This window comes from Trachurus japonicus, chromosome 5, assembly GCF_045865225.1.
Source record: "Trachurus japonicus isolate A0001 chromosome 5, Traja_1.0".
Taxonomy (NCBI): Eukaryota; Metazoa; Chordata; class Actinopteri; order Carangiformes; family Carangidae; genus Trachurus; species Trachurus japonicus.
Genome location: NC_140911.1, coordinates 25774450 through 25846538, shown reverse-complemented (window position 1 = coordinate 25846538; position 72089 = coordinate 25774450). Strand labels below are relative to the sequence as shown.

Below are 72089 nucleotides of genomic sequence, written 5' to 3'. Positions count from 1 at the left end.
TCTTTTTTTAATCATTTATGATTTTGCCTCGTCCTGCAGAACCACTGGAATCACAGTCCCTGTCAATTTTCTCTCCAAAGTATCTAAATACTGCAAGTACCTTCTGCTCTCCGGTGTGAGAGAAACTGCTCTCAGGCTTATCTTACAAGCCCTCTCTGGGGAATTGATTAATTCATCACTGCGAGCTGTTTTTAATTACAGTGTCAAATGATCTGTTAATGGACAAAGTGAAATCTATTATATCATCCTATATGTAAGTGAGCTTTCTGTGTCTAAGCCAACAATCTCTGGTCTCCAGTGGCCGAGGTCATACAGGATTACTGATATATGACACTGTATTCGGAGGCTTAAGCAACGCTTAATTAGCTCCTGCCTGCTCACTTATCACCGTCTCAGTCTAATGCTAGTGTTCGGACACCGTTTGACACCACTTTACAAAGGACATTTACTTAACTGCCTCAAGTGCCAATCAAAGGGAGACATAAAGGGGCATAATATGATAATATCACCATCAAAGTAATGAAATAAAGTAATGAAAATGTCTGACATTAAATATACTGTTGTTGAATTCTAGTAGCTTCGTAAGCAGACATTGGCGTGACGAGGTGCTCAAAATGTGAAAAGCATGCAACCTTGACACTGTGGTGAAATAATTGGTGGTGCAGTTGCCAGCCTGCAAGGCGAGCTCAAGGCCCCAAGGTTGAAAACTGCTTTCATTGCGTTTGGCCCGAAACGATAGCACAGCACATATTATAATGGCATTCTACCTAACGTCAGGTGAATGTTGATATGTGCTGTGTTATCAGTTTCATTGAGACTCTTTGAATGCTTTTTCTCTGCTTTATACTTTATTCCGCAAATGAAAATTTAATCTCAAGATCAAGGACTGTGCGCCTCAATTATCTGTCTCTCCACAACATATGTCTAGACAATCTTTTCTTTTTGCCCCACTCTTATTTTTTGTTTATTTCTTATTTTTGTCTTTTTGAAATGGGAAGGAGGCGGGATGGGGCAGAAAATACATTTTCCATAAGCATAAGATTTATGGACACTCTCTGACACAGAAATGTGAGGAATCCTAACTTTGCTCTGAATAATTTCACAGAACTGAGAAGTGCGGTTTCATAAAACATGTTTTAATGTCTTTGTGATCACCAGTTCAAGCAGCCTTTTTAAACATATCTTTATATATTCAGGAAAGGAAATCTGCCTGAGTTGTTGTCGTGAATTAATGCTCTCTAGCTATCACTAGAACATATGTAATGCAGACATTCTTTGTGGTCCCCAAACACCTCTAAAAAATCATTTCCTCACAGTGTGGAGTCTCACAGGTCCCATTACCATTGAGAATCAGCTCAGAAAATGCTTCTTCCAAACAATACGACACACTAACTTCCAACAATAAACACTGCATTGTGATGTTATTTCTGCACCAAGCCCTGGAGCCCGAGGCTGCACCATTTACGAGAGTCAACACACCACTGGAAATACAGTATATATGGTATAAGGACTGAAGAGTGTTTTTGTCAAACAACAACATGCTCTTCATGCAATAAATGCCTCCCTGAGTGACAGCTCAGCAGCAGCATCTCCCTTTTGACCTGAGAGCTGAAATGGCTCAGTAGAGGCCCCGGTGACAATCTACTAGCCATCGCTCATTAAAATATTACCTTACACCACACCACCACTGTTAACAACACTGTCCGTGCCGCTGAAGCCGATTTCCACTTTATTCCTTTTCCCTATCTCCTCTATCCCTTTTAACCACACTTAACACTCTTTTCCACTTAGTGTTGCCCATATTCAGCACGCCCCCAGGGACCAGCCACGCACATGTGGGGGAGGAGGGGAGGGGTTGGGAGGAAGGGAGGGAGAGTGCAGGCTATTAAACACAAAATCAGGAGTCCACTCTGCCGCACATCTTTACACAACTCCCACTAATTCCTCTAACCACCGCTCTTGAAACACACTTGGTATTAGTGCCTGTCCGACCGAGTGGTGGCGGCTGCAGCGAGGTTCCACTCTATGTGTGCTCTTTTAATGTAAGATGCCAGATTAAACACAGCTCTGGGACACAGACTGTCATGCATTAGCAAAGGCCTGATTGGCCCAACAGATTGGTTTTTAGTGAAGAAGGAAGTTCTAATCAATCCAGTTTGCACAAAGTTCACAAAGAATATTTTATAGCTGAGAGACGGAAAGAGCAGAGGGGAAGGTTGGGTGATATTAAATAAATGCTCACACCCTGTAATTGATTTCTTGGCTGTTGTGTTTGGCTTTGTATTGACCAGGGTAAACACAATTAGCCTTTTTTTATTCATTCTACAGTGAAAACAGCTACTGTAGAGTTACTTTAAATAAATATATACAGTATCCTGTGCGAGTTCAAAATAGCATCTGAGCCAGCATGGTGGCCTGAAGCCAGTAGCATGCAGCGCACATGTAGGAACAGCTGTGTGATCATTAGTTCAACAGTAACAGGGAGCCCTTATGCCACTGCACACACTTGTTTACATGCAGGGGGAATAAACTTGTTCATTACGAGCCTAATGCCAATTTTCTTTCTGGGAGTGCTTGAAAATATGACATGGCCTCCACACTGAAGTGCTACTACATGCACAATCATGAGAACCACAGTCTGTATTTAGAGCCTGGAGTTGGTGTGACTGGCCTATTTAACAAAAAGCAGGTGGATTAAACAGTCTTCTAAGCTGCAATCTTTAGGCCAGCATGTCCAGCTAACTAGCGTGCTACCATGTTGACAGAAACCCTGTAGCTAGGACGGAGCCACAGACTGAAGCTTTGGTTTTTTGCACTCTGCTTTAATACTTTTAATTCTTCTAAAAGATGAGCTGCCTGACAAATGAATTTCCCTTTTGGGATGAAAAAAGTTATTCCTTTACCTATTTTTAACACCAGTTTCAGTACAGTACTAAGCATGTTTTTATTGTAAAATAAAACAATGACAATTTAAATCCACTGAAGGGGATTAATATGCTAAAGACAGTGGAATTCCAGTGGCAATATCAATACTTGATTGCTTTTGTCTTATTCTGAAATCAATGATCCATCATTCAAAAAAATCACAAATAATCTGAAGCAGCGATATCTGAAACCATTTTCCCTGACTGCTGCTTGAGAGGAGGAAGCCTGGCAGGTGGAGCAGAGCTCAGCAAATAATCATTTTGGACTTCAAGTCTGAGTTAGAGAGAAACACAGCACATTTCATTGTCTGTTCATCTGCTTTTCATGCAGTGATGTGCTGCAAACATGTTGACACCACATTAGATATGTCAGTGAACTGTCACCAGTTAACATGATCAATAATGTAATAAATGACACTTCACGATTCATAAATTAGTGACTCTGAGGAGCTCTGAGAAAAGAAAAGCGTGCAGCAGGAACAACAGAAGTTGTGTGTGAAGTGACAGAACATGCTGTCAGTCTCACAGCAGAGTGATGACAGCTGATCTGAGCTGATGGGAAGTCAACGGAGGCTTATTTCTACATGTGTTCTTCTAATTGCCTTAATGATTGACATATTTCTGAGAGTGTAATTTTGTAACGCAGACGATACACACCCTGGTCTTTGTCCATGTGTTTTAATGGGAGGTTTTTAAAGCATGAAAATAGATTCGTCTGTTTATACAGACACATTGTTGTGACAATTCTCAGACTCAGATTTCTTCATTTTTTCTCAGAGACACAGCAGCATCTCAGATCAAAACTGAGCGAAGCCACGCTTGGCAAGCTGGTTACCTCGCTCACGAAATTCAAAACCAGCTGATGTTTGTGCTGTCATTAATTAAAGGAGAAAAAAACACAGAGGCTCGGCTTTGTTTTGGCTCTGCTTTGATTAGTGTTTCATCATGTGACGAAAATAGTTGTCGCAGTTTCACCACTTTTTTTTTTTAGCCAGGATTTATTTGGCCTGTGACTGTGCATGTTAATACTTTATTACAGCCTGTATGCTAAGTGGATTGTATAAGCTTGCTTAGCATAATCTCAGAGGTGTAAGCATATGCACCACACCACACTAAAAACCACACACACACACACACACACACACAGCTAACAAAATGCTAAACCTTCACTTGATCCAGGAGCTTACTTACCAATTAGTGGCGTAAAAACACAGTGTGTCCATAGAAGTAATACAATGATGGTGTGTTATTGTTGCCCACTGCTTTCTTGGCCTCTTGTGTGTGCAGGGTAATCTAGAGAGCAGTTTGACATGTTGCTGACTGCACACTCCAATGTTTCTTTTTTTACTTCCTTTCCTCATTTCATCGCATCTCCTTTCTTCCCCTGTTGTTCGCCCACCACCCTACCCCCATCTGTTCTTTCCTTCCTTTCCTTCTCCTTTCCTTCTCTGCCTCCTTCCTCTCTGGCAGCCGTCTGTTCGAGCTATACCTGCGAGTACAGTATCACCTTCCAGACAACGACATGTACCATGCAGCTCACAGAAATAAGCCTCTTTTCTGCACTATACTGTTTTGCAGCAGAGGTGCAGATAAAGAAGAGAGGTCTGCAGCGAGTATGACCTTTTTTTTTTCTCCCTCTCTCATTTCCAGAAAAGCAAGAGCACGCCAAGGCATTAGCATGGATCAAGCGAATAATCTGCCAGCATGAATGTAAAATATGCACACAAGATTTCTTCCCTTTTCTCTCATGTAAAAACAAAAACCAGTGTGTGCAAATGTGCTCTCTTTGAAGAACAAAATATTCCAGGAATACCTGAAAATCACAGCTTATCCTAAATGTGCATGTTTTTGTTTGTGTTTATTTTTTTTCTATCTCGTGTTCTTTCATCAGATTTCACATTCAGTTCCTCTTGAATCTGATCAAAGGATTCCCACCTCCAATATTTCTCCCTTGCTCTTGGCGGACAGATAAACAATATGCACTTCTGCTAGAATACAATCTGAATAATAAAAAGACCCACACATGACCCACAGCACATTTGTATGTATAAGAAAACTGGCTACTGAGGTACAACAGAGGGAGAGTAATTTAAAACAGGAAGGGAAATAACGAAAAAGGGAAATGAGAGATAATGACAAAACCTGCTCTTTAACTATTCCACATTAAAATGTCTAAAAAAGGTTAGACCTATTTTGCATTATCTCAAATGTCTAAATGAATTCTTAAACCTGGAGAAATACAGTGCATGACATCAAACCCTGGGTCAGCATTTGTGGTTGCATACCAGAAGCTCAAATTTTACTTTTATCTAGTTTAAAGCCACATGCACTTTTTTGGGGTCATCTTCAACTTTATATTTTAACTAGATGAGGGGTTTTAGTCATCAGACGTCTGGACCTAAAGTTGTCAGAGAGAAAAAGGCCGAACAAATGGTAGGCAGCTCAGCTCTGAGCCATGGGAGACGTCCTGTCCTCTGTCTGCTGAACTGTGCTGGCAAAACTCTTTATTCAGTGTTTCTATTGGTTTTAACTCCCAGTCCATTTTACTGAGAGGAAGACACCTCTGTGGATAATTCGGCTGCTGGGTTATTAAAGAAACAGTGGTGGGCAGTTTCTTTCCAGCTACTGTACTCCCATCCACTGCTGAGCACCAACAAATCACTGTATTTTTGTGTGTGTGAAAGTGAAACTGCTTTATTTGTTTACCAGTTTTAATGACATTGACCGTTTGTAATGGAGAGGAGGACACCTCTGTCGATAATTCAGCTGCTAGTGAAAAGCTACTGAATGTCTGGTTCATAAGTTATAAAAGTAACAAAGGTAGCCAGTCTCAGTTTCCAGTAACTACTATTATGGTCTCACAATGATAGAAATTTTAAAAAGCCGAGGTTTTAATAAACTGCGAACTATCCATTTCTCTTTTATCCATGGCCTCTTGATTTCGGCTGTATAGTGCATTTCAATAAAAAGAAAAAAGTCTTCCAGCCAGTGCATGTGGTATTATCAAAGATTAATACTTCTGCCAAGGCCAAATCGTACAACCGCCAAGTGTTTACTGGTCATCTCTCAGAAGTGCATTTGAGTAGCGATCTGCTGCTGAAATCATCCGCCCGAAGCCTGAGAGGCTGGTCATGTTTAGTCATGCTCTGCTCTGTTATGCTGCATGACAAAGGACAACTTAAATGTGTCACCTAACAGACAAGCGCAACACAATCCTAACAGGACAGCAGCTCTGACTGTGTTGAGACTCAGACCCAGAAGGAGAAACTGAGATTATAAGAACTAAAATAGTCTGCATGCTTAATTTGGTAGTAGTGCTTTTTTTCCCATTGCATGACTTATGATCCATTAAATCCTCATGTGGATATTTTTCTCTTAGCTTGTTTTGTAATTATTACATGTTTGCACAGCTCTTTTAGACAGAGTAGAAGTTTGAGCATGTTTATATTTATTTTTATCTTGCTATATAAATGTTGGCATGTCATAAGATTAATTTATAAAACATATTTCTAGTCAGGCTGCATGCTGAGCTGTGAAGGTTGCATTCCACAATTACACACTTAGTTACCGTGTTTTATTAAATTTAGTTATTTTCATTTGTATTTAGGCCAGAAAAAGGACAAAACTGAGGAGATTTCAGTATTATGGTATAGGTTTTGACACAAGATTTAGACCATCTTGTTCCAACGGTACAATACAAATATTGGATGTTAAAGCCATTTTTTGATGGTCAGTTTGAATAATTAGAATTGTGACACCCTAAGAGGATCATGGAGCATTTACGTCCATCAAGGCTCCTGTGTCAGGGAAATTTACATTTGCTCCTGTGCATTAAGTCGTCTTTTCCATCCCAGTGAACACTGGGAATCTGCTTATTGATTGCCATACCACCAAAGAAGAATAGAAGTCATGGATGGCTGGAACAGCAAGAAAAATACATCCAAAATTCTTAAGCTGTGCATTCAACTAAAAACTCAGCTCAGAGTAACCACAATACATATAAAGTTTTGAAAAGGAAAATGGGTACAGTCGCCATATGTGTATGTGTATGTGTACAGAGAGGCATCTGCCGTGTGAGGATGACATGTTTCTACCACATCTACATCTGCTACTTTGAGTCTGACCTCACAAACATACAGTAAACATGCACACACATAAAGAGGAAAAACACATATCAACATGAAAACTACACACGCCAGGCCTGCAAGGATTTATCTGACACAGAAGCACAGACTCAAACCTCTCCACAGGTCTGACTGACTGCCCACCGAGGCTGTTATCAGATAAGTCGGCCATCTTTTGACCAGGCAATCTGATTTGACATTCAAAATGGTGAATATTGATTTCTCTATTAGTGTCCTCATCTTTCTTTTTCCATCCATGTCACGATTGGCAGTGACTAACTCTCCTCACCTGTCAGTGTGACTGTAGCTTATGGTGCATTTAAGTGAGATGGGATCAATCTGTCGAACTGAGTGACAGCTCAGAGCAGAGGTTTGGAAGTGATGACGGATCCAAACCCGTTACTACTTCTCGACATAAATAAACAGAAGCATATTATAGCTGTAAAATTCAAAGCAAAATTATATTGATTTATTATTTATTTAAAAAATGTATAAAGATAAATCATTAAGAGGTCTTTGTATTGTGCAGATATTGAGCAACATTAGCATGGAAACAAGCTAGCCCCAGCCTGTCTGTTCTCATAATACCACTTTTCTATTTGTATCTCAAGAGGCCACACGGAGTTCCTTTCTGCAGCGTCTGGCCTTTCCTCAATGCCACATGAGACGATGAGGCTGCTGGTGCTGCAGCCCAGAAGACAGGAACAAAAAAACTTTGATGTTCTACTGATTTGGCAGCCACACAGGGATTTGTCTCAGCGTGCCACATCGGCCACTGCATTGTAAATCACCGTCTGCGTTTCCTTGCATTTTACCATAGGAGTGGACACCTGAGCCATCTGCGAATATGCTAACCCCTTATCTGCTTGGAGCATGAATCTAACAGTTGGATAATTTTTATAATTTTTCTTTTTTATCAGGATTTAGCAAATATAGTTAATACTTCTTCTCTGCCACCATTATGACCCAGTCTGTTGAAGAGCGGCCCCCGGCGTGAGTACATGTCACCTCCTGTTCATCCATCCCTGTTTTAATCACCAATAGACACACCATCAAACTGACTTCTAGAGTGAATTTTAATCATCTCAAGCCTGTACACACTGCCAACAATTAATTCACCCCTCTACAGTACACTGCACATGGCACTTTTAAACGTCATGCCTCTTTTAAAGCAACACGTTGCAGTTTTTTTACCTTAAAATAATGTTTCTAAACCCATTTAAGTGGTAGAAAAACGCTAAACAGGATGAATCATGACGCTGCAGCAACCTGAGCAGGGTTGCACCAGCTGCAACTGCACTATGTAACTTAGGAACACAGCGCCACCGTGGTCCTGCTACACTGCAGCAGCCGAGCTCCAGAGCCTGAGCTCAAGCCCAGTCTCCTCCTCTCAGCCAGACACAAATCATGGATGGCAGATAACTTATTACAGCTCAACCAGGACAAAACGGTAGTACTGTACTTGTCACAGGCACACTCGATTAAAACTTAAAGCCCTGCTTTTAACATATCTCAGCAGGGAAAAGGACCTTGATGTCATTTAAGATTCAAAACAAAATTTGAATGCTCAAAAATATCACAAAGACTGTTTTCTTCTTACCATTTAAGACTGTGACCATTTTTATTACAAGCCAACAGAGACACTAATGTACAGTATGCGAAGTCCCTGCACTGGCTTCAGGCTTCTGGCTGCTTCAGAATCGATTTTAAGATCCTTTTTATGGTTTTCAAAAGGTTCTAATTATTTACCTGACTTGCTTTTAACATACAAGCCCTCTAGAACTCATTCCAAGAGTTTCAGCTAAAATGTATGGTGGTATGTTGTTATTGTTAAATTATTAAAGCAGAAGTGCGGTCCGGTCGTTTTGGCTAACTTCATGTCAGCCAATGGAGTTAGCAGCCCCCGCCCTCGTCATGGATCTATTGGTCCTCGTCCCTACGTCACCACATTCACGCGCATCCCTTGGCTGCACACACAGCCCTTCATGCCGTTCTCTCTCCTCATTGGATAAAGGTTGTAGGATACAAGGAAAGTTTTCTCCTCGGCTTACAGCAGAGCAGAGTGACTGACAGACCCGTGTTTCGGACCAAACACTCTATGTAAGTGATTGCTGTCGGAAGATATAACTATTTAAGACTTATATTAACACAAACATTCCACTTACTTCTGCTTTAAATATAAACTTAAATTATATATATATATATATATATATAATTTTATTTTTTATTTTATTCTAACCCATTCTATGTGTGTAAAGTCCTCTGTTTATTATTTTTTATCATGTAAGGAACTTTGTGCGGTTAAATTTGTATGAGAAGTGTTCTACAAATAAAGTTTTATTGATTGATTGAATACTGACTGTACCTGCAAAATCTTTCAATCTGTAATTTGATCATATTCAATTTGTTTTCCCGACAGTATCAATTTGCAGCAATAGTGACAACTAAGAGAACTTGCGGTTGAGCTTTGGCACAGAATACTGAAAACGCTAAAAGTGATCTAATATAAACCAGTATAATCAGTTATCAGCTTCGCATTGAACAAGGTAAAACAGGCAGCTGCTGAAAAGCCTCCAGAAAATGTTGAGCAAAGCCAATCAGCAGAATTTAAATATGTTTTCAATGAGACAGGGTTTGATAAACAGCATCGCTCTTCATAGTTCTCAATTACTCTGAATCACTTCCTATCTCATGTCTCCTCCAGTCTCTGAGAGTCAAACACAGATGTCTGTGCAAATACTGACAGAACACACACACACACACACACACAGACAGTAACCCACCCCCCTCCCCACGTCGTCCAAACATGCTCCTGAGTGACAGGACAAGTGGGTGGTGTTTTGAGTGCTGCTGTAGACAGTGTGAAGCCTCCTTACCAGACTGGTTAATGAATTGGCAAAAGCCTGCTGCGTCCCCTGCCAAACAGCAGAGAGTATCAACAATACAGCTCTGGCATCTGTTTCTCAGCCAGGAGGGCCCATCCCTGCTTCATCTCCTTCATCCTCTTCTGTTTTTTCCTCTCCTCTTTTCTATTTATTCATCATCATTTTTTCAAGATCTTGTTTTCCTCCTGGAAGAGCTGCATGTTTCTAATTACCTCAGGGCTATTCATTACAAATGACACTCTCCACATTGCGCTGCAGAGATATTCGGAGTGCAGAAGAAAATGGGGTTTGCCTTCACATTGTGTTCTTCTGTACTGATGAAAAGGGAGATAGAAGGGAAGGAAAGCTTTTATCTTTTGACAAAATGCTACGACGGGGCAAGAATATCTGCTTTTATTGTCAGACTATCTTCTGTGTGAAGAATCTGTTAAAGGGAGTTGGTCTTGCTTGAGAAAGCACAGAGAGAAAGTTTGATTTGCGGTAGTGAATCACCTGGAGGAGGCATTCACGATGCAAGTGACGTGAGAGAGATTCATTACGCCACCAAAGAGGATCAAACCCACAGGATGCATTACATCTGTACAAGTGCTTGGCATTTCTATTTCTGCAGCTGCCCTGAGTTTTTGAGACGCCGTGCCATCCTCCAAAGCTCTCGACAAGGGAGTAATACTTGGTGGTTATAGTAGAGGTAATCAGACATCCAACTGCCTTGCTTTGCTTCTGGACAGAAATTAAATAAACATATTCAATCAGCCCCCAGTGGTGTGAGGTATTCGACAAGGCTAATATTGCAATCACACAATCAATGGCGTGACATGATTGCTTTCGTGCTGGTTGTCCTGCGCAAGGCAAGGGTGTTAAACTGGCACAACAAATGTTTGAAATTACTGTAAAACGTTTCAAAGAAAAGGCAAAACATCTCACAACACATCTCACACAGACAGACATTAAGCACTAAGCAGTGACCACTTTTGCATGTTCTTAAACCACAGGGCACAAACCAGCCAAAGAAAATTGCCGAAAGCAAAACTTAATACAGTACTACCACCAACAGAAAGTTAGCTTCAGTTTCAATAGTGAAATTAATGAAAAATCTCTAACATCTGCTACACACAGCGGGTGAAGAATGATCAAATTAAACTCTATTTTCCCAGATGTAGTGTAAACCAATCCAGCTCGGGCTCCACAACTGTCCCCGGCTGATAATGATGCTTTTTAATATGCTGTTTTCTCTGGCATTCATTTAAAGGTTGTTGTTTTTTTGTGGCTAAAGCAAAACAACACAGAATTGATGAAGAGTGTGGAGGACTTTTTTTTATTAGTATTCATGAATTATTTGCCAACAAGGGATGCACCAGATGGCGATTAGATGATGAGAATGAATGGGAAACCTGAAAAAGATTATGTCCAAGTCTTATTTTCCCCTCTTCCTGTTTTTTTTCTCAGCAAGAAAATTCACCTTTCAACACTGAGCAGTGTACCTACAGAATACAACTAACAATAGGCCATTTATGCATCATTGCTTGGCAGGTTTATTTTTCTTGCTTCCTGGAAAAATGTCATTTTGTTATTTGCAGCTACAAACAAGTTGGATAACAAGAAACTCTATGTAACAATAAAAGTTAAATTTCAGACTTGCTGTAGGTGCAATCAAAGAGTCAACGCTTCCGTCTACATTCACCAGCTCTCAACACTCCCAAAGTTGTGAGGATCCCTCTGTTTCATTAACGCTGTGGTCTTTTTCACAACGTTGCGTGTGCACGCAGTTTTGGCTGCTGTTCCTCACATAAACAGGAACGCTTAAAAAATAATGAGAAGCTTTGGGTAATGAATAATTAGATAAAACCAAACTCAAGTCAATTCAAGTAGCAGCCAATAGATGGTTGACTCAAAGACTGGAAACAGTAGATTACCACAAATCTGGCCACTTAACTGGGAGGTGAGTGTTGGGACTATATTTTGGTGCTGGTAGATGTAGTTTTGGAGCATTGGGCAGAGACAGGTTTGCTGTTTACCCCTGACTGCAGTCTAAGCTAAGCCAAGACTGGCTACACTAGCCCAAGCTGTGCGATATGGACAAAATTTTATATCCTGATATTGGTAATTTTATATCCCGATAACGATATCCCGATATAGTATAGTGTTTCAGTGTAGAGGGGTTAGACACAGTAGTTGTAGTGAAACAGTCGCCTGTTAACGTACAGCGTAACCATACTATACCACGAGCTAACTTGTCCTGTTTAGTACCCTAACCCTCTGTTGTAAACAAACTCATGAGTGAGTTCAGCTGTTGGCTGTTTGTCTGTCACTCATAGCGTCCAGGGATGATTCAGTGTCCTATGACCCCGACCATAGTTGTTGTTGTTGTTAGCGGTAGCAACAGTTAAAATTCTGAAATAAACGATAGAGGGCTATATCGTACAGTAGACATTTTTATATCGCACTACAATATACTGTATATCGTAATATTGCACAGCACTACTACACACAAGACAATTTTAGGCCAGATTTTGAGGCCGAATCGAGGCTTGAGGCAAATGATTTGTCCAAATAATCCTCCAATGTGTTGTGTAAATTTCATTATTTTACTGCTCTTGTATAGGTTGGACGCAAATCTGGGATATTTACAATTTTAGATCAGACTGCCTCCGATAGACACACCCACGATAACCAATGAGATTGAGCGAACAGGCAAGCGCCACCAACCTGATGTTGCTACTCACAAACATGGCAACTCACTAAGCCAAATGCTAGTGAAAATGCAGCAACAGCGCAAGCTGCTTTTATAATTTCTCATATTAGACACAATATAATTGTTTTCCCTCTGAAGTCACGTTTGATCACACAAGTTTCTGTGTGATTTTGTGTCGTGATCACTAAGTACAAACAGCAGGTGTGTGGTTTTGCAGTCTGGGCGCATAATCTAGTGCGTGCGCTGAGGACTACGCTGTAAAAAATCAGTTGGAACTGTCCTGATGTATTTAGACCCGCAGTTGAGGGAACTGTTCTTACACAGATTAAAACAAATCAGCAGAGAGAAATCAGCCGGGCCTGAGGCCACGAGATCCCTGGACGAAGAGTATCAGCCTCCTCAGACGAGCACCAGTGAACAGTAAACACACTCAAGCAGCGACTGGAGGGCCACGTGTGGTGCTGCTCGGTGAAGACAGGTGGGAGAAGCTGGAGGAGTGATACTCAAGAGGGCGCAGAGGAAGAGAGAGAGGCTGACAGAGCAAAGTGGGAGTGAGGAATCATGGGAGGTGAGGCAGAAAATGAAGAATTAAACAGAGGCAGGATAGAGCTGAGAAAGAGGGCAGAAATTTGTAAGGGATGTAAGAGATGAAAGGCTGTTGGGACCAGGAGAGAAGGAGACAGTCTGGGTGAAAACTGTGGCTTGATGTATTTTAGATACAACAGAAGAGACAAGTAGAAAGCAAAGAGATATGGATGAGGAGGAGAGCAGAACAGGGGAGGGGAAAAAGTGGCAGTGAAAGGAATAAAACCGAAAAACAGAAATGGGAGTGCGACTGGAAGACATATAGCACCAGATAGAACAAACAGTGGGAGCTCAATTATCCGCATTTCCCGCTGCTTCTCTCTCCGCCTGTGATTGGACAGCGTGAATATATCACTTCTCGCAGCAAACTAATTAGCGTTTGTTTGGGGCGATCATTTCAAACAAAGTTAAATTTTGCGTCTTTATTACACACAAAATTCCAAGCTGTTAGTGCATTGTAAACATTTGATTAAAATTAATTGAGCAGTGGGGAGCGCTGTCAGAGCACGCGGCAGTACAACAAATCAGATGTTTTCAGAAAGACTGTTCACAAACTCTGTTCATGATCCCATGGAGAGATGATGTCATTACGGGCTAATAATAACAATAATTTTGCACACTTTCTCAGCTGCTTGCACTCAGCTCTCTCAGCTTTTTTTTTTTTTTTTTTTTGTCCTCAGTCTTTTCAAAGCCGGAACAAACAAGACACTTGGCAAACACACACACACACACACAAAAACACTCACAAGTTATATTGAAAATGGCAGTGGAGGGATCTCATGCATCTAAGGCTGACGGGGGCCAGATCAATAAAGCTTTTGGATATTTTAAGAAAATGACTGAGGAGGCATGCAGACAGCCCTGAGCTGTGCTGTGGCTTCAGCGCTGTGTGTATTTAGAGAGCTATTCCTGAGGGGAAGGCAAAGAGCAGCAAAGCTCAAACAGAGCCACAGAGTCATTATTTTTAGTCCTGTTTGCTATGGGCTCGTTCGAAACGCCCTCTCTCCTCCCTGGGAATAAAGAGCAGCAGCGTGAGAAGAGAAATGGAACAGGCCCCGAGGAGAGCGCACACAGGCTCACACATCATTATAAAATCAGATACAACCATAATTATAATCACTCAGTTCCATTTTTTACAGTTTAGTCCAAGTCGTTATGGTGTGAGGTGCTTTCTAGAAGAAGCTTCCGACGGGCTAAGAGCTGGAAATCATGTGTCTCGGTGCAACTATTAGCGTGGTGGTGCATCTGACTAAAACATTTTCCACATCAAACTGCATTATACTTTGGCTCTTTGTACTGCTGGACTTTTACAGGTCATTAGACAGGAGGAAAGGTCTGACACTGTGGCGCTGTGGGATTTCAGCGCGGAAAATGCTCCTTTATCATAGCTGCTCTGCTCTTCCCCGCAGGTGTGTGCACGTGCGTGTGTGTGTGTGTGTGCTTGAAAATGTGTGTCTGAATTGTGCACACAAGTGAATCCGAATGCTTGTGCGAGTTAGCTGTGTGTGCACCTGTCTATGTCTGCATGCGTGTGTGCGTGTCAGTGTCAGTGTCCTTGCACATGCATGCGTGCAGCACTGAAGCACCAAAGACAGGAACTCATTCTGGTAATACTAATACAGAACAAAGCAGAACCAGAGATGACATCTATGATCTATCACACTGCTATCACAGTGCCACCTGCTTCCCAAAAAAGAAGGCCATTTAAATGCCACATCTGCTCCAGTGCACCACCATCCACCAGCTGTAAAACACAAAAGAACACCACAACACAGCAAAGGCCTCCTACATATATATATATATATAATTTGTGCGCATTGTAAATTGAAATGCAGCAATCTGGTGTGATTTGAGAGCAAAATCACGAAGCTTTCTGAATTATCACTATCAATGCTATGGATTGGATGACCACACAAGGGTTCATATAACTTTGGAAAATAAATCATTAGTGGGGTCTGAAAAAGTCAAACAGAGCTGGTAGCTGATGTAATAGTGTGATAAATAATTTCTCAGGACAACTCAAGCTTTTCCAGGACCTTTGACACATTTTCTCAATTTCCATGTGTTTTCCATGACTGGATAACCATTTTCCAGGTTTTTCCAGGACACGTGGGAACCCTGACTCACCTTCTACAAAGATTTTTAACAAGTATTTTCTTGTTAAAATCCATTTGTAAATAATCTCTGAAGACAAATGAATAGGCTATTTGAAGTTTATCCACTCCGTAAAAGGTGTCTGTATCCTGTCTTAATTTCTTTTGTGTCAACAAATTAGTTCATTCACTGCTAATCTACAGTACATGTTTCTACAGTAAGAACAGCAAAGTTTAACAGCAAAGTCAGAATAAATTTAATCTGGAAACAAATTAAAATTTTCACAACTAAGTTGAATGAGTGATTCCTCCTGTTGCTGCTGTAATTCACTACATTCAGGTAGCCTAATGTTAGAGATGGGCTTGCTTGGGACTTGTTTGTCTCAATTAGAAGTTTTTGTGATTTGTGACAAGATAAACAGCCTCCACACTCCACAGACAGCTGTCATTAGCCTGTTCTTAACAAGATGACCGCAGCAGCTTCACAGTGTTTCTCAAATAAGAGCTTTCATTTTACTGTGCTCTAAGTAGCTAGTGTTAGCCAAACAAGCACTGAAATATGACTCATATTTAAGCATGTAGAATAAGTGGTAGGCTCAGTTGTTAGCAGGCACCACTGGGAAGTCATGTTGATGGCTTTATAACTCACAAAGGTTTTAGTCGCTCCACATTCACGTCTGCAGCACATGGAGTTATACAGTCAGAGCAGCGGCATGCACTCGTACACGCGCTCTCACAGACACAACGCGAGGCAGCCCCGCCCCTCAGTGAGACAGAGAGAGAGGAGCAGCAGAGAGGAGCAGGTGAGAAAGAGGCAACACTATCGCGAATCGGTCAGAGAGAATTACAACAGGACACTGTAGACGCCGTCCCAGTACGCCGTAAAAAGTCCCGGTACGCCAGGGGTTAAAATCTATAAGTGCCAGTACTCTGAACATTTTCTACCAAAGTCAAGGTATGGCGAGTGCCATACACCGCCATACCCAAATGACGCCACTGTATATATATATATACATTTATATAAACGCAGCAGTGGCGTGAAGTCACACTGAATCCAGAAAGGAAAAGAATGTATACATCCTTATTTGTGGTTCACACTAACCCACACACGGGGCCAAGTGATGCATGTGCAGCTGTCCTGTGATTTAGAAATGGCTGAGGATAACTTCCGAGGTCAGCCCAGCTGCACACATGGAAAAAACTAAAAGCCCACTGGTCCCAGAGCAAATGAAGTCCAAATAAATGGGACCGACTGTCTGTGTTTGGTCGGCTCACTGGTGCCAGCTGAACTGTACTAGTGTGGGTGCAGGGAACAAAGTGTGTCGTGCTGCTGTGCACAACCAGGACGTGATGCAAGAACATTGGTGGAGCAGCAGCTAATGACCCCCAGTTTCCAAAAGTCTAGAAGTTATAGTAAACTATACTGTAGAAAGTGGAAGTATTGACTCTAAATATTTTACTTGACAAATATATAAAAACTGATCAATGTAAATGGAATGTCTTGGTAATGTGGTAAATAAAATAATAAAATAAAATAAAAAAAATAATCTCAACATTTATTTCTGACTTGATGAACTACTGCACTCTGCCAGATAGACCTATCCATGATTTTATATTATAATGAAACTGGACGAGTTCAGCATTTTTTGAGAATGAGCTTGTTTTTATTCAATATGTGTGCAACTACAGTCAGTTAGCTTAGCCTAGCATTAAGATTGGAGACAGTGGGGGCGGTGTTTAGCTCATGTTGAGGCTATAATCCTCACTGCAGGCAGCCCCGGTTCAGATCCCGCGCTGGGCGGCCCTATCCTGCGTGTCATTCCCCCCTCTCTGCCTCCCATTTCCTGTCTCTCTCAACTGTCCTGTCCATTAAAGACAAAAAAGCCCCAAAAAATATATATATAAAAAAGATTGGAGACAGTCTGCCTGAGTCTGTACATAATTATCAAAAATCAACATGTATCTTGCTTGTTTGTTTTATAAGACAGAGCCAGACCAGTTGGTGTCAGTCTCAAAAATGTAAAGGTTAAGTCAAACAGCTTTAACTGATATCTTTGTTTGGTGTGAATATAAATACTTTCATGGGTAATGTCAGTGAGATTCATTAAATTCTAACAATAACAACACAGCTAAATACCTGAGCTGACACAAGGAGCAGAAATAATTTTAGGTATTTTCTTGTTGGATTTACCTGAAAAATGCTGGCCTGGTTAGACAAGTACTTGTTCTTTTATAAATAAAATTGTGTGGCCTGTAGGGAAATTAGCTGGACCATATTCCTGTTTGAAAAGAAAAAAATACTTCTCTAAAGTACATTTACAGTACTGGTCTGTGCAGCCAATAGTGATGATGACTCTCTGGGTGCTTTCTAATAAGTCGATTTTTTGATTTCTTTGATGTTCCTCAGATGTTTCATCAACATCAAACTCAAAGCTGGCATGCAGGCTGACATTTCCGATGCACCTAAGTCTGTCTTCACCTATACGGCCAAAACAGTGCCACTGTTACATACAGTATATCATGTATATCTGCTGCTAGAAAGCACCTTAATCTGCTTAATCTGACTGTATTTGCACTGTACATGTATGCATATTTGTCAAACAGGGTTTTTGTATCCATAATTGCATGTAGAATGTAAATACTGTACTCTATGTCTATATTAACTTCAAGGAAAAAGACACTGTACACTAGATATTAAAAATCTTTTTGATGCACCCCAAAAGTTTGTTTTGTGAGACGCTGTATTTCAGTTTTTGCCGCACGCCCACTCTGTCATTCAGCCTCCCCTTTTGTCCTTAGTGTGATTTCCATTTCCCAGCACAACGACCATGAAGGGGTTCCCCTGTGCTATATTCTATGGAGAAGAGGACAGTGAGAGGGATAGTTAGACATACAGTAAGTAATGTTTCCTGGCAACACAAAGAGACTTTGCTGAGAAAACAATGTGATGCTGTTGTGCCACACTGAAAAGTTCACAGTATTAAAGAAAAAATCAACAACAGTACAGTAGCCTATATTATATTACTCCCACGACAAACCTACAAAGGCTATACTCCATTATGATACTTGAGCAGCACTCAGTGAATTGTCAGCCTTTTCATATTGTGTCATATTCAAAGATTCAAAAAGTCACACATCCTGAAGTTCTCATTCAGATTTACAATATAATAAAGAAACACATATACAGTGCACAGAGCCTTCGTATACGATGCACATTGAGGTACACATATAGACAAGCAGCTAAATAACAGATATAGTATGGGTTCAAACAGCAGGATTCCACTCTGAGATCACCACCTGCTGCAAATACAGCATCAGTGATCTTGTCCATATGTTGAATTTCAATGGGCAGGAAGAGAGAGAATAAAACATGGTTGACCAGCTCTACCGCCAGTTTGCTCTTCTGTTGAGGTCTTTGCCAAAACAAAACCACAGGAAATCCATGATACAGTAAGCTCATGATAATCAGAACAATCTAAAACTACTAAAACTAAATGATTAGATTGTACATTTGCTTTTTGGTTTTAGTAACTTTTAGCCTATGAACAGGCCAGAGTGACATTATTTTAAGAGGTGATTTAGTCTCGAATAAATGTAATGAATTAATTATATGACAGGATCCTGCAGGGTTTGAATACGCTGCAAACATATTGAAACCTTTAGTGAGTTAGGGACATTTTATCTTTCATTAACTTCAAAGTATCACTAATGGCTACAACTTTCCTTCTGCCCTGTTATATTTGTCCTTTTATTAATTCCAGGCAACGTGGGCCGAGTATCTGATCCTCACATACCTTTGTTTCTCCTTCAGTATTAGCAGGATGGTCTGTACCTCCAAGTGTTGCTTTTTCCTTCCCTCTGGTTTTTGATCCTTGTTAATTAAGAACCATAGGGGAGAAAAGTCAGAACAGACTGTTTCTCTACTGTATGTCTGCTGCTCTATTGTTATATATATCTCCATATTGTTCAAAATTGGTGCAAAGCAGAGAATGTATAGGAGGAAGTCCAGGTTCCTTTAATTATGTCTGAAAGGCTGATACCAAAACTTTGAAAGTTGGAAAGTTCACTTGACTAAAGTGAATTGCAGAAATATTCTATTCCTAAGATCTAATTAAACTAAAACACCCAGTCACCAGTAGAGGAACAGGAGTTAACTAGTCGGGGCTTCACTTTAAGTGGATTTTTTTTTCCTTAAATAAAAAGATTATAAAAAAACTTAAAGCAGAAGTAAGTGATATATTTGTGTTAATATAAGTCTTAAATAGTTATATCTTCCGACAGTAATCACTTACATAGAGTGTTTGGACCGAAACACGGGTCTGTCAGTCACTCTGCTCTGCTCTGAGCCGAGGAGAAAACATTTATCGTATCCTACAGTTTTTATCCAATGAGGAGAGAGAACGGCATGCAGGGCTGTGTGTGCAGCCAAGGGACGCCGTGAATGTGGTGACGTGGGGACGAGGACTGTTATGGTGCGTTCAAGGAAACTCGTAACTCGTGTTTTTCCGACCTGTGAAGTCGTACCAGTTCGATTTGGTACGAGTTCACGGGTCAGAAGTTACGAGTGGCCGTTATAGTGACTTTCACAGGTAAAACAGGTCGGAAAAACACGAGTGGGTTGCCTGAAACGCTACAAAGTCGTAAGTTGTTAGCCTGACTCTCGCCAGACCCTTGTAGTTCCGCAAAGCTACGCTGAGCTCCACACAAGGGTCTGGGACTGCTCCATAGGCGATTCATTTCAGAAGGCGGGGCCTTGTAAAAAAAATCTTGTATGTGATTGGATAAACCACTTGTCCGTCATCTTGAATGACGTGCTACTTCAGCCACTCACTGCGAGCCGCCATTGTTGTTTGACTCAAACAGTCGCTTCAGCGCTACGTCACACCTCAGAAAGTCCCGCCCGGCGATCCTGATTGGTTCATTATTTTTTGCTCCGGGGAAGAAGTTTGCATTGGCCTCGAGTCCAGACCCTTGTGTGAAGCTGAGCGTAGCGCCTCTGGTGGAGCTTTGCGGAACTACAAGGGTCTGGCGAGAGCCAGGCTAGTAAGTTGTGACTTGAAGCTATAATTTATGGTTTCAAAAGCCTACCTGGAACGCAGCATTAGCCAAAACGACCGGATCGCTTACTTCTGCTTTAAAGAGCATCAGAATAAAATAAAGACAATTATAATCAGGAAGAAAGAGTATGTGATACACACTTGGCCAATTATCTCTGTAAACAAATAGCTACCAACAGCTTTTCTATTTTGAGATATATTTTTATCAGTCTTTTTAGCATTTGTTCCCGCTGATCTGCACCAGCGAGTGTTGAGATCACGCTCTGACCCTGTTTGTTTAGCAGGGAGCTGGCTGTGGTTCAGGAGCCACGGAGGAGGCTGTGTGGGCTATTTTAATGAACTCCCTGCTTCAGAGTGATGAATAGGTGTGTCTGAGCTCAGTGTCTGCTCCACCCCTTCAGAGGGCTCAACTACCAGGGCGCTTCCCACACACATATGCACGCGCAAATATTCATACGTGCTGATAATGAACACACAGGAGCGCAACACATAAAAAGACAACACAATCAATAAAGCAGTGGAAACAGAAAAAATAAAATCAAAAGCTGAGGTTCTTGGTTAAAGCTACTAGATGAAAAAGTAAATGAACCCCTACGCCTGAACAACGCACAGCTTCAGTTTATCATTACTAAAGAGAAGCAAACAACTAAAGTTACTGTTGCTTAAATACCGTATTTCCTCTAATAGAGGCCGAGGCCTTTATTTACTTTAGCTGCCCAGGGGAACCGGCCTGTATTGGAGACCGGCTTATATTTGAGAGAGGCTATTATTTCTTAAACGAGTCTGCCGCGGCTGTCTTATGACGGACCTCCGCGGTTTTTATTTTATTTTATTTTATTTTATTTTTTAATCATTTTTACAGTACCGTATTTTAATTTCACAGAACTTTAAGCATGTACGCAAATCGGGCAGTGCCCAAATGAAGTTTGTCCAAGTGGAGTTGCCGTAGGCAGCTGTCCAAGATGGCGGCCGGTCTGCGCATGCGCAGACCAGTTTTGTCACAGATCGGGTAGCGTCGCAAATCGGGTAGTGACATGCCATGCTGCTAAAGCTCTCTTCGGTCGAGTTGTCAGTGACTGTTTCCTTGAAGCGTGGGTTCATGTGGCACTTCAGATCTAGCTACTGCCATCTGCTGGCACTTGTGGGTTACTGCATCCGTGTTTGGCCGCCTGAGACCAGTGCATCCACAGTGACTGAAATTCAGGTTTTTTCTGTTTGTTTGTTTTTTTCCCATTGACCCGGCCTGTATTTGGGGCCGGCCTTTATTTGTTCGTGTAAACCACGCCCCCGGCCATTATAACAGACCCGGCTATTAAATAGATACCGGCTACTATTAGAGGAAATACGGTAAATACAAATAGGAGTGATGGGCTCCAACATGGGGACGTGACTGTCTGCAGTTTTGGTTTGCTAATGAAAACAAAATAAAGTATTCCCATCCACCAGTCAGAAAAATTGAAATTAACTGAAACCTAAATTACTGACAATCAATGAAGTGGTTTGTCTCAGTCACCATGGTGATGCTACTTAAAATGACATCAGATCTAACCAGATGGGGCAGTGTTGGTAGAGCACCCGCCCCATGTGTTGAGGCTATAGTCCTCACTGCAGGTGAACCCAGTTCGAATCCCGCACCGAGCGGCCCTGTCCTGTGTGTCATTCCCCCTCTCTGCCTCCCATTTCCTGTCTCTCTCTCAACTCTCCTATCCAATAAAGGCAAAAAAAGCCCCAAAAATATACTTAAAAAAAAAAAAGATCTGACCAGACGACACATTCACAGTCATAATGAAGTATAGATTTCTGATTTTCAAGCTCTCACTTAATTACATCTTAACAAATACAAGAACTGTAACCTGGCTTTCTGGCTATTGCTTATATCATTATAATGTTAATTAAGCAACACAGGAGCAATGAAGCAAGAAAGATGAGTGTTAAGACAAGCAAACCGGCTGTAATCTTACTCGTTAATTACCACATTACATTGAAACAAAAGTTTCTTATTAGAGAGTGCAAGTTTGTTTTTTTTAATGATAAGCTGTGCAAGAGATCTTACAGTAGTACAGTGTTGGGAAGCTATCAATAGAGCTGAACAATTCATTAAAATGTCAAAATTACAATATGGCCAAATGCAATATCCAAATCTGAAAAACTGCATTTTTTTGTCTTTTTAATAAAGGTCAAATGTGTCACAGCAGCACAGCAAAAATGAAGCATTATGTTGCTGCAGAGACGCCCCCTGGCCTACAAATCATACTCCCCAGACATGAAAGGAATAAGTCCAGCATCACTGGCCCCAACGAAAATCATATCATCATCATAATGTTTATAATTTCTTCAGTGAAAATTAAATGCAAAACAGAATTTGTGATTTATCACAATCAAAATATCTGACAAAATAATCCTAATGTGAGGTTTTGGGGGTAATCAGCCCCAGATTACAGTATCACAGTAATAATTCTACCATTTGCTAAATAAGTTTGACTAACATGCTGCTTTCCCAGATGTCAATACAACATTATCATGAGTGACAGAAACAATGTCCACAACTCCAAAGTCCAAATTCATCTTGCAACCATCCACAGTTTCCTCCAAGAATACTCACTTACTATAATGAAGAATTAATGATACTTTAAAGTTCACGTGAAGGTTGATTCTAAAAATAGAGAGTTTAAAAGCGAACCACCGGACCTTCAGTGTGATGATCATGCTGTGTCGTGATGCATGGCAGGAGGTGTAGTGACAATAAGAAGCTGAATGTATTAACCTTTATTTATCCACGGTGAACTCGATGAGCAGAGATGCTGCGATGTATACACCAAAAAATGCCTAGAGGGGGAAGGATGAGCGAGACTCACATGTACTACTATGACTGCAGTCGTATAGTACTTCCCTCTCTTTTTCTCTTAACAGATGAAAGAGACAGCTTCTGTAACATATCACAGTTCATTAGCAGTGAGCCAGAACCACTTCATTTCCCTCCCTTTTCAGTAGAGATTTATTCTTCTCCTCACAGTGGTCAGGATGATGTTCTGTCAAATTCTTACGGATGTGTCATGGAACGTGCTCTTTAGAAAAGACGTGTTTTGTGCCAAGCTCCCGTCATCTCTTGCTTTGCTGTGAGTAGAAGTGCTTTCACAGCCCTCCATTTAACGCAAAAGTCTGAGTCCATGTCCAAGTGTGTATCCCAGTGGTGCCCAAGGGGCCTTCGGGGCAAGATACGTCATATCTGAATACAGAAACACTGTCTATTAGGTCTCACACCATTAATTGTATGGAGGCTCCACAAACTGTCAAGCTGTCCTTCCCCACTCCTTCCCCCCTCTGCCTCTCTTTTACTTCTTATAGACCTCATCTGCAGATAATCAGCCATACAGGGGGGATTTTAATTATCCCAAGGATTACGAGGTTTAAGTTGTTCACAAATGCTAATGCATAGATTGCAGCTGTGCATCTTTGCATAAGGAGTATATTACCCTTCCAGTTGGCCTCTGTTGCTGATGGCTTACAGCTGATCTTTGCACACCTCATTTGACAAGAAAATAAGAGGCTGAAAGGCTCTGCATGGGAGACCTGCGAGCGTAATGAAGTTCTGAGATCCGATTAGAGAGTAAATGCCAGAACTCACATGGTTAACAACAGAAATGAAAGATGGGGTCAATCTAGGATTCGTCTTGAGTAACAAAGGACACTGATGAGGATGATTTCATGGTGGTTGATATAGAAATCTTGAAACATAGCCTATAGTGTTTATAAGTTTATATAGTGTTTATCCACATATAAATACCTGGGTGTGCTGCTGGACAACAAACTGGACTGGTCCAGCCACATGGAGGCAGTCTACAAAAAAGGGCAGAGCAGACTGTTTTTCCTCAGACGGCTGCGGTCTTTTAACATTTGTCAGCCTCTGCTCTGTTCCTTTTATAAGTCTGTAGTGGCAAGTGCTCTTTTCTTTTGTGTGGTGTGTTGGGGGGCCGGAGCCCGTACTTCTGACCGGAATCGGCTGAACAAGCTCATCAAAAAGGCCAGCTCCACCATTGGCACCCCCCAGGACAGCGTGGAGCAGGTTGCAAACATGAGGATGTTGAGGAAATTGAACTCCATCCTGAACAACGACAGGCACCCACTCCACGCCCTTGAGGCCTTCAGACTGAGCTCACACAGCAACAGGCTAATCCCTCCCAAATGTAGAACTGAGAGGAACCTCAAGTCTTTTTTACCAGCTGCCATTAGGCTTTTTAAGTCACAGTAATCATGTGCATATGCCATTTAGCTTCTCTTAATCATGTGACAGCGTCTCTCCCTCCTTTTTAAAAATCTTATTTTAGACTTTGCCACTTTTACTTCTTTTTAAATAGCATTTTAGACTTTGCTGCTCTTATTCTCTGACATAAGTTTGTAACGGGTTGTGCAATATTGTTGTTATTGTATTATTGTTATTTTTTGTGCATGATGATGCGTGCTTGTGGTCTTGTGTTGTCTTCTGCTGCTGGTAACATTGTAATTTCCTGCAAAGGATTAATAAAGTATCTTTAACTTTAACTTATAAGGGCAGCAGTTCTTAGTGTCTGATCTAAATCATTGTGTTTTAATAGCAGATGAGTTAAGTTGACAACACCGGGATAATGAGTCCATCATAGAGAGCTTCAAACATGTTTTTGACTTTTTCAAAAAAGAGGGCAACAAAAAAAAATCAATTTTTTCCACAATGTGGCCTTGTCTGACACTGGGTGAACTTGATGGGCATGAATAAAGATACACTGCTTCTGATTCATGCACCCAAAAGACCCATTACTGAGCGCTGACTCCACAGGCTGCACAGTGTGAGACACAAAACTCCAGTTGATGCCAAACTCCAACTTCAAAACTGTTGCCTGACCATAAAATTGATGCTCTTACCATGTGCACAGTGCGATATCAGTGCAGGGCTCAGCAAATCAATAGCATTCACAGTTTTCATTAATTACAGCTGCTTTGTAGAGGAATACAGGATTTCAAATCACCCACATGTTCTGTGAACAGTCCCCAAACCCCACAGTGGAGACTTATTTGTTTTCTTCTCTTTAATTTTGTATTTTCCTCTTGGCTCGGTTAGCTGCTACTTTGTCAGCGAATGTGGGAGACAAAATAATTGCCTCTATATTTCCCGAATTGATTTCTTGCACAGATCTAATACAGTGGTCAGGCTGGCATGCAGGCAGCCATGACAGGCCACTGTATTGCAGACTTTGTATTTCTGTTTAAAAGAAAAAAATAATGATAACGGCTTTACAGTAAAGTGCTTTTTTTATTTTCTTGCAGCTTGTTATCAAGGTCAAGTATTGCAATCGAAAAACCTTAAGCTCTAGTAGAAGCAAACACAGTTCAGAGGATGCTACTGTGTATTAGCCTTTAATCAAACACAAAAACTGTTACCTTTAATTAAGCTAGTGATGTTAAACCTCATGGTCAGCCCCAAGGTGTCGCAAGACAACCGACAAGACATGAAGGCTTTGTGTATCATTTTGTGTGTTGTTAACATTCACAACATAAAACTGAGCCTCTTGTTAGGGTCCGGGCAGCGCAGCTGCCAGGACACTATTGTATTCCTAGGAATTCTTTAGGGTCCGGGCAGCTAAGCTGCCGGGACACTATTGTATTCCTAGGAATTCTTCTTCTTCTTCTTCTTCTTTAGGGTCCGGGCAGCTAAGCTGCCGGGACACTATTGTATTCCTAGGAATTCTTCTTCTTCTTCTTCTTCTTCTTTCTTTCTTTCTTCTTCCAAGGAAGTCATACTTCCCATGGGCGAAAACTCACCAAACTTTGCACAAAGGTTCAGTCCCATGCCAGATTCACTCAACTCCAAGGACATGTGCCCCCCCCCCTTCTAGGGGGGGCACAATAAGCGTTTAAATTTAAAAACTTTAAAAATTGATTCCTGACAGTGTTTCACCAATCAAATGCAGCCACTGGCGACGTCCAATCAGACGGAGCCAGGTAGTCATATGACCGCACACAAAATCTCTGTGGTAAACAGGGTGGCCACTCCGCCTCAAATTTGAGGAAACACGTTTAGCTGGTGTTGTGGCTGTGACTAGGCTTCTTTTTACAGTCTATGCTAGGCTGCCGACGCCAGCCCTGTATGTCACAGCCCGACGAGGTGTTCACTAAGACGTCCGGTGAATTACGTCCGCCATGAATAGATTTTTTTTTTTAGCGTTTCATTCATTGATCATAGCGCTCTTTCTCCATTAATAGCCCTCACACACACACAGAGAGAGAGAGAGAAGCGCGCATGCATGACAGCATGACAGCAGGGCACGGTAAAAGCGATACTCATACGCCGCCGCCGCCGCCCCCCCCCCCCCCCCGCCCCGCTACACAGCAGGTCTCACTACCAGCCAATTAGCTCAGTGAGTTAGGAGCTGGTTCTTGGTGTCAGAGATTGTGAGTTCGAGACCCAGCAAGGGTGATGATGACGATGACAGATCAAAATGTCACATGTCCTCAAGCTGTTTTGCTGTCTAGATGCAATTTATGTATTAACAGATTTTTGTTTAGATAATAGAATTTCTGACTTTTTGACCATTTTTGAAATCTGCGTTCACAACAGCTGCCCGGGCACTGACTCACCTGAGTGGATAAATGAAGCTACACAGCAGGTCTCACCATCAGCCAATTAGCTCAGTGAGTTAGGAGCTGGTTCTTGGTGTCAGAGGTTGTGAGTTCGAGACCCAGCAAGGGTGATGATGATGATGATGACAGATCAAAATGTCAGTTGTCCTCAACACGAAATACAAGACAATGGTCCTAATGGTGGCATCACAGCAAGCCTCTAAGTTTAAAAATCCAAATAGCTTGGACTGGTCCATGTGCGAAGGCTCCTAACATCTTAAGATTCACAGTAGATGTTTTACAAATACATATCATTATTTTACCTCAAAAACTGATTTTTCTTTTTACTGTGGTTTCAAATCTGCCTACACGACAGTGAATGGCTTACTCAATTTGTGAAGCCACTGTTGCACTGCCACTTGTCAATTAGCTCAGTGCGATAGACAACGGTCTTTGGTTCTAGAGGTTGTGGGTTCAATCCTCAAATGATGCAAATTGGACATTAAGGTCAACTGTCCTGTCTTCCTATTTGCTCAGAATTGCCTAAATATGCCCAAAAGTAGCCCGGACCCGACCCATTGCTGCGCAGCAGCTATAATTAGGGTCCGGGCAGCTAAGCTGCCGGGACACTATTGTATTCCTGGGAATTCTTCTTCTTCTTCTTCTTCTTCTTCTTTCTTCTTCCAAGGAAGTCATACTTCCCATGGGTGAAAACTCACCAAACTTCACAGAAACATCCGACCCCATGCCAAATTCACTCAACTCCAAGGACATGTGGCAGTTCAACAGAGGCTTCACAAATTGAGTAAGCCATTCACTGTCGTGTAGGCAGAAAAAGAAAAATCAGTTTTTGAGGTAAAATAATGATATGTATTTGTCAAACATCTACTATGAGTCTAAGATGTTAGGAGCCTTCGCACATGGTCCAGTCCAAGCTATTTGGATTTTTAAATTTAGAAACTTGCTGTGATGCCACCATTAGGACAATTGTCTTGTGTTTCGTGTTGAGGACATTTGACATTTTGATTTGTCATCATCATCATCATCACCCTGGCTGGGTCTCGAACTCACAACCTCTGACACCAAGAACCAGCACTTAACTCAGTGAGCTAATTATCTGGAAGTGAGACATGGTGTGTGTCTTCTCAAATAGACTCAGGGAGTCAGTGTCCGGGCAGCAGTTGTGAACGCAGATTTCTGTTATCTAAACAAAAATCTGTTAATACATAAATTGCATTTAGACAGCAAAATAGCTTGAGGACATCTGCCATTTTGAACTGTCATCATCATCATCACCCTCGCTGGGTCTCGAACTCACAATCTCTGACACCAAGAACCAGCTCTTAACTCGCTGAGCTAATTGGCTGGTGGTGAGACCTGCTGTGTAGCTTCATTTATCCACTCAGGTGAGCCAGTGCCCGGGCAGCTGTTGTGATGAAATGGTCAAAATGTCAATAATTCAGTCATCTAAACAAAAATCTGATAATACATAAATTGCATCTTGACAGCATGGAAATGTTGGTGATTTGTTTTTAATGATAAGTGTTTTGCTTCATAAGAGAAAATATGATGTTTAAAAATTCCACACTCACATTGACTGCAGTTGTTCCCATGAGAGCAGAATTCAAAATGTTCTCAAAAATTCAGTTTTTGAATTAAAATTCTGATATTTGCCAAACTTCATCAACCATGACTCCAGAATATTCTCATTTTTTTTCAGGAAGTTTGAAAATGTATTTAGCAAGAATTTGATGGTATATGTTTATAGTACTGTTTGAATCAGTGGTCTTTGGTTCCCAAGGTTGTGGGTTCAATGCTCAACTAATGCAAATTGGACATTATAAGGTCAACTGTCTTGTCTTCCTATTCTCCTGTTTGTTGCTCAGAATTGCCTAAATTTGCCCAAAAGTAGCCGACCCGACCCATCGCTGCGCAGCAGCTATAATCTTCTTCTTCTTTCTTCTTCTTCCAAGGAAGTCATACTTCCCATGGGTGAAAACTCACCAAACTTCACAGAAACATCCAACCCCATGCCAGATTCACTCAACTCCAAGGACATGTGCCCCCCCCTCCTAGGGGGGGCACAATAAGCATTTAAATTTAAAAACTTTAAAAATTCCTACCAAACCAACGGTAGATGCTACAGTGTTGAAACTTCACCACAATGTAGCCTCAATACTGCTGAAACTTTTGTCCACTTAAACCCATTACAAATTATGAAGTCCATCACTCTGTTTTTTTCAATAACTGTAAAACTTTTAAAATGTATCTCCTCCCACAATTTTTGCTCAATTGACACCAAACTTGCTACAGAGCATCTCCAGACTGTCCTCCACAAAACTTGTTTCTCGGATTTTTGATTAAGCAAAAATTGAGCCTACAGTGCATGAAAACGTTTGACTGTAAACACTACTGTAAACATATACCATCAAATTCTTGATAAATACATTTTCAATCTTCCTGAAAAAAAATGAGAATATTCTGGAGTCATGGTTGATGAAGTTTGGCAAATATCAGAATTTTATCTCAAAAACTGAATTTTTTAGAACATTTTGAATTCTGCTCTCATGGGAACAACTGCAGTCAATGTGAGAGTGGAATTTATAAACATCATATTTTCTCTTATGAAGCAAAACACTTATCATTAAAAACAAAATCACCAACATTTCCATGCTGTCAAGATGCAATTTATGTATTATCAGATTTTTGTTTAGATGACTGAATTTCTGAAATTTTGAACATGTCATCACAACAGCTGCCCGGGCACTGAGTGGATAAATGAAGCTACACAGCAGGTCTCACTACCAGCCAATTAGCTCAGCGAGTTAGGAGCTGGTTCTTGGTGTCAGAGGTTGTGAGTTCGAGACCCAGCAAGGGTGATGATGTTGATGATGACAGATCAAAATGTCACATGTCCTCAAGCTGTTTTGCTGTCTAAATGCAATTTATGTATTAACAGATTTTTGTTTAGATAATAGAATTTCTGACTTTTTGAAATCTGCCTTGACAACAGCTGCCCGGGCATTGACCCCCTGAGTCGATAAATGAAGCTACACAGCAGGTCTCACTACCAGCGAGTTAGGAGCTGGTTCTTGGTGTCAGAGGCTGTGGGTTCGAGACCCAGCAAGGGTGATGATGATGATGATGATGACAGATCAAAATGTCAGTTGTCCTCAACACGAAACACAAGACAATTGTCCTAATGGTGGCATCACAGCAAGCCTCTAAATTTAAAAATCCAAATAGCTTGGACTGGACCATGTGCGAAGGCTCCTAACATCTTAGACTCATAGTAGATGTTTGACAAATACATATTATTTTACCTCAAAAACTGATTTTTCTTTTTACTATGGTTTCAAATCTGCCTACACGACAGTGAATGGCTTACTCAATTTGTGAAGCCACTGTTGATTGCCACTTGTCAATTAGCTCAGTGCGATAGACAACGGTCTTTGGTTCCCGAGGTTGTGAGTTCAATCCTCAGCCAATGCAAATTAACAACATTATAAGGTCTTGTCTTCCTATTCTCCTGTTTGTTGCTCAGAATTGCCCACATTTGCACAAAAGTAGCCCGGACCCGACCCATCGCTGCGCAGCAGCTATAATTTTGTTTTGTTTTCCATGTGTTGTGTCAGTTACACAGTTGTTAAGGACGGTGAAAATCCATTTAGGGAATTGTGTTCACTTGACTGAGATGCTTCACATCCACAAAACCAGACTATTCCTTAAACACTACTTGTTGTATTTAGTCTGTAAGGCTGTTGCTATTTCCTGAAAAGCAGAGCCACTCACTTGTCAAAAGGTGACATTTGTTTTGTGTTACAGGGTCACAAACCAAAATGTCAAACCCACCATAACATCCAACAACAACAACAACAACAATTCCTCTGACAGGAACAAACATGCAGGTTGTTTTGGAGTTGTTTTTCTCCAGCCCACTGATATCACCCATTGGAGTGTCTCCTAAAATAGCACTGGAACAGGAACAGGACTACCAGACCTCATGGTTACGGTACAAAACACAAAGACTGTACCGGCAGTGGCATAGCTACTCTGGTCCCACTGGCTACGCCAATAATCATCATGGTTTGGTTGGGTTTTTAGTTTACTAAAAATATTTGGTTAGGTTTGAATGAATGATTGTGATTTTCATCCTCAACGTTGCACAGCCTTCATTGTAATGGTTACAATATAGCATAAACTGCTGGTTTCTCATGGGAATCGAAATCCACTCTTCTGTGTCTATCCTGTTTTTCATCTTTTTGGGTCATAATAACCTGCCTTTTTCTTTACACAAGCACAGTCTTGTATTAAGCTTAACCAAAAATACGATGTGGTGATGAAGTAATGTGCATTCTCTGCAACTGCAACAGCAGAACTGATGAGGATGAGATGATGGAGAAGATCATAAGCTCTGTTGGCCAAACCTAATTCCTCCTGCTGTCTACTCTCTGGGCTGAAACAACAGCCTTTTTTTCTGTGTGATTTCGCAGCTCTTAATTACTTAACTTTCTGTCTTGTTCCATGTGGTGAATGTTCAATATAATGACCCCCTTGAACCTTCCCTTCTGGTACAGACTGCTCTTTAAATTAGACAACAGCAGAGGAGGTAACCACCACCCACATACTGAGCTGAAATGATGGAGAATACGGAGCCCAGCTGCAGACCAATGAAATGAGGACAGAACTTAAAAGATAGAAACAGACAGACGGGCCAGGAAAAAAAAAGAGAAATGTATGCTGTCCACTTACACCAGTCTTGACTCCCGCAGTGTGGCCATGAACTGAGTTTTCCTTCAGATCTAACCCCTTGTCTAACATAGTTTTTCCTCTTTGCGGGCCAGTGGGGTGAAGACACCCTTTGAACCTTTTTAGCACAAATTCATGACATCAAGCTTTTTGTGAAAACCCCTCCTTACGCCGTCCGTGAGAGAGAGGGAAGAGACGACATGCTGGATCGGCAAGGAAAGTGAACAGAGAGAGAGAGAGAGAGAGAGAGAGAGAGAGAGAGTGCATTAGACCTCTGGCGTCAACTGAGGCATCAATTAATGAGCAGCCTGGGAATGTGTCCATCCAGACACACTCTGCACCGGGGTGCTGCGGGAGGCCAGGCCAGGGCCACAGACGGCTAAGGGACATGAATTATGGAGGTCCCGGTTTTAAATGTTTAAATGAATTAGGGCCAAGGGAAGAGGTGTTAAGAGATGTGCAGGAGAGAGGAAAAGAAAAGGCAGCATTATGTCTCATCAGGAAGCAGAGAGGTGTCCTCTATCAGCGGTGAAACTTGTCAAGTAATGTCATCAATAGAAAAAAAAAGTGCATGCTAAGCCCAACACCACATAACACTATAGCTTTTCATCAGGTGCATTGGGTCCACACAGAAATACAGACGGACAGCTGTACTGAGCAGATTTACCAGGAAGATTCAACCTAGTTTCATCAGCACTGACCAGCAGCCAGGCGGCAATATTCCATTAATAGTCAGCGGAGGGTTTTGTGAAGACACAGAGGAAGGCCACAGAGTATTAAAGCCAGATAATGACATCCTATCACAATAAGACCAACTTCAATAAATGAGCAGCAAGAAAGGATCAAGTCCCAACAAATAGGAGCATGCCCATCCTTCCTCCATTTATTTTTTGAGCTCTGAATCATCACATTTTTCATTCAACACTGATTTTTTTAAAAAAAACCTTCCTTTCATCCTTTTTGTGTCCAACATCTTTTATCGATTATTGATAAATAATTTACTAAAGCTTCACAGATCAGCTCAATGTAATAAAGAATCTTTCTACCTGGTATTTATTCTCTTCTTACACCACACTTGGCTCCTCGGGTATCAGAAGAACTTAGTTGAAACTGCAGACTTGTTGGATGAGACAAATACTTGAGCAAAGATCTATTTATGGGCTTTATTAACACAGACTGGGTGGAATAATAAGAAAATAATAAAGTCCGGACCCCTTACTTACATCAGTGACTGCTGAGTGTCATTAGGGTAATGGGTTTGAAATAAGAATTTTTGTTGTGATGCTGTCCTGCGCTTTTCCAGAAGGTAAGTGGTAGGGATGTAACGATGCATCGTGAGTCGATTAAAAATCGATACAAATGCGTCACGATTCGCACCGGTTGACAGAAAAAAACGAATCGATTCGCGAATACGAGATAAGTAGGATATGTTTTTTGGTTTTTTTTAATAAAAAGGTCACGTTGTCTTTAAAAAAAAGTCACTGGTTGGTGATTCATTTGTTCAACGTCAGGCGTCAAGTCATGTGACTTACGTCACTACGTAGGTACGGCAAAGAACGTCTCTGGGTACGGGCGGGCACAGAACGAGGGAAGAAATGGCGACAGTAGGCGGCGACTTTGACATAGAGGATGCACAGCTCGGTTTTAGGTCACCTGTGTGGCGGCATTTTGGATTCCCCATATACACAAAGACAACCGGTGAGAAATGGACAGACAAAACCAAAACGGCATGTAAATATTGCAGGAGACTGCTACCATATAACGGCAACACGAGCAACATGCAGCAGCATATTAGCCGCCACCACAGTGAGAAGCAAAGTAACGTTACGCCACCGCGAAAATTGTCGAGGGGGCAAACCACCCTGACGGGAGGCTTTGCATCTCCTCTCCCCCATAACAACGCAAGAGCGCAAGAAATCACCAGGGCAATTGGTTATTTTATTGGAAAAGATTTGAGGCCGTTTTCCGTCGTTGAAAACGAGGGCTTTCGGCTGTTGGTGAACACGCTGGAGCCAAGATACCGCATCCCATCACGACAACACTTCAGCCAGGCGGTGGTGCCTAAACTCTACCAGGAGGTAAGAGCTCATGTGGTTGAGATTCTCCGGGGGTCTGATACTGTGTCTATCACAACCGACGGGTGGACATCTAGAGCCACGCAGAGTTATATCACTATAACTGCTCATGTGATCAATGCCGAGTGGGAGTTGGCTGGCTGTGTGCTTCAGACGCGAACTCTTTTGGAGTCACATACAGGGGCTAACATAGCCAAAGTGCTAAAGGAGGCGGTGGCGGAATGGCAGCTGGAAAGGCGACAACAAGGCATCGCTGTAGTCACCGACAACGCGAGAAACATGGATGTGGCAGTGAGGGAAGCCGGGCTGGCACCGCACATCAAGTGTTTCGCCCACACTTTAAATTTAGCCACCCAGGCTGGTTTGAGTGTGCCGCGCGTCTCGCGCTTGCTGGGTCGGATCCGGCGGATTGTGAACTTCTTCCACAGGAGCCCGACAGCCACTGCTGTGTTGGCTGCGAAGCAAAAACTACTGCTCGGCCCGGGCATCAATGCGCACAAGCTAATTGTGGACGTTACAACACGGTGGAATAGCAGCCTGGACATGTTGGAACGGTATCTCGACCTGCAACCGGCTGTGGCTGCTGCTTTGCTTAGCCCAGAAATCCGTCGCAACGCCCGCAAAATCGACACATTGGACAACTTGGACATCCGTGATGCCGAGGACATCATGAAACTTCTCAAACCTTTAAAGACAGTCACCACCGTGCTAAGTGATGAACAAAACCCAACAGTGTCTCTAATTGTGCCCTTAAAGCACACGATTGAGCAGAGCATGTTGCCTGTGGAAGAGGACTCAACCACTGTGAGCATGATGAAGAAGGCAATCTTCAACAATTTATCAGACAGGTACACTGGGCCTGGGGACAACCATCTGCTGGACTGCACTGCCTTAGACCCCAGATTCCGCTCTCTCCCTCATCTTACCGAAGATCAGCGCCAGGATGTGTTCCAGAGGGTGAAGGAGAAAGCTGTGCAGATATACAACCAGGTACTTATTTTACTTAATTAATAGTAATACTAGTGTTGCTTTTGCCGTCTGTGTTTCATACTTATCTTCATACTGATCTTTGTCCTTGTTGTCTCGTTGTTCCTGTGGTTTTTCCTTGTCTCTTTCCCCTTTCTGCTAATTTTCCTTTTTTTCTTTTTCTATTGGTTGATCTGTTTTAGTGATTTTGTATTGGATTTTGTATAAGCTCTTTGGGACTGTTTTCCTCTCCTGCACAATTATTTGCCTTTATATCATTAAACATACATATATTATTTTTGTAATTGTGCATTTTTTAATTGTTTTAATTGTGCATATGAATAATATAATACATATATTACTTAAGTTCTTGTCTTGCTGTTTACAGACCAATTCCCCTGTGGAGGAAACTGGAGCTGTAACAGCCTCTACACATGCAGCAGAGCTGCCTGGTGACCAGGCAGACATGGTGGATGCAGACCTTCAACAACCACCTCTCAAGAAGACTGCATTGGAAGATCTCCTAGAAGGGACTTTCACAGAAAGTGTAGGGAGAGCACAGACCAATCACATGTGTGGAATTGAGGCAGAAATTGTCAGGTACAGAAGTGAAATGTCTATTTCCCTCACAAGCTACCCACTGCTTTCACCTCTAACAAAGGCCTACCTCACCACACCAGCCACCTCTGTCCCGAGTGAAAGGGTCTTTTCGACCGCAGGAGATGTTGTAACCTCACAGAGATCTCAGCTACTGCCTGAGAATGTTGACATGTTGATTTTCCTCAAGAGAAACCTGAAAGTTTCAAGCTACACAAGCCAGTCATAGTTTATTTGAAGTTATTCTATGTTTTGATGTTATTTTGATGTTGGATTTGTTTTAAACAAATCCAGTTATTCTTTGTTATTTAAGTGAATAACTACTTCAGTGAATAACTACTTCAGTTGCACTTTTTTTATTTATAAGACACAAAAACAGTGTTAAACAGTGTTCCTGTAAAGAAGGGACCTCTTTTTTTTTGGTCAAAATTGTATAATCTTTTGTTATTTAAGATTATTGAAGACTGAATTACACCAGTTAACTTGTGAGATTGTTTCCAAAGAAAGGAGATTGTTGATATTGTTTAAGATGACCATGCAAGTTGCACTTTTTATAAGAGGACACAAACTGTTTTACAGAGTTTCTGTAAAGAAAGCACCTCTAAGATGTTTTTGCCACGAATAAAAGATGATTTTATTTGGTCATAATTTGTCTGTAGCTCATTTTGATTATAAAAAAAAATCGTGAGAAAATCGTATCGTGAACAAAAAATCGTGAACCGAATCGAATCGTGAGTTGAGTGAATCGTTACATCCCTAGTAAGTGGTCATGATGTGATGCACCAGAGAGGCACCTCTGTGACGAACTGAAGAGCAGCCAAAAAGAAAGAGCAGACATCATTTCGGAGGAGGATAAACACAAGCCACAGAGAGTTTTCATGACCCAGAAACCTTTTCTAAGATTATTTTTGGAAGTTTTTAAAATGTACTGGACAGATGTTGGCAGAGGGTTGGACAGAAAATGTGTCGAGAGAGAGTTTCTGACAGGGAAGATATGCAGTGTACTGTGCACTTAAGGCAACCCCCCGCCCCCCCGGATACGTTGTTTTCTATAATGGCATATAACTGATTTATGAACTTTAGTAAATTACCTGCAAATGACTGATAAAATCTATGAGTAAGGATGCTAATGCCCTCTGATGCATGAAATCACTTGTAAATGTTCTCTATATTTATTAAAATCGCATTTGTTCTTCACCTTTCTGCAAAATAGCTTTTTTTTAAAGACTTGTTTTTATTAACAGAAGCTCTTACAGGATGTTTATGGTGCATAGCAAGCATCTACAGTTTATTACAGTGAAAGTCGTATTTTACAAAAGGAACACACATAAAAGTATAACCAGACACACCATACAAGGACGATTTTTGAACTGCTAAATAGTTAGGGTCCGGGCAGCTAAGCTGCCGGGACACTATTGTATTCCTAGGAATTCTTCTTCTTCTTCTTTCTTTCTTTCTTTCTTCTTCCAAGGAAGTCATACTTCCCATGGGCGAAAACTCACCAAACTTTGCACAAAGGTTCAGTCCCATGCCAGATTCACTCAACTCCAAGGACATGTGCCCCCCCCTCCTAGGGGGGGCACAATAAGCGTTTAAATTTAAAAACTTTAAAAATTCCTACCAAACCAACGGTAGATGCTACAGTGTTGAAACTTCACCACAATGTAGCCTCAATACTGCTGAAACTTTTGTCCACTTAAACTTATTACAAATTATGAAGTCCATCACTCTGTTTTTTTCAATAACTGTAAAACTTTTAAAATGTATCTCCTCCCACAATTTTTGCTCAATTGACACCAAACTTGCTACAGAGCATCTCCAGACCGTCCTCCACAAAACTTGCTTCTTGGATTTTTGATTAAGCAAAAATTGAGCCTACAGTGCATGAAAACGTTTGACTGTAAACGGTACTGTAAACATATACCATCAAATTCTTGATAAATACATTTTCAATCTTCCTGAAAAAAAATGAGAATATTCTGGAGTCATGGTTGATGAAGTTTAGCAAATATCAGAGGTTGAGAGTTCGAGACCCAGCAAGGGTGATGATGATGATGACAGATCAAAATGTCAGATGTCCTCAACACGAAATACAAGACAATTGTCCTAATGGTGGCATCACAGCAAGCCTCTAAGTTTAAAAATCCAAATAGTTTGGACTGGACCATGTGCGAAGGCTCCTAACATCTTAAGAGTCACAGTAGATGTTTTACAAATACATATCATTATTTTACCTCAAAAACTGATTTTTCTTTTTACTGTGGTTTCAAATCTGCCTGCGCGACAGTGAATGGCTTACTCAATTTGTGAAGCCACTGTAGCACTGCCACTTGTCAATTAGCTCAGTGCGATAGACAACGGTCTTTGGTTCTAGAGGTTGTGGGTTCAATCCTCAACTGATGCAAATTGGACATTATAAGGTCAACTGTCCTGTCTTCCTATTCTCCTGTTTGTTGCTCAGAATTGCCTAAATATGCTCAAAAGTAGCCCGGACCCGACCCATTGCTGCGCAGCAGCTATAATTTTTTCTTGATTTTCGTGTCACGTCTCGTATCAAGTCAATGCTACATTTCTCATCCTCTTCAAATAAGCAACTTAGAAGATACAAACTAAAGATATGTCAGCGTGCTCCATAAAAACAACTCAAATGGAGCCACAGAGTATCTGTTAAAGTGCCAACCATCACAGCTAAATTGTTTTTAACATAGTTCCAAAAACAAAGAAAGACAACACTGCTCATACAAAATTATACATGTGGTACATCTGTGGGCCTTCCCTCAGTGTACCTGCTTTGTTTCATTCAGTTCATTCATGGGATCATAATATTATCTGACACTCAACACCTGACCCAAGAAAGAACCAGAAACACACTGTATGACATCACTTACTCTACACTACCAGTCAAAAGTTTGGACACACACACCTTCTCATTCAGGTTTTATTTGTACTACTTTTTACATTGTAGATTCATACTTAAAACATCAAAACTATGAAGGAACACATATGGAGTTACAGAGTAGAAAGAAGAGGTTCCACCGCACATAATGTGGTAACTTTAATGTAATTTACTGTATTGGTTAAAAGCTTGGCAATGCGTTCCGCCACACAGGCTTCATCAGGCTCACAACAGTCCGTTTTTATATGCTGCTTCTGAGCCCTGTGATATTTTGACAATTTGAAATCATGAGATTTAACTGCTAATGCGTATGTATTTGTAATTGATGCTAATTGGCTCCTACTAGCCCCTTGTCAGCTGCTGCTGATTCCACTGATTGCAGAAGCACCCTATAAAACCCAGCTGATATGAGCCTGATGAAGCCTGTGTGGTGAAACGCGTTGCCAAGCTTTTAACCAATAAATTACATTAAAGTTATCACATTATGTGCGGTGGAGCCTCTTCTTTCGTCGCATCATGCAGTGATAAAAAGAGCCTATGCGGAGATGAGGAACGAGCCAAAAGCCGAAAATGTATTTGTGACGTCCGCGGTCGATATAAAGTGGATATGTTTCATTCATCCATGTTTTGACAGACAACACAACAGCCAGTGATAATGAGTTGCACCACACCGACAGCTCAGCCAGCCAGGTGATGCACACAGCACAACAACACAGCGCAGCAACATGTGCAGGCTGCTGCAGCAGTGCACGTCAAAGGGACACTGCCGAAAATAAAATAAATAGGCTACACGTAGTTTTTAAATTGTTTTTGCGCATGTTTTCATCCATAAAATGACCAAAAATGAACACTATAAGCGGATTTCTTGATGACGAATTATTTAAACAGCATTTGTATAGAAATGATTCCGTCCCAAGCCTTTTGATCCATAAGCGGTTTCCACTGTATTTTGATTGGTTAAAACAGCCTTCCACACGTGCATTGCGTCACTTGGTAAGCGGATTTCACGGTTGCGTGTGTACAGAGTGTTTTTATTACACCACTCGTGTGGACGCAGAGCAAAACTCCGGTTTCAAAAATACCCGGGCTCTTGTGGACTAGGCCTAAGTTGGCCTGGTAGTGTATGAAACTGGTCTGTTGTTTGGGATTTAACTATCACACAAAGGCTCATTTACCTGCTCTCCATAGGATAACTGATGTAACAACATTCAGAGGCGGAGACAGAAACAGGGCAGAACTTGAACGCAACACGAGGCAGACGTCTGGGGTCTGGGAGTGGCACTGGCCTTTTTCACACGAATATTTGAGGAAAGTCTTTCTGTGGGCTGGGGCAGCATGTTTACCTGCACTCAGCTCATAAATGTTTCTGCTGAATTACTGCCAAGATTTTCAGTTACTCAGTCAAGGTCTGGAAAAGTAGCCTGTGCTCTAGCCTTTGAAATTATATATTATTATAGCTCCAGCTGCTTTTTTTCCAGCTGTTTTGCTTCCTCTGAAAGGATTTATAGTGCAGAGGTTTGAAAAGGTTGATTATGCAATTCCACAATGAAATTAAACAGTTTGGTCTAAAATCCTTTTTTTCTCTAATAACTGATGAACCCAATGTTTGTAAATCGATTTTGCACAAGTTGCTGGTAATTGTACAAAGACGCCGTGTGTGTGACACTACAGCAGCTGATATTTGTAGCAGCCAGTTGTCAGCAGGACACACAGAGTAAACAAAGCCCTACTGATTGGCAGTCGTTCCACTCTGCAGAATCTGCTGTCGACGGCTCAAATTGGATTAAAAAACAACACACTTAGATTTCAATTTCTCCTCACAGATGAGAGCACCGTGCACAATGCCCACGATTTGTCTCCAGTACCCCAAACTGGGGAGTAAACAATGATCAGATTGACACAGTCCCGAAAGAGGTATGTGCGCGCAACGCTGGGTGCTGTGGGCTTGGAGACGGAGCAGACTGACGAGCAGCCAAAGAGATGAGATGAGAGCTGGAATCAGGCTCCTTCAGTGTGGGCAGCTTCCTCTGAGCTGCCAGCGCCCCACTGCAGCTCCTCTCTCTTTCATTTTCTCCATCGCACCTTCTCTCATGGCAAAGTCCAAACCCCAAGAGAAATTACTGTGTGTGTGTGTGTGTGTGTGTGTGTGTGTGTGTGTGTGTGTGTGTGTGTGTGTGTGTGTGTGTGTGTGTGTGTGTGTGTGTGTGTGTGTGTGTGTGTGTGTGTGTGTGTCGGAAAGAGAGAGTACAAGGAAGACAAAAGTGAACACAGAGAGGGAGAGGGAACAAAATTGTTTTCCATCCTATTCTGCTGCTTTATATCTGAAAATTGATGCTGGTCTTATATTAAAAAAAATCTAAATCTAAACCTCAGCTCAGCACAGCACGGTGAAACTGACCTTCTTAAAAACATAAAACCTCCCTGTCGCTACCACCTAGCTGTCCTCCATAACAACACTTCTTTTCTTAAATCGAGGACGGCATCAGTGCCGTCAAGCCAGCTGATTGGTTGATCTTGTCAGGCTCTCCTCTCTACTTTTTTCTGTCACATTTTGGTTGTACATTTCAGCGTAGTACTGCCCCAAGTGATCCTTCTAGTAGAGCATAGGAAGATTAACCAGGAGACGGTCCAAGATTCAACACACGACGGTCGGTATTCTTTAAAAATAAAAATAAAAAGCACAGAAGCATGTTGGCAGTTTTTCTCAAGATCTTGGTTTGGCCTTCTGCCTGATCCTGACACTCTCACAAATTAAAGCAAAAGCTTCAGAAAATCAGCTTTTCTTTGACTATTTTTTTTTTCTTATATAGGAAAACACATTCTTTTTCAAGGCTTCGATATCAGCGCTCATTTATGATGATAAATTCTTTCATGTGCGTTTCATAGATTAGAGTATTCTCATTTGTGTGTGTGTTTACAACATCACAGGGGCGAAAGTGATTTTTTCATGGTTTCCTGTGTTACTTCTGGTTGATGTTAAATGGGCTGTATTTTATATGTCACAAACTAGCTCAGTGAATGTGACAACGTGGGAGTCCAATAATTTATTATGACTAAAACAAACCAAAATGTACAATGAGGTGTGGAAGTCTGTAGGATTTATGATGAAGACATCATATGGATGAGTGGTGTGTGTGCTGTGGAGGTGTTGAAGGTGCAAAACCAAAAGCAAGAGGATGTCAGCAGGTGGAAGGGAGAGCGAGTCGGAGCACATGGCCCAGCCTGGATAGCATGGAGCCCAGTGAAGCAGATCAGCTGAGGACCCTCAATTGGCTGCCAAGCCAGCCTCCAGCCCATAAGAGGGTCGTCACATCTTCTATAGAGCTTCTCTAGTCTTAATGAGCATTCAAAGCACTTGACACCACTAGTTATTCACACAGCACTTTACATTCACACATCAATGATATATGGTATTCATTTTCAGTATCTTGGCCACCAACACTTGGAATCGGGGTGGGGGTGTCTGGCACCTCTCCCTCTGCTCACACACACAGACACACACCTTATAAACAACCTTACTTGCATGTGCACATGACACAAATCTGACGACTGATTACCTCATTATTTAATAAATTCCTCCAACCATCTGTGGTCTCCACGTTTGTCATTTTTTCCTCTGCCAGGAATGTGACAGTAATCAATATAATACATGTCCAACAAGTCTAATATTATTTTTTTATGTCGACAAACAATCCTGCTTCCTACATGCATCAGGGTAAAACGACATCAGTTACAAGAGCAGAGAAAAGGACTGTGCATCTTTCACACGACTGCGCTTCAGATAAAAAGAATCTAACAGAACGGGAATAATTAAGAGGGCACGTATTTATGGAGAGAGTACATTGTGCACATAGCTGACTGACAGAGGAGGCGTGCTGGAGCGGATGAAAGAGGAGCGTGAACTGCAGCTATACCCTTCAGCTCATTCTGCCACGGTGGAGAGATAACATAGTGTCCAGATTTCAGATTGCCGTTTCTCGTTGTCATCTTGCACATTAGATCGTGGCTCACATGCTGGCTTCTGCACATTACATATAATGAAACGGGCACATTTCCCTTTTGAAGATAGGAGCATGCTTTGAAGAGTCCTTGGCTCTTCTATTGTCAGGATCTCAAGCTATAGGTCAGAGAATCCACCCCATATCCCATTGTGAACATGACGTGGGGCTTATAGGAGCAAATGGAGAGACTGTCAAAATGTCAATATTGTCCAACTTCTAATTAAAGCCTGAGCATCAGCCCTCCTATATGAAAGAAATTAAGAGACCCTGGACAGTAATTGCCAATTTTATTGAGTCCGATTCATTTCAATGTAATCACAATAGGAACGCCATTCTCCTGAATTCTCAACAAAGGAATAACAAGCATAGAAAATAACAGGCTCATTTTCTAAACCCCATAATTGCAATTTTCTACTCAAATTGCAGTCTAATGATTACAGGCATGAGGTGGAGCTTGACAACAACACCAGAAAAGAGCAGCAGAAAAAAAAAACATACTGCTAGGACCCTAAGGCACCACAACAGAGAGAGAGAGAGAGAGAGAGAGAGAGAGAGAAGAAGTCAAATCTGCCAAGAAAAATGGAGAGCTTCTTTACTCCCATAGGAACGGGTTTAGAAGTGGGGCTTCTCAAAATCTGCAATTCCCCAACCTTTTCACTGGGCCAATGGTTAAGGGTTGGAGAATTTAGTTCCTCGCTGCTGTGCCGGAGAAAGACTTGATGGGAATTCAGCACAATGCCACAACACTGAGAGTGAAAGCTGCCAAATACCAACTACCTCAAGGAAAGGGAACACAGGGAGAGCAGGGAGAGCAGGGAGAGGGAAATTGAAGGGGGAAATAGAGGCAGAGAGAGAGAGAGAGAGAGAGAGAGAGAGAGAAGGGGGTTTGGTAGAAAAAGCCTGATGCCCGACAAAGCTGAAAACCACCTCCATGGAAGACTGGATTCCTAAGCTCTGCTGAGGCTCTTTTCCACTCAAACCTTATTGTCCTCAGCACACTGAATTCCCCGGCAGAGTTATGTGGCAACTGTACGCAGGGTACGTTCAGGAGGGACAAGACTAAAGCCGTAGAAAAAGTATGTTTACTTGTATCCGCCCTCCCCTGCCCCCTCCACCCGGCACAGAGAGTAACCTGGGAATCCATCCAGCTGTATTCTCCTATCCTTGAGGGCGATGGCGGGATGACGCTGATCCCAGTTGAAATTGGGGGCGGTATATACCCCAGACACCTGTCAATCAGAGGGCTGATGCATAGAGACTGACAACCACTAACACTCACATCTACACCTATGGCCAATTTAGACCCACGTTATCCTGTATTTATATGTTAAAAAATCCTTTTCAGTTCATGATATTGTGAATTTAAACCTGCATGTCTGTGGTTTCCAACCTATAGGGCGACCTGGGGCAGAGATGCATTTGTATTTTTGTCATATAAACCTATTTTTTCTTTGACTTTGCTTTTCCACCAAACAAATTTAAGGTCATAGTTCCCCAACTGATCCAAAATTGAATATAAATTACGAGTGTATTATCAGTTTCTTCAACAGCATAATAGTTTTTTTTTAAATTACAACATTTTAAAGCCCCTGTACAGACTTTTCATTTAGTGTTGATTTTGGCGGCCCCTGTGGACGAAAGCGGTGGTGTTTTGCCGGAATGAAGACTGCATTTCCCACTGTCGTGAAGACGTTTGTCCGGCCGGCGCGTGTAGATTTGTTTTGGAAACGTTGGAAAGAAGACGGGACTTGCTTTGAAAACTTTTTTTTTTTTAGCAGCTATCTGCAGCATGCGAAGTAATGTATCTATTGGTATGGTTTGGTCAGTGGTCCGACCCGACCATGCCTTCCAGTGGTATACAATTAGACTACTTAGAAATAGCGTATCTTCACACTGATGGGCTCATTTGCTGTTGTAGGTAACAGAGACACATCAGCAGAAACCAGAGACTTTTGCGTATCCAGTTAAAAGCTCGGTACCGGGGCTTTAAAGAGTCACTTAAAACTCCTTAATAATCTTGTTTTATCTTCTGACTTCCATCCAGAGAGGGCCTCACAAGTTACTCTTTAAGCTCTGTGATTGAATACTGTATTTCTTACCACAAGGTGCATCTTGGGAGTTGTGGTGAACTTCTAACTTGTACCTTTGATTTTCTTTTGGTTTTCTCAGTGACCCAGATTTGTTTAAACACAGTTTTCCACTGATGAATCAGCAGATTTTCATCTTACAGGACGTAGATGCAGACATTCAACCAGTCATCACCTCACACTGTCCCATACTGACCCACAAAGGCCTGAGATACTTCTTGTCACTCTAAACTATAGGTTTCAAACAAATATACATAAAAAGAGGCAGGAATTAAAGCAACACCCTCCACCACTACAGCTGTTTGTACCCCTTAGAGTGTAGAACGACGCCTTTGAATTCAGGACATGAGCAGAGTCATATGACCGAGTCATGAGTGAGCCCTGCAGGATCACAGTCTGTACTCCAGTCAGGTACACGGAGCAGACAACAGGAGGAACTGATATAATACAATGACATCACAATACGCACACACAGTATTAACAGACTAATACAAGATACAGAGGCCTGTTCACACAAGCATGAAGGGCCCACATACACTCAGGAAAACACCCACTTTCCCAAACACTTCAGCTGTATAGACACATTTCTCTCTCACACACTCATACACACCCACGACCAAACATGCACACAGCAAATCAGCATGAATAAATAAGAGATGGAGTTGTGCTTCACAGCCTAATCTCTGAGGAAAAAACAGCTTGCCGCATCGGCAAGGATCAGGCCGGGCGAGTGAGTGGGACACTGCTGGCTTCCAGGAAACCAATTTGTTTGTTTATTGTCTTGGTGTTTTGTCAGTGGTTACAGTTCATTGCAGCCAGCCCATCTTGGGCATGCTCCTTTAAATGGCATCTATAAAACATGGGATGTGCTCTCCCCATGTCGTTGTCCTCCTCCTCCTCCTCCTCCCACTCCCCTGTACATGACGGCGCTGCACGAGTGTCACACTGCTGCATCTCGTTCACTACGGTGGGGCTTTGAATTCCCCTTTAAACACCCGACGGATTCACCCGAGCAGCTCGAGTTGGCGCTTTGAGAGGTGGAACAAACTGTGCTTTCTAAACACATTAGCCTATGAAGACCGCTGAGCAGCAAATCTTGGGCTGCTGAAATCGGGTGTAATCATGTAGATAGATGGATGACTTTTTATTGTTCCGCTAAGCCAAATCTGCAAGGGCTGGTGGTGAATACAGAGTTTCTGAAATGATGCAATACCCAGGATTTCATGGTTAACTCATGGTGCTGCAGTTCTGTGTTCTCTGTGACAAGACACTGAGCTATCACATGTGTATGTATCCTGCATAAAGTAACATGCCCACATTCCAGGAAATGCAAAAATGTCACCCTCGCATGGAGACATCTCAGCAGGCAATCCCAAAGAAAGCAACGACCACAGGTTTTGTGCATGCATGTATAGAATGTGAAAACTAAAGCGCGCGTATTGTTTTGTATCGTGCCTCCAAACACAAGCCAGACTCTCATATTATGCCCTATTGATCTGACAGAGTGAGCAGGAAGCTGGCGGAGAACACAAATACTGCCTGGGGTGACTCCTTAAAACTAGAGACAAGCCTCTTATCCATGGTGTTCTCTTCCTCTGGAAATCACCTGGTGGCTCATGCATATCAAGTACTCTCTCCAAGCGTCAGCCTGCGATCTGCCTTCTTTAGGCTCTGCTGTTTTTTTTTCTTTCTTCTTTTTTTTGCAGTGTCTGTGTGATGGTGGCTTTGAAAAGAAACGGGAAAAAAAAGCATGCGCACAGAAAACTGAAATTGCAAGCTAATCTGTCTAACCCCTGCGTTCTGGTTATTTCTCAGAGACGCAGAGCGTTTGTCGTCTCCAAAAATAAAACAAAAATGAGCAGGAGGAACCATTTTTGTTTCCCCCACCACCTGTTTGGGGATATACGCGTGCGTGCCACACTGTATCAGTATAGGGAGGGTTATGGTGGCAGGTTATTTACAGGTACAAACACAACTTTATTCTAAGCCTTTGGCTCCGTAACAAATTCGCACTTGAAGAGGGCAAAAATCTTTTTCCAAGTTTGCAGCGTTATTGTCAAATACAGTGGAACTGTCACAGGAATCCCATCTCCAGTAATCCCAGGGTGGCCTTTGCTCTGCCTGTCAGCAACACCAACCAATAACACTGCACAATAAAACCCTCCAGAACAACAGTGGGCTGCAGGCAGCTTCAAGGGCTTCTGACGGCGATCTATAAAACAATATAATGGCTTGCCTGTCAGTGAGTGTGAAACGGAAGATCTACGCCTCCTCTGACTCTCTGAGGGGACTTCAATTAATCACAGCAGAATTGTATCACCCTGCAATAGCAGTGTAAGGTTATTACCATCCTTGTATTCCTCAGGATGAAATGCGATGATAGCACTAATTGAGGGGAAGTGGAGAAAAAAAAAACAGCTGACCGCACAACACTTGTCAAGGGGATGAAGGGCAGATAAAAGAACAAGGAGATAGACTTATATAGAGAAAAGAAGAATAGAGGAAGTGGGAGGGGGCGAGCAAAGAAGGGAGGGGTGTTGGAGAAAGAAAAATATTCACAGTGGTGTGTAAGCATAATCCTAAATATCTGAAGTGTGCGTGTTTGCTTGCATATGTGAATGTGTGTGTGTGTGTGTGTGTGTGTGTGTGTGTGTGTGTGTGTGTGTGTGTGTGTGTGTGTGTGTGTGTGTGTGTGTGTGTGTGTGTAGCAGCTGACAGCAAATACAAGAGCCCGTTTTCATTAGGGACTCCATCCATGTCCTCTCAGCATAATCCAACAAGATAACAGCATTGTACTTTTCTTAAGTCACATACAAGCCACTTACAGCCCCAAACCCCTGCTTCTTTCTTAAATTGGGAGTTGAGGGGGAAATCACTCTTACGGAGGACACGGCCCACACTGTCAATTCACCTCCAGGTCCCATTTCAGCAGACTGTAGGCTATATGGAGCTCTGATGTGGGGAGGGAGATGTGTTTACGTTGAGGTGGTGGTGGGTGGGTTACCCGTGCCAAAATACTGCCTTACATTATTTATCGATTAGATAGATAGATAGATAGATAGATAGATAGATAGATAGATAGATAGATAGATAGATAGATAGATAGATAGATAGATAGATAGATCTGAGAGGAGGAAACTTGATTTGTGTCTGATCTAATCAAATCGAAGCCGATTCCAATGTTGCAGCATTGATCCGACGTTCCCCCACTGAATCTGGACACCTATGAAGCCAAACATACAGCTGCTGCACCTGTGCGCCACCTTCAAGTCATTAGCCCCCAGCCGCTTGCTCCTCCTGCTCACACTGCTGCTGCTGCTGCTGCTGCTTCCCATAAGTTAATAACTATTTATCACAGTGAAAACAATCGATAGTCTAAATCGATAACCGTAGTTTATTCATAGGTTTTTCTGCTTGGCTCTTTCTCCACAGCCACGCGTACTGTAAATTGTGTTTTAGAAATAGAAATTCACCGATACCAAATGTTGGGATTTAGGGATTTCTCTTCAAATTGACAACATTTTTTTTGCAACAGTTTGTTTGTTTGTTTGTTTGTTTGTTTGATATACACAATGTAGGAAGATTAAATTTTTTAAATCTTACCTGTCGTTGTGCAGTCAATTAATCCCGGGAAACGTCCCTTTCATTTATTCTCCATTGTCAAGCACACACATACAAAAAAAAATACCAGAGAGCTCTTCTTTAGAGAAATGCCATTTCCTTGTCGCTTCAAGACGCCTCCGACATCTCATCACCTGAACACACTGGTCTAATGTCAGAGCTCTCCGCGCGCACAATCCCTGAGTCAAAGGAGTGTGATCTGGGGGCTGCTGCCTACTTGCAGGCGGTGGACTTAAAAGTCTATAAAAGTTGCTGGTCCTCCGGCTCTGACTCACAACTTGCCATCCGCCAGAGCGACACAGCAGCTGGACCAGACGCCGGGCAGTCACTCATAGTTTCTGGATTCAAGCATGGGCTGATTTTTGACAGTCCTCCTTCCACATGCTGCTCGCTATTGGCTTTTGGCAGCGTCTTCGTGCAGTTACAGATAGGGATTTGAGGTGTCCGAGGGATGTGAGAGCAGCCGGATTCAGCACAGTGTGTGTGTGTGTGTGTGTGTGTGTGTGTGTGTGTGTGTGTGTGTGTGTGTGTGTGTGTGTGTGTGTGTGTGTGTGTGTGTGTGTGTGTGTGGAGCCAGGTGGTGGTGGTGGTTTGGTGGTGCTAAAGCGCTGGTGCTATAGCGCCACCCAGTGGAGGGCGGCGACCCCTGGCTGCAGAGCTGACTGGAGGAAGGAAGGCACATTTATCTCAGCCAGCTTCAGGTGATGATTACCGGATGATGGTGAAGACAGCAAGACACTATCTATGGCGGCAAGATAACAACTGTGTGAGACCATAAGTGATGCTCAGGCCTATCATGTCATTTCTAGCATTATATGAGGTGATTCCAGCTGATTGATAAATGATTTGATCAATTTTCAGCTCTTCTACAAAGGTGTTGCAACCAAAGCAAAGAGGTCAGTTGAGGATGTGGTATGGCATTATAGAAAACTCCTCAGTAGTTGTGCACAAACACATTTGTGATCTGTATGGGGAAAAAATGGGAAAAAATGGGTTTGGAAAGCTGGTGGTGATAATATGTTATATATATATGTCCAGTCGAAGAAAGATTTGAGCGAGCAAAGAACATGGAAATAAAAAAGTAAATAAATAAAATGAAAGATAGTCCCTATCCTGAAAAAAAATGACTAGCCTATAGATAATGACTTGTGTACAGTCTCTTAGTCGGAAAAACATGTCATGAAAAGCATGACATGAATTAGCCTACTCACTAAGGTTATGATAATATATCTGTTTGTCTTTGACATTCAACCCCCCCCCCCCATAATTGCATTATCATCTCTCCATTTCTCAAGCAGACTCTTTCGTCTGTCACCCCGCAAGGCAGGAATGGGTGGAATAATCAATACCAACCTTTGAAATAGCCTGTGGAGATCGGAGGCAAGCATTTGGATTTGGATTTGATTGATTTTGGACACCCTTAGAGAGTGTTATCATCATAAAGCCAAAGCCATCTACTACCTCGCAGACAGCTCTGTAAGCATACACACACACACACACACACAGAGAGAGAGAGATACACGCATGCAGAATCAAAGGGCAGAATACACAAATCCCAGGGGACTCAATATAAAAAATGTCAGCCCATTATCACTGACCGGGCTGGGCTATAACTTTCAAAGCAGATATGAAGACCAGAGCGGGGCTTCACATCACTCGGTAATTGCCTATGAATAGAGAAGCTGTTATTTTGATTCTATTTACGTTGTTTATTATATGATTCCCAAAGTCATCAAGTTTCTTTCTTCTTCCTGCACACACACATACACACAGCCAGAGAGAGGGGAGAGGAGATGACCTCATTAATCTTTAGTGCATTGTATGGACCTCTCCTGTCATACCCCTGACACTGTGGTTTGTGAGACAGCTCTGCTCATTTAATCATATGACAGGATGAGGTCAGCCGTGAGGTAAGGTTCCTCAAGCTGTGCAAGAGCAGATAAAGCCAGCAGCATGTGGCTGTGTAACAGAGCTCAACAACAAATGTACTGTAGGTGGCAGCTGAGGTGAGTCATGAGGTAATCCTGCATGGCTGCTGAGCTTTTGGCATCAGAATCTAATAATTGTCTCTGCTTTTTGTCTCTTTGAGTGAGAAGCTTGTGTTGGCTGTGTTTGAGGCGTCATGCGATTTCTCAGTTCGTGGGGGAAAACCTCCATTTTAAGTCTTGTTACTGTAGGTGGCACCTTGCATAACAGTCGTCCTCCAATGCTTGTCATCCTGTGATTACTTTCACTTCACACAGGGAACAAGAGCTGTGGGTGCTCTGTGGCCCGACATTGATTGCAGTGGTTCAGCTTAAAATAACAGCACCCTGCAGCGAGCAGTGTGAGCCCTCTGCCTGAACCCTCACTCGCCTTCATCGCTGAAGTGTGTTTGAAGACAGTGGGACATCTACCAGAAAATTGTAAGTGGAAAAATCGGAGGCATAATGGCCTCAGGAATGGAGCCAGCCATCAATAATGCAGCGGAAGCAGCAGTTAATGCCCCCCTTAATTCAACAGGTCTGCAGACCCTGGGACAGTTTTTCCTCCTCAGCTGCACATGCTCGATGAGAGGCAGCTACATCAGGCTTTATAGTTTTGTTTGCAGTTGCGCTGCCAGGTTTTTCCCCCAACCTCAATCCCAATTGCAGAGTCATTAATGGGTTTTCATCAGGGGCCCACCCTGATGGAGTTTCCAACTTTCAGATACCAGCTGTAACCGCAGAGTGGAATATCAGTGAATAAGAGCTTGGATGAGTGTGAGCAGGGAGAGCACTGATGGGTCTGACACACACAACAACAGAGAACGTGACTGTGTCAGATGCAGAACTAATCATATGACCTACTGTATATAATCATGGAGGAAATATATATTATTATATATACAGTATATATATATGTATATTATTGGTACGATTGAAAATGTATCCCCCTGATGGAAGGGGGACACATTTTCAATCGTATCAATAATAAATGGAATTAATAAATTAAATCATTTTAAAACATGTGAAAGAGATCAAACTAAAGGCAAAGCCATTTGCCTTTTGCCATGTTATGCTCGCTGTGCATTTTAAATATTCAAAAGCAAAACAACTAAAGCAACAATGTAAAATACTGATTATTGAGTAAGTAACAGTTGTAAAAAAAATAATAATAAAAAAATAGAAAAAAACAGACTCTGCTTTTTGTAAGGCAGGGACGTTAGGAACCACTGGTTTAATGTGGTACCATATAAAAATTCATTGCTTCTTTAGATTAAATCTGATGATTTCACATCTGGTTTACACGACTGTGAAACTACTGTAGTGCAACAAAAAGTACAATATTGGCCTTTGTGTGAACCAGCGCTTCACTACAACACAAGTTCAGTTCAGATTCAAAACAAAACATGAGACAAGATGAAAACCTTTTTGAAAAGAACATTTTAGCAGCGCACATCTGAATATGACGCATTTATTTTGCTTTGCCGTGCAGTGAAAAATGAACTCAAGACATTCTGTTTCTTTTCTCTTGTTTTCTCCCCTGAATATCAGATGAACTTGTGACTTCTCATCAGAGATCATCTAAACTGGGACCCGCATCTGCCCCCATAACGCACACACACACACACACACACCTCGCAAAGGAGAAATTGTAGAAACAAATTTTCCTGTCATTTTGCTGTTTCTTTTGGATTCAGAGCAGGCTGCCTCGACGCCTCTGACAGAGAAATAGTGGGTCATTCATCAGGAGAGAGATTAAATCTTCATCCACTGCCACTGGATGCTGAGAGTGCTTCATCTCTGGGAGAGGAAATAAAAGTTTTTTTCCATCCTTTGAGGCAGAGAAAATCATTTCATTTCCTTTTATCACTTCCCAGCAAGTGAGGCTGAGACTGGAGCAATAAAACAGCTGTTCTTACAACAACAGCCACAAACAGGGGATAATAAAAAGATATGTCAACATACAGATATCTGTGTGTTTCTCCTATTGAGATGTATATTGATTCTGCTTTCACATGCAGACAGACAAAACCTCTGTTTTTTACACAGTCGCCAAATATGGTTGTGCATTTGAGCCACTCCTATAATATTTTGTAATAGCGCCACATATTTGTGATGGCATCTGATAGAACTTTGGCTCCATCTATTGGAGAACATTCACAGATGCGACCGTTTCTCTGTGATAGTATAAAAGCTGTTCACAGCTACTTCACTGTTCCACACACCTCATGTGAAATTTGTTCCATTGTCATAATAAAGTAGATAATGCCAACTCCAAAATAATGTTAGAAAAGATCAATTTGAAGGAGAATTATTATAACTTTTTAGATAACTGAATAACAATGCAATATATTTTGCAGGTAAATGAGGGCAGCTGTGTCTCACAGTGAAAATAATAACACTCCTAAATTCACAAGTAAAGGTTTGCAAGTAAGGTAAATGTAGGCTACTTAAAGTAATAGGAGTGATAATTTTGTACAATCAGTACAGAAGCATCACAATAGAAAACTGAATTCTGATGTACTTTTATTTAAAGCAGAAGTAAGCGATCCGGTGGTTTTGGCTAACTTCCTGTCAGCCGATGGAGTTAGCAGTCCCCGCCCTCGTCCCTACGTCACCACATTCACGCGCATCCCTTGGCTGCACACACAGAGAGGACCGCCCCTTTATGCCGTTCTCTCTCCTCATTGGATAAAGGTTGTAGGATACAAGGAAAGTTTTCTCCTCGGCTTACAGCAGAGCAGAGTGACTGACAGACCCGTGTTTCAGACCAAACACTCTATAGAAGTGATTGCTGTCGGAAGATAGAACTATTTAAGACTTATATTAACACAAACATTCCGCTTACTTCTGCTTTAATGTTGGCAACATGAACTAAAAGTTTAACAGGTTATGTAATAAATAACTGCAGCTGGCAAAAGTAGAACATCTCAGTGTGAAATGTATCTGAGTTACTGCAGTACCACATTTGAGTTCTGCATTTTACAGTAAAGTATCAGTCATAAAAAATCTGTTGAGCTTAAAGATGGAACATGCATTGCATATTCCTCTGAATGTAGCATGGTAAACATATAAAGCTGAGTAAAATGGAAATGGAAAAACACTGAACTGTAGTTGTAGCAGAAATGGCCCACTCAAGTAAACATACTCAGTTTTGTTGCTCCATTGATTGAATTAATTACATAAGTAAATAAACATACAGCAATAAACCACACAACTACAAAGGTCTACCATGTGCTTTCACTTCTGTTTCTTCTAAAATTACAGCTTGATAAATAAATATTTAAATTATTCAAACTGAGCATCACGTTGTGAAGGAGAAGTGAGGAAGAACAGACACTGTGTACAGAACTGCCTCTTTCAAAATAAGGGTTAGTACAAAAAAAAGAAGTAACAAAAACAACAACCCCACAAACAAAGGCAGTTGACGTCTTCAGTTTTGAGTGACTTGAATAAGCAGGAACTAAGAGCAGACCGTTGGCTTGTGGTTTGTTTACCTGGTGATAGTGATTTGTAAGTGTTTGAATATCAGCTTTGGTCTTTGGGCAGTCAGTCAGCTGAGAGATGGACGTTGACCTCAGATAAAAAAAAAAAAAAGATTATGTAACAGGCTTCTTCTATTGAACCATTCCTGCTGCTATTCCCTGAAAAGTTCACCAAGACAGGGGCTGTCGACTGAAACTCAAACTCCTGCTTCATGATGACTGTGTTTTTGGTTTCTGTATTTCCACTGAGACAGTAAAACCACTTCAGCAGGATGTGATGCAGACGCAACTGCAGAACAACTAATTGCTCAAGCTCTACTGAGGTTATGTGGAAATTAGATTAAACATAGTGATATGTGTGTCACTTCCCTGTGTCATGTACAAAAATGATATGTCATTGTTTGTTAGTTTCAGTATGATACAGACATTTTTAAAATGGTTAATAATGTCTAATTGAAAGCTTTAGCTGTTTACTCAGCTCAAGTGGGTCTTCTGACCTCTGACCCTGTGGAAAGGCCAGTATTGATTGTTGCCTTTTGTAATCAGGCCTAAACAGACCTATATGTGGGGTGGCCACAGATACTTTCAAATAAATAAAGTGAAGTGAAATGTTCAAGGAAGTGAAAATGCTGGTTACACTGGAAAATCCTCACCCAGGAATTTAACGCATCAGTGCAGTTGATGTTACAGTATCATTATCTCCATGTGAATACGTTTTCAAGCCAAGTTTCATGGCACTTACTAGCCTACCTTTTTGCTATGGACCTGGTGATCAGAAGAAAAAAATCTATAACAAATAATCAATCGAAAATTCGTAAACAAATTGTTTACGAATTTTCGACATCCACTCAGTTGATAAACAATTTCTTAAATTGTTTATCAACTCAGTTGTTTATCAACTGAGTGGATGTAAGATTTAGGGTTTTTAATGTATTTAAGTGTTTATTATTATTCCCGATTCTGCTTACTGTGGCTGATGCAGCCTGTAAATCCATGTATTCTCTGCTCTGTGTGGTTGTGTGACACTGGCTCTGGCTCTGGCAGCACATCCCCGGGAAGCCCTGCCTTCTGAGCTGAGAGGAAGCCTCCTGCCGGATTACAGCCTATACGCAGCCACTGGAGCTTTTATTCAGTTTGCATGAGGAAAACATCGTGTCAGAAAGCTGTCACATGGGGCCAGCAAGAAGAAAAAAATCGCTTCCTGAAATGATCCTCGTCACTGACTGAGTGCTGCTGTGTTTTGTTTTTTTCTCTCATGTAATCGCGCATCGCGTTTAGCGTCCGGATCTTTTTTTTTTCTCCCTCTCCTCTTCTTCTTTTTTTTTGGTTGTTACTGATGATGATCAGCAAAGTTAAAAACGCGATGTCCACTCTGGTGGGAGGGATGATGCCGCACGGACACCACCACCACCACAACCATCACTCAGGTGGGGGCCAGACCTGCGGACCGGACAGCCTGCCGCCGCGCTTCCCCTACGGTCGGCCGGATTTCTTGGACCTCACCCCGGAGCTCCTGCAGTACTCCACCGAGCACGCGTCACGGCCGGTCCTTACGCTGAAGAGAGGCAGCAGGCTCACCTGGACGACGGGATACGCAGAGTGAGTGAGGTCGAAGCACACACACCCTGTCCAAAACCACCACATTACTGACACATTATGATTTTGTCATTGTGCTGGTGAGTGTCAGCTCCGTGCTGCTGCTGCTGCTGCTGCTGCAGCCTCAGCAGCTCCGAGTGCACTGCAGCAGCCAGATGATGGCCAATATGGCCTTTTGCTATTCTACTTGATTTCCAGCACAGTGTTCCTCCCTGGAGCTGCTCCTAATGATTTTAACCAGAGTGTCTGTGCTGTAATTAGACAAAACGCTTCCTGTCAAGGTGTTAATGTTAAAGATCTTTGCATGCAGGCTCCTCCTCGACAATTTAATGCAGGAGATGCAAGGCCACACAAACATGAAAGCAGGAAATTTATCCCTCTTCCTCATGCAATCCGGCTGTTCTGTTCTCTAATCAGTTTTGTTAAAGAAGCTCAATGCTGCCTTTGTGTCCTTCCTCCTCTCTCTATGAGCTTTCAGGGATTTAATCTTTGTCTTTCATAAAAAAGGTTTTGTGACCACACAAAGCACTGGCCCTGGTCAGTTTGTGAGCAATAGAGCAGAACTCATCTCCTCCTGTCCTTGGTTTTACTGCAGGTGCTTTCGTACACAGCTTTATTACACCTGCAGCACTCTCACAGGTAGGAGCAATGCAGCACCAGTTCATTCACACAGCTGGGCCAGAATGTGCTGTCCAGGCGATTCCCGCTGAGGATAAACACTTTGAGACATTCCTCTCTCCCACAGGGGGGAGGGACTGAATAGCTTACAGTATGCAGGCTATAGCACCCCTGCCTGTATGCAGACAGTGAGAGAGGCTGACTCATGCAGAGGGTCTCAAGGGGACAGAGATGAGATTTGTGACGACAACTGTCTCAGAAGAGTGAATGGGGGAGGTCGGCTGAGGATGCTGTGCATGAGGTTATTGTGTGGGAATGTGCACCGTCATCAGCGCCGTCATCTGGATTCTGCAGCAAACCACTCTGATGTCAGTCACTGAAATGATAATCGCAGCATTAGCAGTGCTGTTTACAACACAACATAATCAGCTGATCTGTTCACGAATCAGTGGTCAGCGCTCATTCGAAAAACCTAAACGGCCCACGCCCATCTGTGTTAGTTATCACATTTAATGTTAGTGCAAACAGTGAAAACTCTGTACGCCCTTAGAATGCAGCATAGAAGCCAATTTATTGTTGCAATTTATTGTTGTTATTGTCAGTCAGTTTGTAAAAGGTCAAAGGTTGTACACGTGGTCGAAAGTGTGGCAGTGTTTTTTGTTTATTTGAGACTCACTCAGCTGATAAGAGCTATCTGTCATAAGCTGTTAGATCAACTGTGTTGTAAGCAGTTCAAAACGTGAATATCTCATCATTTAAAATCAATCTGGCTGAAATTATAATCTCTTACCAGAGTGAAGTTTATCCATTGGAGCATCCGTCCATCTGCTCCGTCCCTTTTGTCTGGTACAATACGATACCCTAACAGCGTAGGTGGATGGCTTCCAGACTGTGGAGCTTCTTCAGTGTGATACAGCTTAATTAGTGCCTGCCTGTCATTGTTGTGCTAATGAGGAATCGTGGCCATTGGGCATCACACTGATCCAGCAGTTTGTCATTCCGCACGTGGACACAGGGTCTGATTTCAAAGGCCGTTTGAATGGAGAACCTGAAATCGGTCGGAAGCTTTGGCACCACCCAGGTTCAGGATACTCAAGATAATGAGTCAGTTGATGGTGGTGTACGACATTGTGTCAGCATAAACACCCAGAGTGTGCCTATGGTAAGCCTCTCACAGTGCTTTTGTCAAATGGCTATTTAATACCATTTGATATGGAGGCACAGATCCAGGTTTGTGCACTTATCATGAGTGTGAGGGAGCAAAGACTAATGAGTATCCCTGTCTGAGTGTGACTGCTGCTGTGTATATACAGTATATTGCATCATACATAATGCACTGTTGTGTGATGTAACAACTCCATGTGATCTTATTAATAATACAGGACAAAACAGATGTCAGGACAACATAACAGTAACGACAGAGGAGCATTCAAAACCCTGCGTGATGGGAATGAAGTGGCTTCATTTAAACAAAATGCCTTTATAGGGAGAAACAATTTTTGTTTAGGTTATATGAACTAAAAGATCTGGAACATCCTCTGTAAAGGCAGATTATTTACAACAGATGTGCATAAAAACATTCCTGATATGTTCCGCATGGACTGTTTATTAGCGTGCATTTGAATGCAGTGAGGGTAACTACTTAATTTGATTCAAATGCTTATAGGTCAGATTTAATTGTGCCGTGTTCAGATCCTGAGGAGATTTAGCATGTACAAGCTGAAGTATGCTCCAATCAACATTTGAGTCAGAGCGGTAACACCTACTGTTCTGTCACTGTCTTGTTTTTGAAAGGCGCACCTACAGTATCAGTCCTCATTGCACCAGGCACCTTGCACCACAACAAGCAAACAACTTCCTCTGACTGAAAAAGAATTCAGTTCAAGACTAGAGTAGTTCCTGGTGCTACAGATAAGGGTTTTACCTATAGACCGAGGAGTCTTAAATAAACTGTAGTGTGGGTTTATCTGGGGGTTTAACTTTGTCATGTTGAATTTGTAAGACTCCTCTCAAACAGTCCACTGTTTCACTCTGAAATGGGTTTATATTATGAGCAGAGGGATTAGATACACACCCAGAACAGGCCAGACTGCTGAAACAGGTACATAGTTTTTATTTGAAACTCTATTGAGGGACCAATACAAGCAGCTGCATCCATACTTTCATAACATTCAAATAGTGTGGCATCAAAAACGATCAACAACTAAAAACATCTAAAAGGATTACTGCAGAGGGATTTCCTTTCGCTGAATGCACCACTGATCTGCCTTTGACTGAACCACAAAACTTCTTTCACTTCACTAAAATAGACGTTCCTCGGTATCAGGATATGACGAGACATGCAGAGGATTTGCTTGCTATATAGACAAAGGCTCATTTTCTCTGCAATAATTATGTTTAAAACACCAAACTTACACAAACAGACATTTTCAACACATTACATGGAGTGAAAACGCTACTGTTCTCAAACTCTCAACTGGAACTCTCAACTTCTGCTTTTGAACTTTCCTTGCACCATGTACAGCACAGTTGAAACAGAGAAACACTGCTTCACCAAATCTGACCAATGTAGTTTTCAGTCACATGTTGTGAAAACATAAGACTGAAACACAGGTAATGTGAGAGCATAAAGTCACATTGTAGGAAGGCTTGCGGGCCTGGTTTAGAATCACATCCTCCCACACAGTCAACATTAAGTTCAATTATAGCTCATTGGGCACATGTGACTGCTTTCAAAACACAGAGTAATTGCTGTATCTTTACCGTGGGAGTGGTGAAAGTTTAATACGCTGCAAAAATGTAGACAAAGGATTCACTTCCATAGTTAAACTAGTTTTCCTCAAAACAAATATAAAATATACAGATTCTAGTTTGTTTCAGTTCGAGTCAGAAGGAATTCCTCTTTCTCAAATGTCAGCAAAAAGGCAGAACAAACTAGTGAGTGTATTATAGTTTGTAATTATTTTACATTATAAAGCATGTTTATCCAAAAGATCATCTCAAGAAGAACATAATAAGATAATATTTTGTCAGACATTTTAATTGTCAGCCAGTCAAACATGCTGTAGGCCTCCAGTGGCTTACAGAACAGATACACGCAATAACAGAAAATAAAAAGCCTATACAGTACTTTGTATTTGTCGCCAGCTTTTATATAATCCTTAGAGCTTCAGTGCAATATTCTGCCAGCAGCCAAACACGAACTCAACAAAAAGGGCCAAGGACTCGGTGAAGTAATAGCAATGCTATAGTAAACCAAGCAATACGCAGGACTCAGCCAAAAAGAGGCCTGGCAGAACATTGTGGATTTTTCTGTGATCATACTCCAGTAAAGATGGAGTGTTGTTTCTCTGTGACCAGATATCTGAAAATGTCCTGGCTTTGGCAGAAAGTAGACAACAATCAGGCGACTTTAAATTCTTCCCTGTCATTAGTTCTAATGCAGGGAGCGCGGTGCAGGACACTGTGGTCCCTGTCTGCTGCTTTCAACTGATTAGAAAGTGAAAGGGCTTTTTATAATCCAGATTTGGGCAGCAGTTGCATCCTGTGCCTCGTATTCAGCTCTCCCTGATATCAGTTATCAAAGCAACCATTTTCTGTAATGATTGTAATCAGCTGAACTATTTGCGAGAATGGGAGGTCAAAGGTCATATTTTGATTAGATTCCTCTCATCTCGGTTGTTTTAGTGTATAGTTTCTCCTCTCTCTACATGTATCCCTTGTATTGCCAGCCCTCCATTCATTTTTCAAATCCTTTTCCCTTGCTCTCATCATAGCAGCAGAAACAGATAAATTACTAATCCCTTCTCTGCAGAAGTTTCAGTGGGAATCTTAATGACAATAGTTGAATTACTGGAATTGTGCAATAGGTATTATGCCGTATTACTCGGCTAATGTGGCATTAATCTATAATTAAAACTGAAAATGTTATGTAATGTACCAGCATGAGGTCCAAACTGCAGCCGATCCAAGTCTGTCTCATGTTGCAGCTGAACGGACCATGCCAGTGGAGGTTTGTATACTGCAGCCCACTTACAGTACCACACATTGTTTGCTACACTGAGAACATAGTCTATTCTTCATTTATCATTGAGCATAATCATTTAGCAATTTATATGAGCTGTGTCAACAGTCAAAGTGAATATGAAGTGCCTTAAATTACTTTTTAAAGGATCGTCATTGCTTGGTAACAAATTTAAAGCTGCTTTAACTTTTATTTAAAAGACAAAAGAATCGGTTTCTCCCCTCATGGGATAGGTGGGTGGAGAGCAAAGCTGAGGCAAAGGGAGATTGAATATTGGGCTTAAAATCACCGATTGGCCAGGGACTCAAGTCGAAATGAATGCTAATGGTACTTTGCCCCTGATGGATGTGTTAATAAGCAACAATTTGCACTTTGCAGGTGATAATACGTCACTGTTATGTTGGGCTTTTTCCAGTGCTCCCAAGTGGCCAAATATAATCAATTAATGGAGGTTTAATATGCAGAATGATCTGAAAAGCCTGCACTAAATAACCATGCGGTGATGTGATCCATCACTTTAATCCACAATGGAATACATTACAGCTCCAACAAGTTTCAAGAACTTGCTAATTGATTTTTCAGAGTGAACATGGAGCGGAAACCAATGGCTGCTTCAAATCCTAGGAAATTGCAAACTTTTCATTCTAATAAGAGAAGGAAGCTTGCTCCTTCCTGTAGACTTTGGGGTGTAACTGGGTGATTTTCTTTTTACTGTTTTGTTATCATTTCACATTTACCATCCAGCACAGTTTGTCACAGCTTCACCACACCTTGCATTGCTGCTCTCCACTGGTGCCCACAGTGAACTCTGCTGCAGCATACATAAGTCAGATGATGCTGCTCAAGTATGAAACTGTGCATTACTCTAAAGCCATTATCCTCCACAGGCATCAGCTCATAATAAAAACACTTAATTCTGCCTGCAAGTTCCCTCTGGGACATGACTACATCCTGCTCCACTATTTACCTCACTCTTCCGCCCTCTCTCCATCTTTTCTGGCTGCTGTTTCTTTTTCGTGTGATTACTGGAATGAGAGCAAACACTATAAATCATCTGACCCCAGACTTACCTTTCCTCCTCGCCTCTTCCCCCCAACAGGGTGATCAATGCGGGGAAGAGCATGCTGAACGAGGACCAGGCCTCTTGTGAGAAACTGTTTGTGAAGAAGCCGACTGGCAAACACAGGAACTCCACTCTGCTGGAGGACAACGGGGTGAGTGACACGAAGACTCTTGCACATCAACACAGGTTTCAGGACTGAGGCTAAAGGCCGATGGCTTCAGTGAATAGTCATTGGTAATGCTTTTGAATCTGATGTCAGCATCCTGTAAGTCCTGACGGTGTCTGAGGTGAACATCAGTGAAGGGGAAAAAAATAGTTTTTGCAGTTAAAAAAAACAAAGTAGCCTCAGCAGCAGTGCACTGAAACTTCCACAGACAATCTGTGAATGCATTGCAGTTATCTGATACCCATTAGTGGGGTTATTGAAACCCATTTGCTATTGATGGATTCACCTTGTTACTTGTAATTCCCTTCAAGTCTCTGTGGGAGCTATCATTTTTCACTTTCTACACTCAAATCTCTTTGGTATATCCCTCCATCTTGTCATCAGAGTTCAAGTTCCATGTGTCTTTCAAATATGTAATAAATGTTACAATTTCAGTTTGGCATTTTGGTTCAACTTGTGTCCTGTTTGAAATTGTCACATCAGGCTCAGCATTACTTTGTCACAAGGATAACATTTTTTGAAGCTGCTACAGTCAGTATTTTTATGTTAAAGGTGGATCACATGACTGACTATGTGTAAGGGGTCACACATAATGGAAAACAGTTATCACCCAGCTCTGTAGTTCCCTTTTGGTTCATTGTTTTGGTTTTTCAGCAACTCAGATGCTTTGGTTCACTGTCACATTTCTCATCAGCTTTGTTTTCAGATGCAAAAAACACTTAAATTACAATTACCTGCTCAGCACCAAATATCAGACACGTAAAGTAAGAGATTACTTGTTTGGACACAGCTTTAATAGCTTAAAGCAGAAGTAAGCGGAATATTTGTGTTAATATAAGTCTTAAATAGTTCTATCTTCCGACTGCAATCACTTACATAGAGTGTTTGGTCTGAAACACGGGTCTGTCAGTCACTCTGCTCTGCTGTAAGCCGAGGAGAAAACTTTCCTTGTATCCTACAACCTTTATCCAATGAGGAGAGAGAACGGCATAAAGGGGCGGTCCTCTCTGTGTGTGCAGCCAAGGGATGCGCGTGAATGTGGTGACGTAGGGACGAGGGCGGGGACTGCTAACTCCATTGGCTGACAGGAAGTTAACCAAAACCACCGGATTGCTTTCTTCTGCTGTGCCATGTATTTTCCCCTAGGAGATGGTGGAGACCAAAAACAGGGCTACAAGAGGTTCTGACTCAGTTACATAACTTCAAATGAATCCTGTCAATGTTCCATATAAATCAGCAAATGTTTGTCATGTCAGCTTAGAGGAAAATAATATGTCACTGCTGTCCCTACAATGGCCCAAAAAACAACGGTTATTCCAAGTTTAAAGATAAAAATTTAGTTGACCATAGTTTTTTTTCCTTCTGCAGTGCAGGAGCTTTGTCAGTGATTCATCACCATAAAATACCATAAAGAGAGAGAGAGAGAAACTGCTGTTTCATTAAATCTGTGACTGATCTCCCGGAGCACAGGCCAAATCTGTACATCTTCAATTTTTCTAAAGACATTTACCCTTGACATATTCATGTGTATATGCTGATCCACCAGGACACACACACACACACACACCCTCACACCCAAACATGTCTGTCTGCCATGTGGTGTAAATGAATTACATCATCCCTTGTTGCACCCATCCCCCTCTTAAGTGTAGCATCAGAGGGGTTAGCAGATGTCTTGTGCCTGTTCATCTGCTAGTCAGTCAGCGAGGCCAACTCCACTTGTAAACAAGCCTGCAAACACAAAGGTGGCAACACCTCTCCCTCACTGCACCATGGTCGAGCAGCAACAGCCTGAGTGAGGAAACGTTGCCTGTAGTATCACGACATCTGTCAGTACAGATATCATACTTGATATTGTAGATGAATTAGAATAATAAGGATAATTGCTGTAGTACTCAAACACTGCTGCTCTATGCTGTTTTGTGTGAGAGTTCACAATAAGATTTGTATATCTTATCAACTTACCCATAATTAGGGTCCGGGCAGCTAAGATGCCGGGACACTATTGTATTCCGAGGAATTCTTCTTCTTCTTTCTTTCTTTCTTTCTTTCTTTCTTCTTCCAAGGAAGTCATACTTCCCATGGGCGAAAACTCACCAAACTTCACAGAAACATCCAACCCCATGCCAGATTTACTCAACTCCAAGGACATGTGCCCCCACAATAAGCGTTTAAATTTAAAAACTTAAAAAATTCCTACCAAACCAATGGTAGATGCTAAAGTTTTGAAACTTCACCACAATGTAGCCTCAATACTGCTGAAACTTTTGTCCACTTAAACTCATTACAAATTATGAAGTCCATCACTCTGTTTTTTTCAATAACTGTAAAACTTTTAAAATGTATCTCCTCCCACAATTTTTGCTCAACTGTCACCAAACTTGCTACAGAGCATCTCCAGACTGTCCTCCACAAAACTTGTTTCTCAGATTTTTGATTAAGCAAAAATTGAGCCTACAGTGCATGAAAACGTTTGACTGTAAACACTACTGTAAACATATACCATCAAATTCTTGATAAATACATTTTCAATCTTCCTGGAAAAAAATGAGAATATTCTGGAGTCATGGTTGATGAAGTTTGGCAAATATCAGAATTTGAAGTGAATGGCTTACTCAATTTGTGAAGACACTGTTGAACTGCCACTTGTCAATTAGCTCAGTGCGATAGACAACGGTCTTTGGTTCCACTGGTTGTGGGTTCAATCCTTAACTGGTGCAAATTGAACATTATAAGGTAAACTGTCCTGTCTTCCTATTCTCCTGTTTGTTGCTCAGAATTTGCCAAAATTAGCCCGGACCCGACCCATTGCTGCGCAGCAGCTATAATATTGTAATCTAGATTTACTGCAGCTGTGACTCAGTAAGACCTGAAATAGAGGAAACATATTGCTTACTAGTATTAAAAATGTTACCAGCTGCACAAATCCAGAGCCTGTAAACCCTCACAAATCTGCCTTCTGCTCAGAGTTGTAATCTCATGAGAGATTTTTAAACCACACACTTAACCATGGGCATCATTGTTGCTTAGTTATTTTATATCTAACTACAACTGCTTCTCTTGTTTAATGTGTTTTTTTATGTCCATGTAACTTTGTAGGATGGCACTGGGATCCCTATGCACTTCTGGGGGGTGTTTGATGGACATGCAGGTTCTGGAGCCGCCATCATGGCCTCCAAACTCCTTCACCGCCTGATCAGAGACCGTCTGGGAGAAATCTGTCACCTGCTAGAAAATCCCAGCAGCACACCTCCGATCTGCTTGGCCAAGAACGGCAGCCCGTACCAAGCAGAGACAAAGAAAGGAGCCGCACAGGAACCGGAGGATCCAGACGCTGTCAACGACTCCTCGGTGCGCTTTCACATGGAGAAGATTGTCAATTTGGAGAGTCTGGTGATGGGAGTCATAGAGACCGCCTTCAAACAGATGGTGAGCAGATGATAACCAACAAAGCATGTTAAAAAATCAAGGAAACTGCATTTTGCATATTTTAAACATTAGTCATTTGTATCTTCAAGCAGCAGACTCTAAACTTCACAAACACTTCAGCTTCCAGAACTCAGGCTGAGAGACCTTTAACTCTGCCGTTACCGTCTTGTCCAGTCTGAGATGTAACCAGATGGACGCATAAGAAAGATTTCTTTCTCATGTTAACCACTGTCAGTCTGTCATTAAGTTGGTCGATTGGTAGATTGGTCCATTGCTGTGTTTAATGAATTGTCATGAAATTTGAATTATCCAGAGGTATGCATACATGTCTTTGGCACGGACGAACACATACAGCCCCAGAGCTGCTTGTGCAGGTAGAGACTCGACACTTTCATCAGTAAAATAGAAAAAATCAAGCATGTCTGTGGTGCTGAGCTCTGTGTCTTTGTACAGTTTGAAGCAGATCCAGATAATAATTCACAGCTGACAGGCATGTATAGGATTGTTTGGCCTTGGCAAAGTATTGCACTCTATTCAGTGCTTTTCTGTGGGTGGATAGGTATCCAAACCAGAGGATTAAACTAGAGCAAACAGGCCAAATATCCCTGCTCTCAGTTAAAGAGCACATCTCCGTTGCAAACTCACTTCCTGGTTATAGATAATACTGATAAAAGCCCACACTCTGGGTGATGTATTCTGTCGTTCCTCTCCATTAGCACTGCTGTTTTGTTTTGAATATGAATATTTATGGGGAAGATAATGAGCTTTTACCTTGATTTATTCCAGGATGACCTAATTGAGAAGGAAAAAATGTCTTACGCCATCTCGGGTGGGTGTTGTGCCTTAGCTGCCATTCATTTGATGGGGAAACTCTATGTAGCCAATGCTGGAGATAGCAGGTGAGTGAAACAACAAAAATAGTGAATAAAAAATGATGATGTTCTCTTTACCTCTCCACTGCAGAGTATACTGTGCATGATGCAGAGCTTTATACTCATGAGGAGTCGTTTTCCACTAAGTAGCTTCTTGTGCCCCCTGGGGTTCATTTTGCACACTACAGCATCATGTCACCCTCTCCTGCCAACTCTCCCGCTGGCCAGCCCACTCATCTGAGCTGTTTGTGTGAAATAATCTGTCACCTCACTCCTGTGTCTCCTCCCTCTTTTTCTATGCAGGGCCATAATCATCCGAAATAATGAAGTTATACCCATGACTAATGAGTTCACACCAGAGTCAGAGAGGCAGCGTCTACAGTATCTGGTATTCTTTATCTTCTGTGTTACAAATGTCATTTTAATTGTATTTCTGTGCCAACAGACACACACATTAACAGTCCAGAGTAGATTTGTTTAATTTTGTGAGCATAAATCCATCTGTAACAAGAAGAGCAGAGGTTTTAGTGACAGTACAGTAGAGCTGAAGATGATAAAGCAACCTGTAGAGGGGGAGGAAATCCTGCATCACAGTGAAACTAACTGACGTCCACGGGCTGCCTGTTTTAGGAGCAGGTTGTAGTTGTGTGTCACAGCGTGGGTGGATGATGCTTGTTGCTAAAACGAGGGGATGTTTTGTGCCTTTCAGTACACAGCACTACAGTACATGCCTTCTTATGGGAAGAACTGCTGAGCCGTGACAGATATTGGGACTTAAGTAAAGCTTTTCACTCTGTAGTTTAATGTGACCTGCTCCATTTTTGTGTGTCACTCCAGGGCTTCTTGAGGCCAGAGCTTCTGGGTAATGAGTTCACTCATATTGAATTCCCCCGTCGGATCCAGCACAGTGAGCTGGGCAAAAAGATGCTGTACAGAGACCACACCATGACTGGCTGGTAAACCTGGACATCTTTTTACATCACACACACTTACACAGGTGACACTTTGCTCACTTGAATCAGGCCTGGATCAATTCATTGTCAAATGACATGAAATGAATTCATTTCTGTAGTTGATTTTTTTTTCTTTTGCAATTTTTGAATGAAGATTATTTTGTGTTTTTCAGGAAACAACTGGTAACACCTCCTAAATATGAATATAGGAATATTTTAACAACACTGAAAAAACAATAATCCTTGCTTTATAAATGGAAAGCAAAAACAAAAACAAAAAGTAATCCGCCAACAATGTTTACTGATTTCCTGTAGACTGACAAAATGAACAAACTGTGTCACTTTTATTTCAAACAGTCAAGTTTCAGTGGCTGAAGCTCCATCTCTGATCTGTTTGTGGTTTTGTTGTAGGGCTTATAAGACAATCGTTGAAGATGACCTGAAATTTCCCCTAATTTACGGAGAGGGCAAGAAGGTAAGAAACATTGTTTCATGGTCAATTATGAAGTTTTCTAAACAATAAGGTACCAAATTCACCTCATAATGTAGTGTGGAGTAATACTGTCTGTTTTACTTATCTCAATTATTTCCAACTGAAACTGTAATTGTAAAGAATTTTCATCATCAATTGGTTTGCTTAATCCTGCGGAGTCTGTCTGTAGAAATGAGACCTGCTCAATATTTTCAATATTGTCTGTGTGAAGAAGGTCTTTACTTTGTAATCCCTCACAAGTGGATTTTCCTGGAACTGAAGCGTATCCTGTAACAATAACCTACATTACTCTGTGTGTGTGTGCGTGTACTTATGACAATGTGTAATGTGTGTGTACCCTCAGGCTCGTGTCATGGCGACAATCGGGGTGACCCGTGGGCTGGGAGATCATGACCTGAAGGTGTATAACTCCAACATTTACATCAAGCCCTTCCTGTCCTGCGTCCCTGAGGTGAGACACTCTGCTTGTCAGCGCTGCTTCAGGACTCACGTCAGCTCTGTCGCGTTTTCATCCTCAGAGCCAGTGGGACAGATGTGAAAAGCTGTCAGGCCCCAGGCTTTTACTTCATTGCCTGCTGCTCGTAATGCAACTTGTGCACTGCGCAAAGCTCAGGCTCATAACATGTTGTTCTGATGTGGTGCACAGAAACATGTTTATTATTATTATTATTTATTATTCGCTCCCCTCTCTACTTTTTATTTTTGACATTTTAAAAGGTTTTTCACAATAGAAGGAGAAAAAAAGACGAATACATATCTCTCTACTGAACAGCCTTTATGCACATTTTGTTATTGGTGTCCTTGTTCTTACTAAAGGTCATGCATTTTGTTGGATGGCTGTTTTTAAAGGTTGTGTTTTTGCTGGCAAAGAACTTTAAGATGAAAAATCTCTGAAAATTGCAGTATATTCTACCAAGATATGATACATCTTCACATAATACTTTCCAAGCTGTGGAAATGATTAGCACTCATGTCACACAATCTCACAAGGCTGCAGCTGAGTGTGATGTTTATTTTTAATGTGAGGTGTGATGAAAAAACATGGATTTAATTAACTCTTGCAACCAAAGTGATATTTCTACATTAAGTGTACAACAAAAGCTGAGTTAATCACTAACATGTCAGTGATTGACTACATTGAAAGTACAGCATGCAAAGTAGAATGTTGTGATTTATGCAAGACACAGTCTGATGAAATAAGTGCTTTATTGCCTCCTGAAAAAGGGGGGAGAAGGAAAAAAAGGCTTGGATGTTAGAGCAGAATGACTGAGAGGATGAAGTGGAAAAAGATAAAAGGATCAGGTTGGCTGCAGGAAGAGAGGGGGTGGATGGAGAAGCCACAGGTGACTGCATTCCAACAAATTAGACAAGGACTGAACAGGGAGACAAAAACAGGGCTGGACGTGACAAACCAAACCAAGTAGAAGCAGGAAACTGAATCTAGGGCACAGGAAAAATCACAATTAACCAAAGACATAGCGAGACTGAGATCCAAACACAGAGAGAGGGCCGCCACACAACAGCACTGTGGTTGACTGAGCAATCTGGCAGAGAGTGGCGGGTTGACCAGTCTTTATACTGCAGCAGCATGCGGCATTATGGGCAAAACTGCATGAAAAGTGATGAAATAGCAAATGGGCATGTTCATTTTAGCAGAGTCAAGTCTAATGCAGCATTGTCCCATATGTTGCCTGAGAAAATAAGATGCATCAAGAGGCTACTGAAGTAAACTTGAACACAGTAGTAGCAGTGATTGGGACATAGAGGAAGAACCAGACTATCACTTCACTACAAGTCACTATTTACACAGTACTGCACTGCAGATGGGGAAGAGCTTCTGACTCGGCAGAAGTCGTACCGTTGTACAGAAGTGTTTGCGTGACTGATCAGATAATGCAAAGGTCATTGTATGACGTCTGCCTCTGCAGAGTACATCCCAGAAGAAAACCATTGGTCTTTGGCAGAAAACATTAGAAAGAGTTTTTTCAGTTGAGCACATGACGACCTGATACGACAACACGACTGAGTGCTCGGTGCTGATGGTGGGTGAGAATTAAAAAGGTTGATTGATTGATTGATTGATTGATTGATTGATTGATTGATTGATTGATTGATTGATTGATTGATTGATTGATTGATTGATTGATATCTTTATTTCGATCATGTAAACGACAATGTAAAAAAAAAAAATAATAATAAGATAAAATAATAATATAATAAGGAAATAAGTGAACAGCAAAAATGTATACACAAAAAAAGTAACATCTCATAAGCAACGCAGTTTACATGAGCGAAAAGGAGTAGGAAGAAGTATAAACTTATCTAATCCTACCTCTATAATTTTAACTGTATGTTCTAATTAAACATTTTACACATTACACATTTTAATCCAAATAGTAAGTAAGCAAACACCTTGTGTGAATTATTCAATGTACCTCTGGAGAATCATTTTTCGTCTCTTTTTAAACATGATTACACTCGAAATGTTTTTGATTTCAGTACTCATATTATTCCACAGTTTTACTCCACAAATGGTGATACAGAAACTTTTCTTTGTTGTGCGAGCTCTACCAACCTTTAGATTTGATTTCTCTCTTAAATCATAACCTTGCTCTCTTTCATGAAACATTCTCTGAATATTTCTTGGTAGCAGATAGTTCCTTGCTTTATATAATACTTGGGCTGTTTTATGCTCCACCAAATCAAACAATTTTAGAGTTTTAGATTTCCAAAATAAGTCATTGGTGTGTGCCCCATAATCAACCCTGTGAATAATTCTCATTGCTCTTTTTTGCAGTATGAAATATCGTGAGGGAAATATCCCTTTAAAAGTCTGTTGTTGTTTTTTTAAGGAAGCTATATAGTTTGTGGTGATGAAAATAACACCAACTACTCCTGTTGGATGTAAGCTCACATTTCCTGTTCAAGCTCAGCAGTACAGGATTAATATAAGGCCTTTACTTCTTGAATTATCTGGCTACATCAAGCATGTGTAATAAGCACTTCAGCTTAATGTAAAAAATGTGAGTGACCATGAGCAGCTTTTCTGTAACAAATGGAGGTTATGTCCCTGGCACGCCAGTATACTTCTCTAATCTTCCAAACAAAAAATCTTCATGCAAAATAGTTTTATAAAACCTTTCAACCATGATGAATGAATGAAGGATTATGAGTAAATTATCTGAAATGTCTTTGTGGATCACAGGTGAAAGTTTACAACCTGGACGAGAACAAACACGGCCCAGACGACGTCCTGGTCATGGGTACAGATGGACTGTGGGACGTAACGACTGACAGCGAAGTGGCAGATGCTGTGTCAGCCTACTTATCCTGCTGTGACCCCTCTGATCCCATGAGGTATGCAGTCTGCCAAATAATCCTTTACATTAGGCTTCAGCTCTGGCTATACCCTCTGTCATGTGCTGTGTGGCCCTATTCAGGAAAGTTACATGAAAGCTGCAGTTTGTCAAATCCACTGTGACATCAGAGGTGTAGGCAGACTGCTGTACTCACTCTGTCCACTAGGTGGTGCCAAATATTTAGGTCTCCTGCTGTATATGAAATGTGGACCATCTATTAGCAGTTAATAAACATAAAATCAATTATTTATGACGTGAGCAGATATAAGAACATTTTCAAATGTAAAAATGTACATTTTTTTTCCAGTAACTGCAGAACAGAAGTGACCACTTTACTAGGTACACCTGTAGAATCTAAGGGAATCCAGCTGTTCTGCAATAGAATAGTTTTATTAGGTGCTATATTGCTATTTATTGATTAGGTTATATATGTGGATGCTAGTTGATGCATCAAAACACACATTACAATACTTTGTATTGGCCTATACCTACACGTCAGCAGGGTTAAAGGTGTGGGATTAAGGTTTGGGTTAGGGGTTCGGTTACAAAACTAAACCTTCATGTAGTGCTTAATGTACAGCTTTACTTTTAACCCTCAACAGAACTTTTACCTGTGATTAAGTGCAATCTTTAGGTACTTCACCGTTTTATTCTGCTTTATACATTTATTTTACAAAATATTGTACTTTTCTTCTTCACTACAATTATTTTACAGCATCATTTACTTTTCATATTTGGATTTTTCCATTGGAAAACATGGAGATATTAACAAATCCAAAATGAAATGAAGTTATTGGCTTGTGATTCTTACAAGTAGCATCTAATTGGGCTGACTGTCAGTGTTCAGATGTTTGATGTTTGATGATCAATACTGCTGATTATGGTTTTATGCCTTTATCTTGACTGTTTTATCTCACTCTGCAAAGCAGATCAGGTTTTTTGGTTTTATGTTTTTCTCAATGTTTGTGATGACTGTTATTTTTACTTGATCTGTAAAGCACTTTGTAACTGTGTTTTGAAAGGTGCTATACAAATAAAGTGTATTATTATTATGATTGTCATCAGTTCCCCTAGATAGATATTCTAGTATTGTTACTTTTTTAAAAATTGAACAATGCGAAATGCGTTGTTTTAACAACTATGGACTAAAAACAGGATCTATTTTGTGTACCTACGTGGTTATGGATCTGTGACTGTCTTTATGTGTCACACAGGTATACACTGGCCGCCCAGGACCTGCTGATGAGGTCCCGCGGGGTGCTGAAAGAGCGTGGTTGGCGGCTACCTAATGAAAAACTGGGCTCAGGTGACGACATAACTGTGTTTGTCGTCCCGCTGGCAGGGAAGGAGTCAGAGACATGATGCCATTCTACAGTGACCACCGTGACAGAGCCCACTCTTTAGGGTCCCTCCCACAGTCAATCCAAGCTCCCTCATCCCTGGACCGATGGGGCAGCGGGAGATTTAAAAAAAAACATCTTTGCTGAGCTGACCCGTTTTCTCATTCAATGCATCTCATTGTACTGTTGACTGTGTAAACCTACATGTGGCTAATAAAAACAAAAGTGAGCGGAACCGAACTGGACCTTCGTCATAGGGGAGACTCGGGTCTGAGCAGCACCATCATCAGCCACTAGATCAGAACCTGACCCAGCTGCTTCACCTCCACCCACCCCAAGACCCCGCTCCCCGTGCTCTCAGTCATGTAACAAAAGATTTCCAGTGACATTATAAGAGAAGTCACAATCTGTGTCTCAGACCTGCTGTTGTGACAGTTGCCAGTGAGAATTAAATCCTTGTAGTGTTTTTGTTCCCTGTTTATGTTCAAGGCCAAGCCACTTCTCCTTTGTTCATTTTCATGTCATGACCTAAATGTCAGTCTCTTTTGTAAAAAAAAAACAAAAAAACAAAAAACAATCAGAATTTGCAAAAGGGACTGCAGTACAGAATGTGAGGAAACCAAAGAGATGCCACAATGGCATGAGGATGGAAATCTGTAAAAACAAAAAGAGTAAATGCGTAAAACAATGAAACAAAAAAAATATTCATGTATGTACATTAAAGAAGCATGGAGGACGTAAATAAAAAATAAAAAAACAGAAGGATGGACTTTTCACAGCACTG

The 72089-nt window shown here is 41.5% G+C and overlaps 1 protein-coding gene across 1 annotated transcript; it reads left to right on the top strand.

The window, feature by feature from the left end:
* The first annotated feature begins 54434 nt into the window (after positions 1-54434).
* Positions 54435-71882, top strand: ppm1j (protein phosphatase, Mg2+/Mn2+ dependent, 1J). The gene is made up of 10 exons (XM_085776977.1): positions 54435-54991; positions 60730-60844; positions 63959-64288; positions 65075-65187; positions 65464-65548; positions 65998-66116; positions 66525-66588; positions 66950-67057; positions 69812-69963; positions 71180-71882. Exons 1-10 carry the CDS (start codon positions 54729-54731, stop codon positions 71325-71327), a joined length of 1497 nt encoding a protein of 498 aa, XP_085633103.1. The 5' UTR covers positions 54435-54728; the 3' UTR covers positions 71328-71882.
* Positions 71883-72089: the final 207 nt, after the last annotated feature.

What these genes read in the sequence shown, in the direction of transcription:
- ppm1j (XM_085776977.1), top strand. Translation starts at nt 54,729, where the DNA reads ATGATGATCAGCAAAGTTAAAAACGCGATGTCCACTCTGGTGGGAGGG. An exon ending in TGGACGACGGGATACGCAGA is followed by an intron (nt 54,992 to 60,729) that starts GTGAGTGAGGTC and finishes TCCCCCCAACAG; the next exon opens with GGTGATCAATGCGGGGAAGA. An exon ending in GACCACACCATGACTGGCTG is followed by an intron (nt 66,117 to 66,524) that starts GTAAACCTGGAC and finishes GTTTTGTTGTAG; the next exon opens with GGCTTATAAGACAATCGTTG.